The following is a 60948-nucleotide window of genomic DNA, read 5'->3' as shown; positions in this document are numbered from 1 at the left end:
CGCCGCCGCCGCTCCCGCGCCGCGTCTCCGCCCTCCGCCCCTCCTTTGTCTGCACCGCTCGACGCCGCCGCCGCCGACGCGGGCGCGGGACTGGAGGCACCGCCGCTCGCGCCGCCGCCCGCCGCTCTGCCGCGCCCGACGCGCCTCCCGGCCGCGGCGCGAGCCGGAGCCGCCGCCGCCGCCGGAGCGCGCCGAGGCCCCGGGCGCGCCCTCCCCGCCCGCGCCGCCGCCGCCGCCGTGCCGCCCGCCGCCCGCCGCCGCCCGGCCCCCCAGCACGCCGGCCCCGCGCGCGCCTCGAGGCCGACTCAAGGTAAGCCGGGATCCCGCCCGGGCGCGGCAAGGCGCGGCGTGGCGCGGCGTTGGGGGCCCGGCGGGCCGCCGCCGCCGCTTCGCCCAGCCCGGGCCCGGTCGGCGCCCCCGGGGGCGGGAGCGGGCTTGCACTGCACGGCGTGGAAGGCAGGCGGGCAGGCGGGCGGCCGGCCTGCCCCTGCCCTCGCCCTCGCCCTCGGGGACGACCGAGCCCCCCAACTTTGGGCGGGGGGTGGGCCGCACACGCAGCCGGCCTCCCCGCCCCCACCCACGCCCGCCACCGTCCGCTGGAAAAGGCGCGAGCGAGCGGTCGCGGCCTTCTTCTCTTCCTCTTCCCCGGCCGCCCGCCCGCCGCTACCCCAGGGCCCCGCCAAGTTTCTCCGGCGCTCCTGGCGCTCGCCGAGCGCTCGGCGCGGCTGCTGCCGTCACCCCATTTCTCAGACAAAAGGCTCAGGAGGGGGGGAAAGAGAGCGCAACTGCTTCCTGTGTTTGCCATTTTTATTTGCTTTTTCTGCCGTGCTCCATCCCCGCACACCCCGAGTCTGCACGGACCCTGACGCTCGCACGACAGTGCCAGCGCCTCCCCGCCTCACACTGGGCGCCGGGGTGGGAGCTCGGAGACTTGGGAGCTCGCTCCAGTTTCTTTAGAAATCTGCATTGTTGCTTCTGGTTTATGGCCGTGGAGAAAATACCAGCCCCCACCCAAAATGCACCGCAGCCAAGTCGGCGAAAGGCGATGACCGTCGGAGTCAGTAGGGGGCGCATTCCCTGCACTGGGTAAGGCTGCGGGGGGGAGGGGAAGGGCCCCAGATCTAGCACAGGATGTGCTTCACAGCGCCTTCTACAGACCATGGGAAAATGGGCCCAGCCAGAGGCTCGCACTCTTGCTTGGGAGCTGACAGCAACATGGCGAAGGACTGAGGGACTCAAAAGCACTGATTTTCTTCCAAGTTCTCTCGTTTCCCTTTTTTCAAAACCGTTGACCATCACACGGTCCACATTGGCTCTTGGCTATCTATCTCCTTGGCACTTCTTGGTGCACAGACTGACCCTTCTTTAGAGTTCTTCCACTTTAAGTTGTGAACAGGTCACCATTTTCCACCGTTAGCCGGGAAAGTTGAAAACCTGAGGATAGTCCTAATTAACCTCCTCTTCGTGACCTACATTCAGCTTTGAGAGTGAAGCTCTCCTTGAAGGAGCCTTGGGTTTTGGTGGGGTCACGATTTCCCTAAGCATGTACATGGGGGTCAGTTTGCAAAACATTGTTGGTAAACATCAAAACCATGTGGAGTTCTTCCTTGTCGAAACTCTGTAGAGTTGATTACAAACATTGTTTCCATCCTACCTTGGAATCTGTTACCTCTCATCTCTATAGCCAATCACCTTTGCCAAAAAAGCCTCCATACCAAGTCTTCTGTGAGCACCCACTTGAGGGTGTGTTGAATTCTAGGGGTTTTTACTATTGCTATTTCCATAGATAGGAGGTGCACAGCCGAAACCCAGGCTCCAGCTTGTGCACCACAGTGGACAGGGGTTGTTCTACCTTTTGTACTGGACTGATAGGTGACCTAGTGGTTATGCCCTGTACTGCCATTTTTCAGATCTGGACACCTATGACTACCTTGCTCTTTAGACCATATTGTCAATTCACACTGGTGGGTATATTGATTTTGGATAGTGGGAACTGCAACAGCAGGGAGGCCAGACTTTCGTCCTCCTTGGTCACCACCAAAGCCAACACTTCCAAATTTTCAGCCTGGCTACATTCCTCAAGGAACCGGTTAGAGCTGGTTGCAGTAGTGGGTTCTGAACAAAGATGACTTCATGGCTTGTTTAAGAGAAAAGTTGAAAGTTACTAATATTGTTTTAATAATTTAATTTTCATTCTCCACCCTACTTAGAAAGTTGATTGTCACTGTTAATTTGATGGTAGTAGCTCACGAGTTCTCTGATCAAAACAGGCATTTCCAAGAACACATTCGATAGACATACATGGACAATAGTGAATGATACTCTTAATTACATTGACAAATTCACTGGGAAACTGAATAGCATGTCTGTGGATACATAGTAAACCATTTGGTGCTTAAGGGAGAATTTATTGGTCATTTGCTATCAGCTAATTCCTTCTGAGTGAAAAGAAGCTAAGTTCAGGTATCTGTTAGATATGATGCTTTTGTTTGGGGATCCCACCTGATGATGCTCAGGGGTTAACTCCTTGGCTGCACTCAGGAATCACTCCTGGAGGTGCTCGCTGGACCATATGGGATGAACCTGGGTCAGCCAGCCATGTGCAAAAAACATGTGCCTTGCCCACTATTCTAGCTCCCTATTATCAGATACTAAGTCTCATACAGCTTTTAGTGTGAGATGAAGCTTATTTGTTAAACAAATGTAATTTTGACCAGTATTTGATCTTTGATGGTGATCAGAGAGGTTTTAAAAGTGACTTGAAGGGCCCGGAGAGATAGCATTGAAGACAACTTTGCTTTTTGAGGCCACACCCGGTGACGCTTAGGGGTTACTCCTGGCTTGGGGGAATCATATGGGACGCTGGGGATAGAATCTTGCAAGGCAAACGCCCTACCGCTTGCACCACCGCTCCAGCTCCAAAGGCAACTTTTTTTTAGTGTGTGTAGGTGAAGTTTGTGAAGGGTTCTTTAAAATTCTTATGGTGCCTTTTCGGTGAAGCATGCTCACTTTTATTGGAATTTATTTAGTATGATGTGAGGGGAGAGAGAGTCTGTATTCCAGAGAGAACATAGTCTTCTCCAAAGTGAAAATAGGCAGAGACACAGACAAGCAAGCAAGATCACATGTTCAAGTGAAAACATTTCCCTTCAGCTTTGGTTTTTGGTTAGCAAAACTATTACTAGAATAACATGCTAATTCATGTCTTTCATGGCATTAGTCATTTTCTACCTACAAGTGAATTTGCTGTGAGCACTTACTTAGTGTGAGTTCTGCAATTTACTCACACACAATGAAACAACCTGAAGACTAGAATTGGGTTGAACTGTGACGTTGATTTAAGTAGAAATTTCTCCTTTACCTTGGCTTTTGTTGAAAAGATTTTTTTTTTTTTTTTTTTTTTTTTTGGTTTTTGGGCCACACCCAGCGGTGCTCAGGGGTTACTCCTGGCTGTCTGCTCAGAAATAGCTCCTGGCAGGCACGGGGGACCATATGGGACACCGGGATTCGAACCAACCACCTTTGGTCCTGGATCGGCTGCTTGCAAGGCAAACGCCGCTGTGCTATCTCTCCGGGCCCTGTTGAAAAGATTTAAAGTCTTACTAGAGGCTGCTGTATATTGAGTCAACTAAGTCTTTGGTGTTGTTTCCGTCTGTGTAGGATATAAAGGCAACTGGACCAAGAACTCTCTTCTCTGTCCTGTGCTTCTCTGAATTGTTTTAAATGCATACACTATTTGTTTTTGTTTTTTTTCTTTTTTTTTATATTTTTTTTTTTTTTGGCAGCTGCTGAATTGCTAGAGAAACTGTTTACTGGACTCCTGCTGCCTTTTGCTGAACCTCTCCTATTACTCCTATATTAATCCTAATATACACAAGCTGAAGCGCTCGCCTTACAAAAGTCTGACTCTGGTTCAACCCCTGGCACCCTATATGATCCTCCCAGCAACACCAGGAGTGATCCCTTAGCACAGCCAGGAGAAAGACTGTGACAGAGGAGGGGAGAGGAGAGAAGAGCTGCATACACTATTTGGGCTGACAAGATAGTACAGCCGGTAGGGCACTGGGCCTCAAACACTGCCAATCTGAGTACTGCCAGGTGTGGCTCAAAAAACAATTGTGAATAAATAATAAATACATCACTGTGAAATTGTTTTTGCTTAAATCTCTCATTTCTGTTAGAGTGGAAGGATAGTTCTGACATTCAATATTTGAAACATCTTCCTTATTATTTAGAATACAATCTCAAGAGTTGCTAAGCTTCTAAAACTTTAAAGACCTTCTTAGCAAAACAAACCTTCAAAGAACTGGCTACTAAAGGATAATAGATTTTTTTTCCCTCAAGTAAAACTGCTTTGGGGTTATCATTTTAATATACATACATACATTTATTTAACAACATAATTACAGCAAGTACACTGTTAAATTGTGACTTGTCAACTAAATTTTGGAAATACTAAGCAGTTAGTATATTGAAATTTTAAACATTCAACAACCTGACCATTGATACACTTAAGATCTAGCCAGTATACTTACTAGTTATACAGTTAGTTAGGGGTGTTATAGTTTAAAGGAGCAAGTGGGGATTGATAGTAGGTAGAGAAGAGATAAGAGGAAGACCTAGGAATTTAAGTGGTTTTTGATCATCTCTTTTTTTTGGTTTTTTTTGTTTTGTTTTGTTTTGCTTTTGGATCACACCTGACAGTGCTCAGGGTTACTCCTGGCTCTGCGCTTAGAAATCGTTTCTGGCAGGCATGGCAGACTCTATGGGATGCCAGGATTCAAACCACACCCACACCACCATCCATCCTGGATCAGCTGCTTGCAAGGCAAACGCCCTACCGCTGTGCTATTGCTCCGGCCCCTTGACCACCATTTTTAAATAACAAAATTGCCTAAGTTGCCATAGTTCTTGGCAGATTGCTTCCATTAATTGGTGTTTGTGTCTCTGCATAAACTCTAATGTACTTGGTAGACTTGAAAATGATTGTCATTTTAAATGAGTGGTTTTTTAATACAAACACTAGAAATCAGGAAAAGAAATTTAAGTGCAAGAAAAAATTACCATTAATCATGATTTTCTTGGGTTTTTTTAATATTCTGTTTAAATCTTAAATATAATACAAAGGTATGACAAAACATTGTAATTTTTATTTAAGAAGAATGGAAACTTAATTTAAGTTTACATCAAAGTGCACATCATTTCTTTGTAATCAGTTACTTGTGTACCATTGGCTTCCAAAGGACTTTTCACTCTTAAAGATTCTCATAAGTGTTCATTTTTCTAAAAGGTAAAACACTTTGCAAGAGATACTAAATTTTGCTTGTTGTTTTCCAGTGTAAATAATACAGTTATAGTAAGAGTCACAGATACTACCTATTAGATTCAGGTATACATATAAACTAGTTTAGCAAAAGTCATATATCTTTTTTTTTGGGGGGGTGTCATACCCAGCAGTGCTCAGGGGTTACTCCTGGCTCTATGCTCAGAAATCGCTCCTGGCAGGCGAGGGGGACCATATGGGATGCCGGGATTCGAACCACCATCCTTCTGCATGAAAGGCAAATGCCTTACCTCCATGCTATCTCTCCGGCCCCAAAAGCCATATATCTTATGTTTAGAAACCTGCCTTTGGGTCTGGTATAAATTAAATTCAACACTCATTTAACTGAGATAGTGGGTTTGGATGTAAATGTTTACTGTTTACACGTGAACATTTCCTGCCTTGATAATTGAGATTGTTTGAAAGTGGAGCCGTGTATGTTTTGTCTAATAGAAAAGGCCTTTTTATCTACAGGATTGATTGGTTTGGGGCCAGAACCCAGTGGTGATCAGGTCTTACCCCTTTCTCTGCTCAGTTATTGCTCCTGATGGGATGGGATAGAAATCAAACTCTCAACTGTGTGCATTGCAAACTAGCCCTACCCATTATCCTCTGCAGCCACCAGTGTTTTTGTTGTTTTTGCTCTGTTTTCATTGTTGCTTGATTTCTGTTGATTAAAAGGGGTTGTGGTGTGTGTGGTGGTAGTGCTCTTTGCCTTGGTGAGATGTGTTTGATCATGACCTTGCCTTTATACCTGCCAATTTGTGGGTCAGCTTAAGTGAGAATCTATATTATCTTCATTGGATGGATGACTCTTCTCATATACTAAACAGTTTAGGCTTCTCAGGATCTTAATAAAATCAAGATCAACTTCATTCTATGGGGATATGTGTGTGTACAAGAAAGTCCAAATATGATCAACTCTGTAGTCAGAGTTTTTAATAGACTGTATACATGCTTTCAATCTCATAGTATAAGACACATTATTTAAATTATTTGCCCACCCCCCTGGATGTATTCGCTGTTCTCTGCCTTTAGTAGTTGGTGATTTTATAAAGGAGACTGCCTTGAAACTATAGTCACTTAACTAAGTATAAAGATTTTTCCAAGCATGTACCAGGACGGTTCTTGGGAAGACTTCAAGTAGGGAAGTCAGAAGAGAGACTACCACTGCATTCAGTGAGTGAAGTGAGCCACAGACCTGTGCTTAGAACACAGCTTCAATAGTGCTCTTGTGAGCCTTTTGACTTATGAGGGCTCAGGTGAAGGCTTCCCGACTTCATGGTGGTGTTCTGTGCATTTTGTTTGTGGAGTCATCTGTTGTTCCAGGTGATGTCCACAATTAAGGTAGACACACTTCCACAGAATAGGATGGGTAGAAATTATGCTAATAGTAGATAGTAATGTGTGTGTGTTTGTCTGGATGTTGAAGTTGACTGTAACGAAGTGTAAAAAGAAAATCTGTGCCTTTGCTTGTCCCGTGTTTTGATTCAGAACAATCAAATTCCTCCCTTTGGTTACTTTTACTCAGAGAAATGTTGGCTTCTGCCCTTTATGTTGCTTTTAGAACTTGTGAAACTTCAGTTTTCCCTGAAAATCGGTTAGGGTTACTTTTTCTGGGAGCTAGTGACAATAAAAATTTTTGAGATGGGCCCAGAGAGATAGCACAGCGGTGTTTGCCTTGCAAGCAGCCAATCCAGGACCTGAGGTGGTTGGTTCGAATTCCGTGCCTGCCAGGAGCTATTTCTGAGCAGACAGCCAGGAGTAACCCCTGAGCACTGCTGGGTGTGGCCCAAAAACCAAAAAAAAAAAAAAAAAAAATTTTTTTTTTTTGAGAGGCTGGAGCCATAGCACAGCTATAGGGCATTTGCATTGCATGCAGATGACCCAAGACAGACCCAGATTCAATCCCTGGCATTCCATATGGTCCCCCAGCCTGCCAGAAGCAATTTTTGAACGCAGAGCCAGGAGTAACTCCTGAGTGCTGCCGGGTGTGACCCAAAAACGAAACAAAAATAAATATTTGAAAGATCACACTTTTATATTTCTATATAGTTGTGTTTCTGGGTAACTGAGTTAATTTTCAGTTCTTGTGATGTTCTTTGCATCAGCATATACTGAATTTTGAAAGTAAAGAATATGCTGCTATACACAATTTACATGAGTGAATGTAAAGTATTACATAAAATTCCTATGTTTTATAATGTGTGTAGAACAGTTATACATATGTAGCTACAGCATCTGATTCACAAGAACAGCAATCAGACTTTGTCAAAGCTAGACCATGGTATGAACTCACAATTTTTTTTTTCATTTGTCTGTTTGGGGACCACACCCAGCTGTGCTCAGGGGTCTCCTGGCTTTAGCACTCAGAAATCGCTCTTGGCAGACTGGGGGGGGGACCATATGGCATGCTGGATGGAGATCAAACTAGGTCAGCAGCATGCAAGGCAAAGGCCTTATCACTGTGTTATCACTCTGGCCCCTGAACTCACATTTTTTTTGTGGGGGGTTGGGCCACACCCAGCGACACTCGGGTTACTCCTGGCTCTTTGCTCATAAATTGCTCCTGGCTGGCTTGGGGGACCATATGGGATGCCAGGATTCAAACCGAATCCGTCTTGGGTTGGCCACATGCAAGGCAAAGGCTCTACTACTGCACTATCACTCCAACCCCTGAACTCACAATTTTTAAGAGATTATTCCATGTGTGATTTGGTTTATAATAAGAATGGTAACTGCCAGGATTTAATAACCATCTCAGTTAATCCTTACAGTATTTAACCAGAGCATAGTGCATACTGTAATACTGTATACTGAAAGGAACAGAGCTCCAGGGTTTCAGTAATATCTTTAAGCCACAAAGTTAGTAAGAGGGTTAGTTTAAAAACATAGATCCAGCTGTAGGGCTGTATTTGGTTTTGTTTGGGCCACACCTGGTAGTGGTTGGACTGCCTGCCACGCAGTGCCAGAGATTCAGCTTACTGCATTCAAAGCTTTAGAACTCTGTTCATAATCATTGTATCATGCCATTTTTCTTTCCTATAAAAAGCTTTACTGTGTTATCACCTTGTTTTGGACGTTTGTCACTTGTTATCTCTTGTTAAATGATAAAGAAAATTTAACTGTAGCAAAACAAATTCTGGTGTAGGCTATAAACCTTGAACTTTTTTTTCTTTACTTAGCTTTTCAGTTGAACATTTTACTAGCTTGTGCCTAACATTCTGATGATTTTACAGATCGGATGTGTCTGAGATTGGATGTAAGCTCCCACGATGATTCTCATAACTAGATGAGTCTCTTATTTACTCTGGTACTTAATGAACTTTCTTTAGATTTCTTTGGGTTAATTAATCATTAAAGAATTGTTAGCGTTCTGTCGCTTCACTACAAAACCTTTAGTATCTCTGTGACTAAACATGGTGTCCTGGATCTAGCTTCTTCCCCCACTTAGAGCCTCCCATCTCCTTTATCATCTTTAGTTCTCAGAAGACATTCTGATATTTGAGGCAATTCAGATACTGTCCCACCAGGTTTTTCACGGTGAATATAGATTACCAAACTGATCTACTGGTTTCAACTCAATAACTACTTTCACCTCCTAACTTTCCCTGTTATTAATCTCTCTCTTCCTGTATATGGGGGGTGGGGGGGTCATCTGCTCTGTAAGCCATTTCTATGAAGCACCAGAGCCTTTTCTTTTTTCCTGTATATGTGTGTATGGTGTTCATTCTTTTAAGAGATTTCTATGAAACACCAGGGCCTTTTCCTTGTTGAACAGTTTCCTCTTTTCCTATATATGAATGTGGGTTGTCAATTTTGTAAGCTGTTTCTAGGCAAGGACTGTTACATTTGCATATACTAAGTGCCTACTATATACTTTTTTTTTTTTTTTTTTTTGGTTTTTGGGTCACACCCGTTTGACGCTCAGGGGTTACTCCTGGCTATGTGCTCAGAAATCATCCCTGGCTTGGGGGGACCATATGGGACGCCGGGGGATCGAACCGAGGGCCTTCCTTGGCTAGCGCTTGCAAGGCAGACACCTTACCTCCAGCGCCACCTACCCGGCCCAGCCTACTAAATACTTATAGCAGCCACACAATGTTCTTTTTCTAACTGGTTTTTGTTTGATTCACAAGTAAAGATCACGAAACTGATCTTCTGAAGATCTGGTTCATGGTGATTGAATTTACAAATAAAAATACTTAATTACCAGCTCTACAGATTACAATAACTAAGAAGTGTGATTTGAATTTTGATGATTGATATGAACTAAGTTGATCATTTTGGTTTAATTCTCAATTTGGTATTAATGACAATACCAGCATAATAGAAAAGTCTGCTTAAAGTGCTAAAATTAAATTTTGTCAGCTTCCTTTGACTACTTGTTGCATTTTTCTTGTGCAGTCCTATTCTTGTAACTTTCAAAGAAATGTTAGGTGATTTGAATCTGCTAACACATGGAAATTAAGTTTTTTCTATACTTCATATACTCTCTTAAACAGTATTTCTCAACTTTTTTTCAGCTATGTCTATCTCCCTCTCAATCTCTTTAATCTTACCTGTTGTTCCCCTGATGGCTTTTAGCCAGTGTTTATCTGGAGACCATAGGAAGGCTCTATGGGCCCTGACTGAGAAACACTGCTCTAGAATAATTTCAGCTTTGCAAAATAGAAAATAGTTTAACTTTTTTCTGTTTTGTTCAACTATTTGAACAAAACAGTTGTTACCCCAACTGGATTAAATTTGTTAAGTCGGTGTGAATTCGACTTTATAACATTGATGAAAGTGGTTTTTTACACTGTTCTGGCTTGGTGGACTGGAGCAGATTTACCAGGAAACTACTCTTTTACTAAGATTTCTTTAAGGCTTCTTGTTGGGGAAGCATTAACATAGTACCAGAGAGTCATTTATCCAGTGGTGTCCAAATGATTTATTCATACTTTCTAAGGGCCTGTATTAAATCTAGAACTTGGCTCTAGAGTAGAAATTACCAAATTTATTTAGCCTGCTATTCCCTTTTCAGAAAAAAAAAATGAATACCTTCATAGAAATCTGCTGTTAAGCCAGTAGACAGAAAGATGCCCCCTTGAATGTTCCTAAGACAACTAGTGCCCCCCCTCTTGGGGTGGGGGTGGGCAGAACACCAGTATCACCCACCTCAAAAAATACTTCTTCCTTTGACTTGCCTTTGCCCAATCTCCAGTCTCCTGCTGTGACTTCCCCCTATTTATATAATGCTCCTCTACAGGGCCCATGGAGGGCAGTCACCTGGTTGAGAAAATACTGTTGGCTGAGGTCTTGTCCTGTTGGAAGAAATTATTTTGCTCACACCCTGCATGGTGCTAGCAGTTATTTTAGCCCATGATCTGGGGGTTGAACTCCCACATGTAAAGCATGTACTACAACACCTTGAGCTATCTCCCAGTTCTTGTGGGGGGATTAATATTCATTTTGGCAGAGTAATTGTTGAGACCAGTTTTGAGCTTAGATTATCCTGCTTGATAAAATGATAAGCAAACCTTGTCTAGTCCCATGTCTGCTGTCACCTTTAGTTTTTCAGTAGTCACAAATCTTTAAAATCTTTTTTTTTTTTTTTTTTTTTTTTTTGGTTTTTGGGTCACACCTGGCAGTGCTCAGGGGTTATTCCTGGCTCCAGGCTCAGAAATTGCTCCTGGCAGGCACAGGGGACCATATGGGGCGCCGGGATTCGAACCGATGACCTCCTGCATGAAAGGCAAACGCCTTACCTCCATGCTATCTCTCCGGCCCCCTTTAAAATCTTTTTGGAGGGGCCAGAGCAATAGCACAGCGGTTAAGGTGGTTGCCTTGCATGCAACCAATACAGGATGGACAGCAGTTCGAATCCCAGCATCCCATATGGTCCTCAGCCTGCCAGGGGTGATTTCTGAACACAGAACCAAGAGTAAGCCCTGAGCGCCACCACCCAGTGTGACTCAAAAACCAAATAAATAAAATAATTAATTTAATTAGATCTTATTGGAGTGGCAGGAGCACTAGTTGGTGGTGGTAGTAGGTATTTGCCTGCACACAGCTAAACCAAATTCAATTCCCAGTACTCCTGAACTCCAACAGGAATAAGCCTGAGCACCACCTTCTGTGCTCCCCCAATTGTTTTATTTGAGGATGTCAGGGGCTATCTATTGCCAGCTAGTTTTTAGGGGGTGCTCAGGGATTGAATTCAGGCCCCCTACAATGTAAATATTGTATATATCCCATTGAAAAAGTTATTTTTCCCGTAAATGTTTGAGGAGCTCATACCCAGTTATGTTAAGTGGCTTTTCCTGTCTCTTTGTGCTCATGAGTGATCCCTGGCAGTTTGGTTGCGCGGGGGTGGGGGGACATATTCAGTTTCAGGGATTGAACCAGAGTCAGCCTCATGCCAGGCAAGCACCAGTCATAAAGTGTACATCAAGTAAATTTCATTGTGTAACCATTACTTTGTTATACATCTCCAGAACTTTTCCATCGTTGTAAACAAACTGTACTGTGCTAGAATAAATCTTCATTCTCCTGACTCCCCATCCTTGGCAGTCACTCTTCTACTTTCTGTCTGACTTTGACTGCTCTTTGTGCGACCTGTGAAATGAATCCCAAGTGTCTTATGAGCAGGTGAGCTAGATAAGCAAATTGTGTTCTCTGCATATAATACAATATTCAGCCTTAACCAGGACCTTTCACATGTGCTACAACATGGATTCTCATTAGACATTTAGTTGGTTATAGAAGTCGCAAACCAACAAGGCATATTTTTTTATTTAGAAGCATTTGGGCAAGGGGCCAGAGACTTGGTATCGTGGATAGGTGCTTGCATTGTATTAGATCTGCCTGCGTTCAATCCTTGGTCCCCCCATGTTGTCCCCAGAGCCCACCAAGTGTAAGCCCTGAAGAAAGCCAGGTGTGGTTCTCAAGGGGCTGTGTTATGCCTTGCATGATGGAGGCCTGAGTTCCATACCTGGCTCTGTATGTATTTCCCTCTAGCACCACCAGGAGTAACCCATGAGTACCACGCCAGGACACCAAACACGGCATTCTGCTCCAAAAGTCACTGTCAGAGACAGTAAAATGTGGTTGCCATGCACAGAGGAAAAGGGTGAGTTATTGTTGAGGGTATACGGTTTTATAAAATAGTTTTACATACTAAATGTTAATTGTGTTGTATTTAAGTAGATGTAACAAAATTGTTTTTAAGTATAAGTTCAGACTAACCACATTAAATGCTGTGTAGTCATGGGTGGTTAGGATTTACCTTTTTGGGAAGCTTGGTTTTATTCAATTTTAAAGCAATATTGGTTTTCTTGTTGCATACAAAAGCTGAAATACAAAACTGTTTCTTTTATAAGACAGGCTGCCCAAAAAGTCACTATTTACAGGTAAAAATGGTTTTGTGTTCTTTGCCTTATTTGTATTTTTGTTTTGCGGCCACACCCAACAGTGCTCAAGGGCTCTCCTGACAGTTTGAGGGATCATATGTAATGCTGTGGATTAAACACCTGTACTTCTCTAGCCCTCATCAGTATTTTAAAATGTATTTTATAATTCCATATTAGGCTAAAATGTTTGCTCAGGAAGTTACTAACTGCATATTGATATATAATTTATATATACCAATTTTCTTCCCCATTGAAAAATCACAATTAAGTACTTAGATATTTCAAAATTTATATCACTATCACCAGAATCAGTATTAGAATTTTTTTGTCACACAGAATATCCTATTGTAACATTCTTCCCTACCCTCCAATTTCCCTAGCCCCAGGCAACTTGAAAGTGCTTTTGGCTTCTTAAGATGGGCTTATCTTATCTGGATGGAAACATTATAATAAGTGGTCTTTTGAACAGAAAGATTACTTCTAAGATTTACTAGTGTTAGAGCAAGTAGTGTCAGTACTTCATTCTCTTTATAGCCAAATCATAGGTGCCATATTTAATCCACTAATCAGTTGGTGGGGGGTGAAGATTTGAGTGGTTTCTCTTTATTAGTTCTGATAAGAATAATTTTTATAGGGGCCGGGTAGGTGGCGCTGGAGGTAAGGTGTCTGCCTTGCAAGCGCTAGCCAAGGAAGGACCACGGTTCGATCCCCCGGCGTCCCATATGGTCCCCCCAAGCCAGGGGCGATTTCTGAGCACATAGCCAGGAGTAACCCCTGAGCGTCAAACGGGTGTGGCCCAAAAACCAAAAAAAAAAAAAAAAGAATAATTTTTATAAACCCATTATTGTTTATATGGATGCTTATTTTTTCCATTTGGTTTTATAAGAAACAGCTTTATTAGGAAAAGGGGTTAGACTGACATGCCCTCCAGAAAAAAAGATCGCTAGATCTGCTTTTACAATCAGTTTTACAGAGCATTGCTTCATCTCAGTTGCTCATGAGTAGAGTTTATTAGGTAACCTATGATTTAAAGTATTGCTTTTTCTTTTTAACTTGATTGATTGGTTGGTTGGTTTTTGGGCCACACCCAGTGATGCTCAGGTGTTACACCTGGCTCTGCACTCAGAAATCTCACCTGGCAGGCTGGGGCATGACATGGGATGCCGGGAATCGAACCAGGTCCCTCCCGGGTTGGCCACATGCAAGGCAAATACCCTACTGCTGTGCTGTCTCTCTGGCCCCAAAGCATTGCTTTTTCATAACATTTCAGTTGATGTAATCTAGAATATAAATCTTCATCTCTTGTATTTCCTAAAGCCTGTATTTGGAAGCAGATGGCTTATTCCTGTCCCTTCTCCATTTTAAAGCTACTTAAAGACTATTAGTAGGTTTTTTTCCTTCTAACCAGATGTGGTTTCACCAGCTAAAATACCTATGATAGAAAAAAACAACACATGGGGGAGGATGGTGTGGGGGCTACACCCAAAACAAATGCACCATTCAGGAGTATTTATATGGTTTTGTTGGGCAACACATCCTGTAGGGCTCAGGACTCTATATGATCAGGGATCCTATCAGTGCTGGGGAACCATATGTGATATCAGGAATTAAATCTAGGTTGTCAGCATATAATATCAAGTACTGAACACACTACTATTTCTCTGACCCCAGGAGCATTTTTAAATAATATTTACAGTTCAAGAAGTATTGTCCCCATGGGGCTAGATCATGGAGGTAGGGCATTTGACTTGCATACAGGACAGTGATTCAAATCCCGGTATCCCATATGGTCCCCTGAGCACTGCCAAGTCTGACCCAAAAACTGGAAGGAAAAAAAAGTCCCACTTGAGTTTTGATTTAAGCACATCTGAAATTTTAGTTAATTCAGGGTATCAAAGAGGTCGACAAAAAGGCCTATCCTTGGAAATTAGTTTACATGAGTAAGAGTAATGGTGGAAAGAAGTGTGGTTATCAATGTTTTGGGTTTGTTGAATTGTTTTTGCCCACAGGGGATACATGGTGGTTCTGAGAAGCTGTTACTGTGTCTCTCCTGGCAGGGCCTCCTACATGCATGTGTTGAGCTATCTTAAGCATGGTTGGAAGATAAGAGGGTATTTGTAAAACACTTGAAAAGGCAGGCATATAGCCAAGCATTCAGACTTTTGTTTGTACCAGGAGGGCAGGTTATAAAACATTGTCAAGAGAAAACTGTGGCATAAACTAATAAGGATGCTTAAAGTTCCACTAACTTGCCCTGCTTGGGGGGCCAGATTGAACCACAAACTGGGGTCACTCAGTTTACTCCCAGCAGACTCGGGGCACCACATGGGAATACCAAGGAATCAAACCTGTGTCAGCTGCATGCTGGGCAGATACCTACCTGCTGTGCTCTCACTCCAGCCCCCCAAGAGATTGCCTTTTAGAGCAGTCTAAACTTAGCAGTCTAGTTGTTTGTTTCTAAAGAAGGGGCCAAAGGTATTCCTACAGCCAGAGAATTCTGTATTTAAGTAATCTACTTGCCTTCCATAGTATATCTAAAGAAGAAATAGGTTTTTTGGTTTTGGTTTTTGGGCCACACCTGTTGATGCTCAGGGGTTACTCCTGGCTATGCGCTCAGAAATCGCTCCTGGTTTGGGGGACCATATGGGACACTGAGGATCAAACCCAGGTCTGTCCTGGGCAACCGCTTGCCAGGCAAAAAGCCTGACCGCTGTGCTATGGCTCCAGCCCCAAGAATAAATAGTTTTGAATAAATTTAATCATTGATTTGATTAGATCTAGAAAATACTTTGTTCAGAAGCTATTTTGCATTAGGCACTTCACTCTTGGGGGTTCTTTATCAACTGACAAGAATATTAAAAAAGCTGAGGCTGGAGCAATACAGCAAGTAGGGCGTTTGCCTTGCACACTGCCAACACAGAACAGATCCAGTTTCAATCCCTGACATCCCATATGGTCCCCCGAGCCTACCAGGACTGATTTCTTTTTTTTTTTTTTTTTTTTTTTTTTTTTTTTTTTTTTGGTTTTTGGGCCACACCCGGTGGTGCTCAGGGGTTACTCCTGGCTGCCTACTCAGAAATAGCTCCTGGCAGGCACGGGGGACCATATGGGACACCGGGATTCAAACCACCTTTGGTCCTGGATCGGCTGCTTGCAAGGCAAACGCCGCTGTGCTATATCTCCGGGCCCAAGGACTGATTTCTGAGCACAGAGCTAGTAGTAGCCTCTGAGTACCTCAGATGTGGAAGGAGAAAAAAATTATTTATAATTTTATTTATAATTTTATATTTATATATATATATAAAGGACTGCAGGTATAGAAATGAATAAATAAAAATTGGTTACTCCTGGGACGGAGAGATAGCATGAAGGTAGTGTGTTTGCCTTGCATGCAGAAGGACGGTGGTTCGAATCCTGCCATCCAGTATGGTCCCCAGAGCCTGCCAGGAGCGATTTCTGAGTGTAGAGCCAGGAGTAACCTCTGAGCATTGTCAGGTGTGACCCAAAAATAAAAAACAAACAAAATTAATGAACACTATATTAATAATACAATACTTAAAATAAGGCAGGAGTAACCAATTTTTTTATTGTTTTTTATTTTTGGGTCACACCCGGCAGTGCTCAGAGGTTACTCCTGGCTCTACACTGAGAAATCGCTCTTGGCAGGTTCTCGGGACCATATGGATGCGGGGATTTGAACCACCATCCTTCAGCGTCTAAGGCAAACGCCTACGCTGTGCTATCTCTCCGCCCCCCCTTCACTAACTTTTGAGTTAAAAAATCTGAGGTTGATGGCTTTGACTATATATATAACTAGGCTTCTAGACTCGATATGCTCAACCATTGAAGAGTTCTTCTAATAAGAGTTCTCAGGATTCATTTTCTTTCTTTCTTTTTTTTTTCTTTTCTTGCTTTTTGGGTCACACCCAGCAGCACTCGGGTTATTCCTGGCTCCATGCTCAGAAATCACTCCTGGCAGGCTCGGGGGGACCATATGGGATGCTGGGATCCGAACCACCATCCTTCTGCATGCAAGGCAAATGCCCTACCTTCATGATAATCTCTCCTGCCCAGGATTCATTTTCTGAAATAACAAGAACCTTTTTACAACTAGTTTATAAACACAGCATTTGAAAGTGCTCTTAAAAAGCAAGTATGATGGGCCCGGAGAGATAGCACAGCGGCGTTTGCCTTGCAAGCAGCTGATCCAGGACCAAAGGTGGTTGGTTCAAATCCCGGTGGCCCCCCAAAAAAAAAGCAAGTATGATGGGGCCAGAGAGATGGGACAGCGGTAGGGCATTTGCCTTGCATGCGCCCGACCCAGGACGGACCTGGGTTTGATTCCCGACATTCCATATGGTTCCCTGAGCACAGTGAGGTGTGGCCCAAAAACCCCCCCAAAAAAAAAAGATCTTTATTAGAAGCATTTGCATCTATATTGATTAGAGTAATTTAAGTATCAAAAGGTCTGGTTTTTCTTTGTCAGTTTTAGGGGACGTTCATACTCAGTTGTGCCTGCCAGGTGTGGACTCCCAGTGAAGTGCTCAAACATCTTTAGTACTTGGCTTTTGGGCACACCTGGTGGTGCTCAGAGCTTACTCCTGGCTCTGTGCTAGGGGATCGAACCAAGACAAAGGCAGCCTTATTATGTTATCACTCCAGTCCCTTTAGTTTAGTATATTTTCAGTTGTGGGTGGTACACACACCTTGTTTGCAGTATAAGAAGGTACACGCTTTGCTGTGGTCTTGGAGACTGATCACAAAGGCAGCTCCGAACTCATGGCCCCACACAAGCCGACACTGGCACGAGCAGTCACTGGGCCCCTCTCAGACTCTCATTTTGTTCCAGCAAGCTTTTCTGCAAATTCTTTGAATTCTGCTGTAGCATCAGATCACCAGATCTAGAATTCTTCATTTCAGTCTATGTATTGACTTTTTTTTTTTTTTTACATAAATCTGCGTTACAAGTTTAGTAATTTTTTTAGAAAATAACTTAGGAGCTGCTTTCTTTCCTTTCAATTTCTATCTCAACCTAAACATTTGCTTTGCATGGTCAAATCAACTAAGATTTCTCTTTGTTTTGGGTGTGCCAGTGTTCAGGGATTACTCCTATCTCTGAGCTCAGGAATCACTCCTAACAAGGATTAAGGGACTATATGGGGTGCTGGGGATATCACTCTGACCCAGCTAAAATTTTTTGGTTGTTGGTTGGGGCTAGAAGGTAATAGCACATAAGGTGCTTGATCCTAGTTTTATCTCTAGCACTATCTAGGGTTACCTCCCTAACCCCCCCTCCAAGTAAGGCCAAAAAAAAATGCTGACAGAGGAATTGGGTGAGGCAGTACTGTTTGCCATGGGAACTGTGGGAGCATCATCAAGACAAGTGTCCTCACTTTTGTCCTGTCCTGTCCCTAAGATTTCTTTAGGGATAAGAGTTTTACCTTTTGGGACCAGAGAGATAGCACAGCAGGTAGGTAGGGTGTTTGCCTTGCACACAGCCAACCCGGAGGACACAAGGTTGATCTTCATCCTTCTTGATTAAAAGCAACCTACAAAATAGACAGTGACCCAGACTCTTGATACCTTCAGTTATATCTTGGCACTTGAAGTTGAAGTATTGTTTTAGAATTTGGACAAGAAAGAGTTGTGTGTATTTTTATTAGTCATTAATTATAATTACATAGTGCTTTATAACTGAGTCTTGCTTTGTAAAAATGTTGCAGTTGAGTAGGCAGGATTTTGGCCAATGATAGATTATAAATTGACTTTGATAGGAAGCTTGTGCTTAAATCACTCAACAATGAGTTTAAGTTGCTTTCAATCAGTGATAAAAACACTTGTAATTGTTAATGCTATTGTTAAGTCATCACAGAGTGTTGGACTTTGCACAGTGTTTAGACAGGTTTTTATGGGGTATTATTTTGTTCTTTTTTGTTTTTGCTTTTATTGTGTTCTTTGGAGGCCACTCCTGGTGGGCTCAAGAGACCATTGGGATACTGGGATTAAACTTGGGTCAGCTTTGTGCAAGACAAGCAAGCACCCTGCCCTCTGTACTATCAATCACTCTGGCCCTGGTTTTTCTGTTTTTCTAATTAAACCAGAAATCAGGCTCTTTTTTTTTTTTTTTCCCCCAAGGATAACTACATCTTTCTCTTTTGGGGGAGGTGTTGGGGGGTTTTTTTGAAGTCATTCCCGGCAGCACTCGGGTTACTCCTGGCTGTACGCTCAGGAAATCACTCCTGGCAGGCTTGGGGGACCATATGGGATACTGGGATTTGAACCACCATCGAACCACCATCCTTCTACATGCAGGCAAATGCCCTACCTCCATGCTCTTTCTTGAAAAAAATCTTTATGCTCCTACTAGTCCTGGTTCACAAGACTCATTATTTACATAACATCCGTCATATTCTTGTTTTTGTGGGGGGGGGGGTTGTTTTGTTTTGGGGCCACACCCTGCAGTGCTCAGGGGTTATTCCTAGCTCTGCGCTAAGAAATCACTTCTGGTAGGCTCGTGGGACCATATGGGATGCCAGAAATCGAATCTATCCCTGGTCGGCCGCATGCAAGGTAAACACCTTGCCACTGTGCTCTGGCCCCCTCATCTTATTTGTTAAAGACTACTCCCTCCCACTGTCCAGTAGATCTTCCAGGCATAATTGCAAGCACTGGAGCCAAAGCCTACACAAAAATTACCTGTGTTTGCTTTTTAGATAAGAGTTGATTGAAGCACCTTAAGCAGTGTCAGAGACTTTCCTTTGCCTTCATCTAATAGGAGGTCCTTTCATTTTGTTTGTTTTGTTTGGTTGGTTGGTTTTAGTTTTGGTTTTTGGGTCACACACATTTTGGCCCTGAACTCAGAAATTGCTCCTAGCAGGCTCAGGAGACCATGAATGCCAGGGATTGAACCTGGGTCCATCTCTACTAACCATTATCTGCAGTCTAAAACTTCTCAGCCAGAAGAAACCTCCCAAGCACTGCCAGAGGGTAGGGGTGGGGGTAGGGTACTATTGTGATGCCAGGAATTGAACTATGGTTTGCTGTACATGTGCCTTAACCCCCATATTACCTCTCTGGATTTTAGACATATAATGACTCCTTAAAGGCAACTATGCTGTACCATTCTCCTCAGCAGCTCAGGTTGATCCAGATTCCTGTACACTCTGCTCTAATTGATAGAGGAGGGACTCCTACCTGCATTTCATCAGTTGAGAAAGGGGGCAGCTCTTAGAGATTGATAAACAAAGGGACAGAGTGATAGTTGAAGTGGGGAGGGCATTTGCGAGCAGGTTCAATCCTGAGCATCCTATATGTTCCCTCCAAGCACCAGTCAGTAATCCTGAGCATTGCTGGAAGTGACTCAACTCTCCCCCTCCCCTCCAAACACGATAAAAAAAAGTTGTTCACACAAAGTGGGTCAAAAGCAGGCATCTTGGGGCTAAAATGACAGTACAGTGGGTAAGGCATTGTCTTGCACACAGCTGACACAGGTTCATTCCCCAACATTTCATGTGTTATATGGTCCACCAAGCCTGCCAGGAGTGATTTCTGTGCACAAAGCCAGTAGTAACCCTTGAGCCCAGCCAGGAAAACAGGCATCTATTTCAATAACTGAGTGTCTGCGGTGGCTCTAGGTTCTTCCCTGAAAATACACCCAAAAGAAGGGGCTGGGCGGTGGCGCTAGAGGTAAGGTGCCTGCCTTGCCTGTGCTCGCCTTGGATAGACCACAGTTCGATCCCTCAGTGTCCCATATGGTCCCCCAAGCCAGGAGCAACTTGTGAGCGCATAGCCAGGAGTAACCCCTGAGCGTTAACGGGTGTGGCCCAAAAACCAAAAAAAAAAAAAAAATATATATATATATATATATATACATACATACCCAAAAGAATTCTTCATATATAGCACATTGGTAGAATACATTGGTAAAGTATGGGTGCTTCAAAAATGATTGGTCATTTCCTCATCTCCTTGGATATTTCTCCCTTTAGTTGGAAGGTTTCTGGGAGTGGGATAATAGTGCTGATCATGGCTATCCTGAGCATCAAGGAGACTGGAGAGAAAGAAAGGAGTGCCCTCAGGAACAACATCACTGGGAAATAAGCCTCCTCCTTCATTCTTTTCAAAGCCCATCTCTATTTTTTTTTTGGGGGGGGGGGCCACACCCGTTTGACGCTCAGGGGTTACTCCTGGCTATGTGCTCAGAAATCGCCCCTGGCTTGGGGGGACCATATGGGACGCCGGGGGATCGAACCGCGGTCCTTCCTTGGCTAGCGCTTGCAAGGCAGACACCTTACCTCCAGCGCCACCTACCCGGCCCCTCAAAGCCCATCTCTAGAGAATGGCTGACATTGGAAAGTATCTTCTTCCCTAATGGTTATCTTGTTTTGTTTTGTTTTTTTTTTGTTTTGTTTTATTTTCTTTTATGCCACACCCAGCGGCCCTCAGATTACTCCTAGCTCTGCTCAGAAATCACTCCTAGCAGTGTGTGATGCTGGGATTCGAAGCACTGTTGGTCCTGGGTCAGCCGCTTGCAAGGTAAATACCCTACCGCTGTGATATCTCTCCGGCCCAAATACTTTTTTTAAACATATTCGAACATGAAGTAAGTGCCCATAATCTTAGACAACCTGTTTCTAATTACTATATTCCTATTCCTTAACCACAAAGGGTATGGGTCCTCCATCTTAAATTTCAAATTTAGGGGTCTTTGAATAGGAGTGAGGGAGTAGTTAGGAGTAATTACTTGTAAAAGATTGTGCCACTCTCAGTAGTGCTGGGGGTGGCACGTGGTGCCAGGGACTAAGCCCTGGGCCTTACTCTATGATCTTAGTCACAGTCCCAAACATATAAAAAAATATTTAAACAATAGGGCCTGGAGAGAGATTGCAAGAGCGCCTTAGGTGGCTTTGCACTCAGCTGGCTGCCCTGGATTTTACCCATGGTACCCTAGATCCCCCCAGCACAGCTGAATGCAGCCAAAATAATAATTCTGGCATTAGCTGATAGTTTTTGGAAATGTTCCTTTTTAAAAAATAGCACAGCATTTCAGGTGTTTGCCTTGCATGTGGTCCACATGTGGTTCGGTCCCTGACATCTCATGTGGTCCCTGGACCCTGCCAGGAGTAATTTCTGAGTTCCAACAGGTGTGACCCAAAAACAAAAAAAAAAATTTATTTTAATTGGGTAAGCTTACCCCAAGCAGTGATCAAGAGCTTTTCCTTGCTCTGCTCGAGTGAACCTGGTGGTGCTTAGAAGGGACCATATGTGGCATTCGAATTGAAGCAAAACCAGGTTGGGAGGCATGTATATTTTAACCCTAACCCCTGTACCGTCTTTCCAGCCTTTGGGGACATCTATGAAGGAACTTTTGACTTGGAGTAGGGCAGTGGTCGGTGACCTGTGGCTCGCAAGCCACATGTGGCTCTTTACATTTTTAATTTTGCTCTTCTGTGTGGCTCTCAAAATAAATTTCAGTCGTGGTTTTGGCAAGATTTGGCTCAGTTGTAAAAAAGGTTGCCAACCACTGGTGTAGGAAATGGTATCAGTTCCCCCTTCTGAGAAGGGTTGCTACAGCATTAGAGGGTAGAGGAGAAACCTATTAGATGAGGATGCTGACACAATGCTATTCTACATCTAACTAGACAAAATATTGGGAATGGCCTCTGACTATATTCTGTCTACAGAATGGGTCAGATAAGAAAATTAGCATTAGTAGTGTTGTCAGAAATCTGCTCTTTTGAAAACAGTTACAGGTTTGACTCAATATTTTATATGTGTAGTGTAAATTATAAATTGGTTTCCTCAGGCCAGAGCAATAGTACAGTGATAGGGTGTTTACCTTGCACGTGGCAACCTGTGTTCGATTCCTTGCATCCCATGTGGTTCCCCAAGCCTGCCAGGAGCAATTTCTGAGCACAGAGCCAAGAGTGACCCCTGAATGCCTCCAGGTGTGGCCCAGTTTAAAAAATGATAATAAGGGGTGTGACCCAAAAAACCCAAAAAAAAAGTTGTTTTACACTTAACAACTAGGAGAAAACTAATTTATTATCAGTTTTGTTTTGTTTGTTTTTGGATTACACCTGGCAGCTCAGGGGTTATTCCTGGCTCTGCACTCAGAAATCGCCCCTGGCAGGCATGGGGGACCATATGGGATGCTGGGATTCGAACCACTGTTCTTCTGCATGTGAGGCAAATGCCCTACTGCTGTGCTATCTCTCTGGCCCCAACAACTATTTTTTTTTACAATAGTATGCCTAACCCCCAGTAGCAGTTTTATTTTCACTCTTTATTAAGTGTGATTTTTTTTTGGTTTTTGGGCCACACCCGGAGGTGCTCAGGTGCCCAGGAGTTACTCCTGGCTGTCTGCTCAGAAATAGCTCCTGGCAGGCACTGGGGACCATATGGGATGCCGGGATTCAAACCAACCACCTTTGGTCCTGAATTGGCTGCTTCCAAGTCAAACACTGCTGTGCTATCTCTCCGGCCCGTGAATTTATTTTGTTTTGGGGCCATACCCCTCAATGCTCAGTACTCCTTTTGACTTTGTGCTCATGAATCACTCCTGGCAAGACTCTGGGGCTGACTATATAGTGCAGGTCAGCTATATACAGGACTAGTGTTCTACCCACTGTATTATCTCTCCGCCCCTGTGTTATAAAATTGTTAAGGTTTCTTATGTTCACACTTAATTTTGCAGGCTCTGTAGATCAGTAAACTGGGTACCGTACAACCATGCAATGAGGTGATTCCTTTAGAGGACTTAAGTTTACATTTTAGCAGTGGTTGGAGAATTCCTTTTCTACAGGAAAGGGCTTTTATTCTGAGCTGCAGTTTCACTGTTGAGTTTTTTTCTGCATAGGTGAGTAGAGCCAGTGGTGGCAACCTTTCCAAAAATTTTGTGTATTTTTTCCTTGACTGTTGAGCTATGAAACTTGGAGGCAGGAAAAGCCAGTAATGACTGCCATGTAGGCACATCTTTGCTCTGAAATATAATTGGAAAGCTACAGGAGAAACAGCTATATTTGGGCTTATATGGTTGAGAAAATTAAGAGAAAAAAATCTAGGTGTCGATATCATTGTAGGTTTGGGTATCTGTTGATCTCTTTCCTTGCCTTGGTTATTGATAATTGGCCATAGTTCAAAATTACTTGATGTAAACTTTCCTTAGGAAATAGCGAATTTGACCTTAAATGCATGACCACTTATAATGAAGAGATTTTTTACTGTTAGCTGAACAATGGGCAGGCTGTTGAGCACTCTAGAACGGTGGGAGACACTGAGCAGTGTTTTCCAATGAAGTGCATTTCTCTGTATTACACTTGGTGCTTCACATGGAATATTCTGTGTGAATTTTGTATCATTAGGGTTCAATTTTTTTTGAGTTCGATTATTTGGGTAGGTTCCACATTTTTTTTTCCCTTGTGGTGGATAGGGGCTGGGGCCATAACAAGTTCATATAATACAAGTCATTGAACAGGGGTTGGCCAGATGCAAGGCAGTGTCTTAACTGCTGTACTATCTCTCTGGCCTCTTCTATATTTCCCATAATTAAGATGGATCTTAAGAACATTAGGTGACCAACTATTTTTCATCTTTAATTTTGGTTTTGTGCTATAGGGACCACCTGCAGCAAAGCTTGAGATACTAGGGCTACTTTCAGTGATGCCCACCCTGTATTGTGGGCCAGTGATGTGTTGAGTCCAATCTCTCTCTCCTTGGCCCCCTTAGTCTTTGTTCTAGAATTTAGGAAAGTAGATCTAAATTTCTGTCTATTCTGATGTCTTGGGTAAATTCACTTGTCAAAACAGTCCCCTAAAATCTCTAGCTGTACATTAACTAATCTAAATGTCTTTTGCTTTGGTGCTGAGTGCCCTTCTGAGTATGCAGTATTGACTATGGGCAGCTACTCAGTTATTAGTGTTTTGAGTCTGTAGTATGCAGAAACTTTCAGGTCTGTCTTTATAAATGCTGTTATGTGCAGGTTGTTTGTATGACAACAAAAAGTTATTTTCCTGATAATTAAAATTAATGTGGTGTTGGTGCTGATATGGTCTACAATTTTATTTTCAGAGGTTCAACATCCACAAGGACAAAAGGCATTTGTACTTTATTTTTTAAAGTCTAATCAGAATTGTCAGTCAGATTAGACTATCTACAATATCTACAATAAATTATCCTGTTCAAAAGATTAAAAAGACCAGAGCACTTATTTTTTTCTGCTTTTAAGTATTTAGAATGTACTAGATAAGGGTTTCGACTCACCTTTTCTGTCAAATTGGGCCAGAATTGTGATCTATCATCAGTGGAATTAGTAAATAATACAAGTTGTGCATGTTTTGAATTGACTTAAATTTTTTTTTCCAATAGAAACTATGTTCCAACTTCCTGTCAACAATCTTGGCAGTTTAAGAAAAGCCCGGAAAACTGTGAAAAAAATACTTAGTGACATTGGGTTGGAATACTGTAAAGAACACATAGAAGTAAGTAGCATGTCATTTTTTTTTTTTATTTTAACATGACTTAGCTTCCGATCGATTCCTTTGTGTCAGCAGCCGGGATGGTTCATTCTTAGATGTGTGACTCTCAATTTTTTTGCCTCGGCAATTAGTATCACTAGAGCTTTCTCAGTTACCCTAAACTGTTCCCTTTGCCCTAAAATGGCCTTTTTCATCTTTGCTTCCTGAAGCAAAAGTAGCTACTGTTGAGGACATGCACATATCAGACATTTACTAGGTGTTTTGTTGTGCTTAATTGTTTCTAAATTTATAAATTTAAACAACTTGTGGGTGAAGGAGCAATGAGGAATTCTTGTCAACAATTTTATGATAAACCAGTGAAGAAGTAAGCCTGCCTGCACACCACAAAATGTGTGACAGGGTCTATCTGAGGGACTTCAGAAGACTGCTCGTTTTGATGTCTGAATATTCTGATGGGACGGATTTAGACATGGTAGTTACAGGGTGCTTGTTGTCTCTTTGCTGAGGATTTGGAGTGTTGGCCCTTTTAACCCATCATAAACTATTATCTTCCCCTTGTAAACAGATAGCTTGTAACTGTTTCTCCTTGTAAACAGTTAGACAAGCTGGCTGGTCTTATGTCCTATGAACTTTAGGACACTCCGGAGGGGATAGATTGTGCAGTGGTCTCCTTGTCCAGATCTCATTGGTGTGGGCCTTATGGTTGGTTGATCAGTGCCTCTGAACTGTTTAGTCATTTTTCCCATTAGTCTTCAAATCCCAGCTGGTCAAGTACCTTAATTACTTGTCCATCTAGGTTTTTCTAGCATCTAGTACAGTGCTGGGCACACAATAGGGATTTAGTTAACTTTCTAATGGAAACTAAAGTGAAAAGGCAATTCCTTTATGTAACAGTTTTTCTTATCCTAGGGCCCACTAATAATGTTCTAGGCTTATATATTATGAAGACTTCTCTAAGTTGTCCTTGGTGTGGATGGTCACACCATTCATTCCCTCTTCAACCTTCAGATTCAGGAAAATCTGCCCGTATTAAACAGTCTATTCACTTTTTACTCTGAATAATCTTCCCAAGAGTAAATGATGCAAATATCAAGGTACCTTTTTCTAACTTGCATTTGAGTTGTTCCATCTATTACTTATTCTTCAATTTACAAATGCTTGGTTTTCCTCTTTGAAGAACAAGAGGAATTTTACTCTATGAGACTTTTTTATCTTTCTTAGTCTAATAGGAGGGAAGCATTGTGTTAAATTTTTATATAGGAAAAAAATGACTTAATACTGCTTACTTTCTTTAAATAGCTTTCTTTGAGTTTAGAAATGTTTTCTTCTCAGTTCAATCTTTACCCCTATCTGAATCTTCCCCCTCTCACTCTCTGATGGAATTAGAATGTGCATCTGTGATAGAAGGTGAACATTGCTGTTTTACACGGAATGCTAGAATTGCAGTTGACAAACTACAGTACTCAAATTAAAAGTCCTTTGGCATGAATATATAGTAGAATTTTTTTTTAGCTTCTATTGGTTCCCTTGGAAACATAGTTGACTATTTGGAGAATGTTTGGTTGATAGAAAATGTTCAGCGCACCTTCCATGTGCCTTTTTCATTTCCTACAAACCTTACTATTCATAATTTGGTGAGACTGGTTTTCCTATGCATCTCCTTAGTTAAAAGATTGGCTGTTTGTGTATAGGTTGGACTAAAGTTGATACCACTATACTCTTGTAAACTTCTTTCACTGTTTTCTAGGATTTTAAACAGTTTGAACCTAATGACTTTTATTTGAAAAACACTACATGGGAGGATGTAGGACTATGGGACCCTTCACTTACAAAAAACCAGGTAAGTGGCCCTGGAGATTTAATTAAATGGCAGCATCCTTGGTTCTCTCCCTTTTCTGCTTTTAAGACCTTTTAGATAGAGCTGCATCTGGATAAGGGAAGGGGGTCAGGGCCTGTAAAATAGTAGGAGTGTCTATTTCTTTTTAACGTTTTTTATTATACTTTAAAACTTTTAAAAAATCAAATTAAAATATAAACTGTTTTACAAAGCTGTTCATAATATGGTTGTTGTAGGCATTTAGTGTTCTAATATCAGTCTCACCACCAGTGTGATCTTCCCTCTACCATTATCCCCACACAACCTCACAAGCCTGCCCCCTTGGGGAATACAAATGTGTTTGTTTTTTATTGCTTATTAGAAAAGAATGAGTGCTAGAGGGCTAGAGTGATAGCGCAGCAATAGGACGTTTGCCTTGCATGCAGCCAACCCAAGCTAGATTTGATCCCCAACATCCCATATGGTCACCCAAGTCTACCAAGAACAATTTCTGAGCATAGAGCCAGCATACCCCCTGAGCACTGACAGGTATGGCCCAGAAACCAAAATAATAAAACAGAATGAGATCGTCTGTCCTTAAAAAGATTGGGCAAAACTGAAAGAATGTTCAGTCTTGTCATTGGATTAGCAGAGAGATTTGGTTATGTAAAAGTTTTGCAGTCTTGCATATATCAGCATTTTCATTCTTCCCAAAGTTTTTCCTCTAATGTCCTTTACCTCTAGTTTGTTATTCAGTTTCTTTTCTTTCTTTCTTTCTTTCTTTCTTCTTTTTTTGGTTTTGGGGCCATACGTGGTGACACTGAGGGGGTTACTCCTGGCTATGCTCTCAGAGATCACTCCTGGCTTGGGGGGGACCATATGGGACACCAGGGATTGAACCCAGGTCCATCCTGGGTCAGCCACATGCAAATCAAAAGCCCTACCACTGTGCTATGGCTCCGGCTCATTTTCTTTCTTAAGGGAAGGTTGAACGACATCCAGCAGTGCTCACAGCTTACACCTGACTGCCCAGGGATCATTCCTAATGGTATCTAGGGAACCATATGTGGTACACCACAAATTGAAATTTAAAGTAATAATATGTAGCTTAAATAGCCTTAACATCACCAAAATTAATGAAAAATGACAAAAACAGGGGCCGGAGAGATAGCATGGAGGTAAGGCGTTTGCCTTTCATGCAGAATGTCATCGGTTCGAATCCCGGCACCCATATGGTCCCCCACGCCTGCCAGGAGTAACCCCTGAGCACTGCCAGGTGTGACCCAAAAACCACACACACAAAAAAAATTGACAAAAACAGGGAATTATAGGATAGTGGTCTAAAAAACTCCACATCAGATACTTGATAAGTATGGTTACTTTGGATTTTTTGCCATGCCACCATCGACCAAGGCTTACTTCTGGCTCCTGTGCACAGGGACCATTCCTGATAGAGTTCAGGGGACTATATGGGGTTCCAGGGATCAAACCCTCAGGTTGGCCACATGCAAAACATGTACAATCACTCCTGCCCCTAGGACAGATTTGTGATTCACCTTTCTCAGTCCCAGCTTATAGTCTCATTAGAGAGGAATAAATTTACTTTTAAATTTGTAACTGTGACAAAATAGTTATTTATTAAGGAGACAAGCACTCTCGACAAGCCTGTGTTTTACCTGTTCATCAGAAAGCTAACTACACATGTTAATGAGCTTGATTCTGACAGTTGTTCTTTTATACCAATACATTCTGCAATGTCTTTTTGCTTTTTAACACTGTACATTACTCACAAACTAAGGAATTTTTATTTAACTTCCTAATTTGAGTCAAGCAGCTGTCACTTCATTGCTTTTGAAGTTGCTTTTGTCTGAATAACATGGAGTATAGGAAAAAGTCTACTTGTCAAGTCAGTTTTTGCTCAGTAGTGAACTCTGAATACTGTGCCAGTTTTGTTTTTGTGCTTTTGTCTTTATTTTTGGGTCACTCCTGGCTTCGGGAACTATATGGGACACTAGGGATCTAATCGAAGTCCGCCTGGATCAGCTGCATGAAAGGCAAATGCCCTGGGCCCGGAGAGATAGCACAGCAGCGTTTGCCTTGCAAGCAGCGATCCAGGACCAAAGGTGGTTGGTTCAAATCCCGGTATCCCATATGGTCCCCTGTGCATCGCCTGGTGTGGCCCCAAAACAAACAAACAAACGAAAAAAGAAATTAAAAAAGGCAAATGCCCTACCGCTGCACTATCGTTGTAGTCCCTATACCCCAGCATTTTAAAAGATGTGCCCCTTTTACTGTTTTGGGAGCTCTCAGGGGGGCATATACATGCTGGGGGTCTAAGCATAGACCAAACTTATTGGCCCTACAATCACCCTTTGAGGGCTTTTTTGTGTGTTGGGAAGTATAAAAGGCGTATTTTATCTTAATGCCTAGTTGCACTAAAATTTTCTGTGCCCTATATTTTAGTATAAATCTAATGCCTTTAGCAGGTTCTTGTTTTATGAAGTGAAAGGGACTTTATGTGGTCTGCTCTGGTTTTTTTGGGGGGTGAGGTGGGGGCTCACACCCGGCAGCTTTCAGGGGTTACTCCTGGCAGGCTTGGGGGACTCATATGAGATGCCGGGGTTTGAACCACCGACCTTCTGCATGCGAGGCAAGCACCTTACCTCCATACTATCTCTCCTGCTCCCCCAACTCTGATTATTTCTAACTATAGAATGTTTAACTTAGAAATTATACATGTGTGGGGCTGGAGAGATAGCACAGTGGCGTTTGCCTTGCAAGCAGCCGTCCCAGGACCAAAGTTGGTTGTTCAAATCCCAGCATCCCATATGGTCCCCTGAGCATGGCCAGGTGTGGCCCAAAAACCAAAAAAAAAAAAAAAGAAAAAGAAATTATACATGTGACCAAACTGAGTTCAATCCCTGGCACCTCATATGGTCCCCTAAGCCTCACCAGCAGTATTTATAGCCAGTTGTCTTTGGTTTATCTAAAACCAGTCAGCAAATGACAACTTTTTTCTTAAACTTGGAAGAACTTGTAATTAAATGCTTTGTTTACACTGTGGGACTCAAATGAATATTATAAAGTGTTTCTCACTTGAAGGGTTTTTTTTGTTTGTTTTTATTTCTCTAAATATAATTTACAAAAGGAAAAAGTATGCTCAATGATAAAAAATGGCATACAGAGTTTCTGTTCTAAAAATAGCATGTGTCTCTATTAAAAATAGAGACTGTCTGGGAAGAAAACCTAGAACCTGTTATTGCCTGTCTCAAGTGACGTCTATTTCCTTATTTTTCTTTTTTTTTTTTTCTTCAGGATTATCGGACAAAACCTTTTTGCTGCAGTGCTTGTCCGTTTTCTTCAAAATTCTTCTCTGCCTACAAAAGTCATTTTCGGAATGTCCATAGTGAAGACTTTGAAAATAGAATTCTTCTTAATTGCCCCTACTGTACCTTCAATGCAGACAAAAAGACTTTGGAAACACACATTAAGATATTTCATGCTCCAAACGCCAGCACATCAAATAGCAGCCTCAGCACTTTCAAAGATAAAAGCAAAAACGATGGCCTTAAACCTAAGCAGGCTGACAGTGTAGAGCAAGCTGTTTATTACTGTAAGAAGTGCACTTACCGAGATCCTCTTTATGAAATAGTTAGGAAGCACATTTACAGGGAACATTTTCAACATGTCGCAGCACCTTATATAGCAAAGGCAGGTGAAAAATCACTCAATGGTGCAGTCCCCCTAGGCTCAAATGCCCGTGAAGAGTGTAGTATTCACTGCAAACGATGCCTTTTCATGCCAAAGTCCTATGAAGCTTTGGTTCAACATGTCATTGAAGACCACGAACGCATAGGCTATCAGGTCACTGCCATGATTGGGCATACAAATGTTGTGGTTCCCCGAGCCAAACCTTTGATGCTTATTGCTCCCAAACCTCAAGAGAAGAAGGGCATGGGACTCCAGTCAAGAATTGGTTCCCTTGCTTCTGGAAATGTTAGATCTTTGCCATCACAGCAGATGGTAAATCGACTCTCCATACCAAAGCCAAACTTAAATTCTACAGGAGTCAATATGATGTCTAATGTTCACCTACAGCAGAACAACTATAGTGTAAAATCTGTAGGTCAGGGCTATGGCGTTGGTCAGTCAATGAGATTGGGTCTTGGTGGCAATGCCCCTGTTTCCATTCCTCAACAGTCACAGTCTGTAAAACAGTTACTTCCAAGTGGAAATGGCAGGTCTTATGGGCTTGGGACAGAGCAGAGATCCCAGGCACCAGCCAGATATTCCCTACAGTCAGCTAATTCCTCTTCACTTCCAGCAAGCCAGTTAAAATCTCCTTCCCTCTCCCAGTCCCAGGCATCTAGAATGTTAGGTCAGTCCAGTTCTAAGCCGACTGTTGCTGCCACAGGGCCTCCTCCAGTCAATACATCCTCAACTCAAAAATGGAAAATATGTACAATCTGTAATGAGCTTTTTCCTGAAAATGTCTATAGTGTGCACTTCGAAAAAGAACATAAGGCTGAGAAAGTTCCAGCAGTAGCAAATTACATTATGAAAATACACAATTTTACTAGCAAATGCCTCTACTGTAATCGATATCTGCCCACAGATACCTTGCTTAACCACATGTTAATTCATGGTTTGTCTTGTCCTTACTGCCGTTCAACTTTCAATGATGTGGAGAAGATGGCAGCTCACATGCGGATGGTTCACGTTGACGAAGAAATGGGACCTAAAACAGATTCCACTCTAAGTTTTGATTTGACATTGCAGCAGGGTAGTCACACCAATATCCACCTCCTTGTAACCACATACAATCTGAGGGATGCCCCTGCTGAATCTGTTGCTTACCACGCCCAAAATAACCCACCAGTCCCTCCAAAACCACAGCCAAAAGTACAGGAAAAGGCTGATATCCCCATCAAAAGTTCCCCTCAAGCTGCAGTGCCCTATAAAAAGGATGTTGGGAAGACACTTTGCCCGCTCTGCTTTTCCATCCTGAAAGGACCCATATCTGATGCACTTGCTCATCATTTGCGAGAGAGGCACCAAGTAATTCAGACAGTTCATCCAGTAGAGAAAAAGCTCACCTATAAATGTATTCATTGCCTTGGTGTTTACACCAGCAACATGACCGCCTCAACCATCACTCTGCATTTGGTTCACTGCAGGGGTGTCGGGAAGACCCAGAATGGCCAAGATAAGACAGCTGCGCCCTCTCGGCTTAATCAGTCACCAGGCCTGGCACCCGTGAAGCGCACTTACGAGCAAATGGAATTTCCCTTGCTGAAAAAGCGAAAGTTAGATGATGATAGTGATTCCCCCAGCTTCTTCGAAGAGAAGCCTGAGGAGCCTGTTGTTTTAGCTTTAGACCCTAAGGGTCATGAAGATGATTCTTATGAAGCCAGGAAAAGCTTTCTAACAAAGTATTTCAATAAACAGCCCTATCCCACCAGGAGAGAAATTGAGAAGTTGGCGGCCAGTTTATGGTTGTGGAAAAGTGATATTGCTTCCCATTTTAGCAACAAGAGGAAGAAGTGTGTCCGAGACTGTGAGAAGTACAAGCCTGGAGTGTTGTTGGGCTTCAATATGAAAGAATTAAACAAAGTTAAGCATGAGATGGATTTTGATGCTGAGTGGCTCTTTGAAAATCATGATGAAAAGGATTCCAGAGTCAATGTTAGTAAAACTGCTGACAAGAAGCTCAACCTCGGGAAGGAAGATGACAGTTTCTCGGATAGTTTTGAAAACTTGGAAGAAGAATCCAATGAAAGTGATAGCCCATTTGACCCTGTTTTTGAGGTTGAGCCGAAAATCCCTAATGATAACCCAGAGGAACATATACCGAAGGTCATTTCTGAGGATGTTTTAGAATCTGAGGAGAAGCTAGACCAAAAAGAGGAGGAAGGTTCGAAATATGAAACGATTCATTTGACTGAGGAGCCTGCCAAATTAATGCCTGATGCTTCTGATAGTGAGGTTGACCAAGATGATGTTGAATGGAAAGATGGTGCTTCTCCATTGGAGAGTGGGCCTGGTTCCCAACAGGTGTCAGACTTTGAGGACAATACATGTGAAATGAAACCAGACACGTGGTCAGATGACTCTTCCCAGAGTGAGGATGCAAGGAGCAGTAAGCCAGCTGCCCAAAAAAAGGCTCCCATGCCAGGTGACACAGAGCAGTTGAAATGGAAGAATAGTTCCTATGGAAAAGTTGAAGGGTTTTGGTCCAAGGACCAGTCACAGTGGAAGAATGCATCTGAAAACGATGAGCGCTTATCCAACCCACAGATCGAGTGGCAGAATAGCACAATTGACAGTGAGGATGGAGAACAGTTTGACAATATGACTGATGGAGTAGCTGAGCCAATTCATGGTGGCTTAACTGGAGTTAAACTGAGCAGCCAGCAGGCATAAATGTCAGGTTCTATGCTACAGCCTGGGACTCTGTTCTCCTCTCAGACTGCAAAGCTATATTCTTACTGGTACTGCCTTTTGAATGCTAGATCAACAGGCTGTTGGGACATGTGGCCACTTCAATACCAGTACTTGACTAAGTCTCTGACACATGGTTGGCTGATCTTGCTTCAGAACTTTTGAGAGATACAGTAACTAACTGTGAAAAACCATTAAGCTGGTGGCTCATGAACGCACACAAGAAAAGCAGAGGTTATTTGATCTGCCTTTTCAACACCTCATTTCCTCTGTAAAATCTTTGGTTGAATGTCCTTGCAAAGCGTTAATCCTGATTCACATGGTAGTGTAGGACCAGTGTACAAGCTACCAGTCTAAAGTGTATAGTAGACTCGGGGGAAATCAGTTTTTTTCATGTATTCATTCTGAATAGTTGAAATGTATATTTGTACAGTCTTTTAGACCTATTCAAGTGATGCTTATGATATTGTTACTGTGTACCCATCAGATTTCTTTTTTTAGTGTTGCCCTTGCTGTGTAATAAACGCTCTAGTTTACCTAGCAAAAAAGCTTGAAACTGCGCTAGTATGGACTTTTGAACAGACTTAGTTTTTGCACATAACCTTGTACAATCTTGCAACAGAGGCCAGCCACATAAGATATATATATATATATCTGGACTCTCTTGTATTATAGACTTTTCCTTGTTTTGAATATCCTTGACATTATAGCTGACAGACAAAAACTGGTATTTCAGATCTCTTTTCTGAAATCTTTTAAGCTAAAATCACATGCAAGAATTGACTTTACAGCGACTAATTTTGACACCTTTTAGATCTGTATGAGAGTGTGTTGTGTTGAAGCAGCAAACCAATGAGTGCTGCACTTTGGATATTTAGTTTTTTCTTTAATTACACACCACCTTGGTGTATTCATTTATACCATCTAATATATGACACACTTGTAGTATGTATAATTTTGTGATTTTTATTTCCCTTTGTATTCATTTTAAGCACCTAAATAAATTGCTGTATTGTGCTTACTGTAAATATTTGCTTTATTACACATTACAGTTTTGTGTGTCCACTTCATCCTGTGCCGATGGATGTCAGGGCTCCTCTTCATCAGAGATGAATGGAAGCCGCCCTTACCGAAGAACCTTGGGCGCAGCCAAGATCTATCATTGGCATAAAGAATGCTTTCTCTCAAGGCACCTGTTACAGATTCTTTGTTTTCCTTTTGCTAAAATAAACATCCTTGAGTTTTCTCAGTTCCTCTTCTGTTAAGGAGCAGAGCCTGCTTATATCTGTAAATGTCTATGATAAAAGGATGTAAACATAAATCGGCATTAATTTGCAAGCGGAATCTCGATGCCCTGGTGTTCTTTTTTTCTAAATGAAGTGAATGTTAGTTTTCACCTCACAATGGGAACAATTGTACTAAACAGAGGCAACTCCTCTGCTTTTGTTAAGACACTCTTGACCATCTTAGGAAAAAGGCTTTGGAGGTCACCCGCTTGAAGGGCTGCTGTCAAGATGAAAAGAGCTGGTATATCCACTATTCCCAAGTGCTAATAAACTGTTCAAAGAGGCAGAATAAGACCACAGTTTCTGGCAGTTAAAATGATGGGAATCTTCCTTTCTGCAGAGGCTGGAGTTGGTCACTCCTCTCTCAGGGATTTGGGCCTAAAGAGTTAAGTGGCTATTTTCTAATTTCCAAAAAACTTCTTTTGTTACCTGAGAGTAGAAATTTAATCAACCATCCCCTAAAACGCTAAGTCACACTAAGAACAATACAGAAGAAAGTCTTTTAGAGTCATGGTGGTATTTGGGGCTGGCATGGAGCTTGTTTAAATGTAAGGTAAATTATAAATTCTGTGGATACCAGCTAATGTTTGAGTAGGATACTGCAGATCACCAAACTAGAAAAACTGGCATTAGGAAAGCGCATCTTTCTTGCAAAGGTACAACGGCTGAATTTGAAATTGGAAATTGTTTAGAAATTACTCTGCATAATTACAGTGGGAAGAAACAGCCTGTGGTTAGATACAGTTGCTGTAGATACGCGTCTGTCCTTGACCGGAAGGTCATCTTTGGCATTGGGAAATGAGTTTGGGCACCTAAGTATTGGATGTGAAGAGCCTCAACTGGAAATGTTGCAGAAGCCCTAAGTGTCTCAATAAAAGCCATTTTTGAAGACTTGTTGCGATTGTTTCTTTTGGAATAAGCGGCAAATAAAAACTGTGGTGGTTGGTCTAATTAGAGACTATAGCTAGACTGAACAATTAATATAGATTATTAACAAGGAAAAGCTTTCTAGAGAGCTGCCTGTTTCTTGTAGCCATGAGTTTTGGGAGCAGAGGCTCTGGTGCTTTGTTTTTCCCCTTGTCAGCATGTTGAAGCATTTTTTTGGTTTTGTTTTGGACTCACACCTGGCAGTGCTCTGCACTCAGGAATCAATTCTCGAAGTGCTTGGGAGACTCGTTTGGGGTGCCAGGGGTGGAATGCAGGTCAGCTGGGTGCCTGCTGTGCTCTCTCCAGACCTAGCCTTTGTGCTTGAATGTCCAGGCAAGGGTCCTCTCCTATTAGAATTGTGTCTGGTCTAAACTCTCTGAAGGTGCTCGTTTTTAGAAGAGTCCCAGATTTGGAAGGGGTTCCTTACAAGACTAATAATGTGGGGCTATAGTGATAGTACAGTGGCTAGATCATTTGACTTAAATACTGCCAACCTAGGGTTGATCCTTGGCACCACATGGTATCCCAAGCTTGGAAGAAGTGATCTCTGAAAGTAGAGCCAGGAGTAAAACTGAGTACCACCAAGTGTGCCCCTCACGCATACACACAAGGTGCCAGAAGTCTTTCCTAGAGGAACCTGGGTAAATACAGGTATATGGAATTCACCAAAAGTTGGGTCAGCTTTCTACCCTTGTTTAACTGAATTCCCGTTTCAATCTACTCTAGAGTTTTAGGGCTGCCACCAGTTGCAAGCATGTGTTTTGTTCGTTTTTTACCAAATTGTGTTAGGAACGTTAAATTTCTAAATCCACCTCCCCCTAAGAAAAATGGGAAGACTGCTGTCTCCTGTTCTAAAACGGCAGTCCAACATGGTCTTGGGGAGATATAGAAATTGTCAGAATGTGTTTTTGGGTCTGGAACGAGAACTAGTGGGGAGGCAACCTGGATTTAATCCACCACACCCCAGATGGTTCCCTGAGCATTCTCAGGGGTGATTCCTGAGTGAAGAGCTGAGTATCTCTTAAGCATCATCAGGTGTGGGCCTTTCCCCATCCCCTGAAAACTAGGCATTTTAGCCCAGTGCTGCTGAGTAGTTGGAAACCACCTAAAATCATAATTTGGTTCATTTTTGCTTTTTGCTCTTCCTATCAATTTTAACACACAAGGGCCAGGGAGTACAGGGCTTAAAGCACTTGCTTTGCAAGCAGCTGCCCCTGATTGAATAATTTTTTTTAATCATCCTAGAGCAGTGCTTCTCAATTATTTTCTGCCATGCCCCCCTAGGAAGGAGAAATCGTTTCTCACGTGCTCCACGCAATAGTATCTATTAAAAAAAAAAACCTTAACCTGCAAAACAAAAATATATAAAATAATTTGATTTTTTTAATCAGGTGAATTCTGGATTAATGACTACAATGAGCACATTTTGCAATGCATAGCTTTTCGAAGCAGTGTTTGAAGCAAGACACAGCAACTCTCAGCTCCAGACACACAAACATGGGGCTTAGCTTGTTATGACTGTTTGCCGAGATCAAACGCGCCTCCTTGGGGGGTGCTTCCCACTATTTGAGAACCACAATGGGATTCAGAGTCCATGCCTTACAAAGCTGATCCCTGGTGCCTCACTCCCCAAGAATTACCAGATGTAACTTTGGGAGCCCCCTTAAATAACACCTGAGGGCCGTTGAACCCACTGTTGTCAGATGTTGAGCCAGTGGCCTTACTGTCCAAGTATGAGGACAGGCTCTTGGATCCCCTGGTAATTGCTTGAAGGGACACACACTAAAAGAGAAAAGCTTAAGCCCTAAACCATTCTTAGAGTGCTTCAACTAAGGACATTTAAGGAAAGTTCAATCATTCCAGGCCTGATGCTTATGAATGGATTAAAGGTTGACACCTTTAATTGGATAGTTGGATATTCTCAGCTGTGGATATTCTTGTCCATCAACCCCACCTTCACTACACTGTCAAGTAACAGCCAAGTCCAAGACTTTTTCACCATACTTATTTGGCCATAAAAGATTTTGCTGTACTGTTATTTTCCATTAACAATAAAACTAGTTACCAAATTATTTTCATTTTGGAAAACAGTAAGTAGAAATAAGTTTTCTCAGTGCACTTGCTGAACAGAGATGCTCACTAGCTGGGAAATAGTCAACTGGAAGTATCAGGCTGAAAAACCATGTCGTGCTTCTGTGATGCATGGTTGGAGGACAGCTGCAGAGCCTGCCAGCCACACCTTCTACAGTCCAGTGTCTGAGAGGGGCTCCAAACATACTGGACAACACCTGTCCCAGGAGCTCCAATGAACACCAGCTGAGTACTTGGTGACAGAACTTTGTTTGAGGAGCACACCCAGCAATTATTCAGAGGTTACTCTGGCTGTGCTCCGGACTATACACTGGAAATACTGGGGCTTGGGTCAACTTCATACAAGGCAAGTAACTAAAACCTTTTTTCCCTAATTGCAAAGGTCTGGGGGTGGGGGGCAGAGTGAGCACAACAGGTAGAAGGACGTTTACCTTGCACATGCCAACCAAGGTTTAATCCGCATTTGGTCCCCTGAGCCCATCAGGACTGAGTGCAGAGCCAGGAGTAACCCCTGATCACCAATGTAACCCAAAAAATGAGCAAATGATTATTTTTTGCATCCTTTGACATTGTCAGATTGCAGTGTAGGCTATAAGTGGAAAAAACTTTATTCTGCAACTGGAACTATAAGCTGAATCCACCTGCTGTTGTTTGGGGCAACCCTCCCTGCAACCCCCATGAGGCTATGCAACCCAACTAACACCTTGTTCTGAAACCATTTCTCCATAATGCCAAGTGTGGACCCCCCCCCAGGATGGAAGGAAGGAAGGAAAGAAAGGAAAGGAAAGGAAAGGAAGAAGGAAGGAAGGGAAAGGAAAGGAAAGGAAAGGAAAGGAAAGGAAAGGAAAGGAAAGGAAAGGAAAGGAAAGGAGGAGGCTGTTCTGGCCCTTCTTTTTTCTCTGACTCAGATTGGTCCCACAAGAGAAGCAGAATACAGGCACTTTTAGAGAAGACTGAGCTCCTCGCCCCAGGGAATTTGGCATTGACACTACAGAGAAACTGCCTGACTTGCTCTTTGTCAGTTGCTTGTAGGAAAGAGCCAGCAGCCTTCCTCCTCTGAGATGCACCTCCTCACTTGCAGTCCCACAGCCTTGGATAAATGATCCATATGCTCAAATGCAAATACCCTTGGGGCCAGGCAGGTGAAATAAATCAGTGATGCACTGAATACTAGAAAAACCAGAAGGGGCCAGAGAGATAGCATGGAGGTAGGGCATTTGCCTTGCATACAGAAGGACGGTGGTTCAAATCCTGGCATCCCATATGGTCCCCTGAGACTTCCAGGAGCGATTTCTGAGCCCAGAGCCAGGAGTAACCCCTGGGTGCTGCTGGGTGTGACCCAAAAACCAAACACACACACACACACACACACACCAAAAAAAAAAAAAAAAAGAATTTCTATGTATTTGAAAGTCTGCATTTTCTTTTCTGTGAAGTACTGTTTCCAGTAACTTTCTCTTATTTATTTGTGGGAACTGTTTATATATAATTAGGGTGATTCCTCTTTGTCATCTGAACTACAAACATGCAAACATGTTTTCCAAGTTTGTAATTTTTTTCCTTCTTTCTGTGTTTTTTCTTTTTCTCCCTTCTTTTTCTTCTCTTTCTTTTCATTTCTTTGTTTCTTTTTCTCCTTCCTTTCTTTATTTTTCTTCCTTTCTTTCCTTTCTTTTTTTTCTTTCTACTTGGTCCATACCTGGCAATGCTCAGGGGTTTACTCCTGGCTCTGCATTCAAGAATTGTTCCTCACAGTGCTGAGGAGACAATATGGGATACCAGGGATTGAACTTGACACCCTACATGCTGTACTTCACTATCTATCTTTTCGGCCCTAGACATTTGTCTTTTGAATTTGCTTAGGAATTCATTTTTTGGTTTTGGGATTTGTGGGGAGGGAATGATATTTGTTTTGCTATGCACGGGACTTAAATTTTTGGTGATATCAACTTTCCCACATATGGCTGCTCTCTTCTGAGACTCTTCACTGTCTCTGTCTCCTTCTTCCATAAATTCATTTTACATATTTAACTCCTCCTAATCCCTGTGGAATTCTGGAGCTGTTCCTGGTATACAGAGTGAGAGATGGAACTCCCTTTATTTTTTCCAGATGGTTACCCAGTTGTCTCAACATGAAAACATTTCAAAACAGTCCAGGGCAAATCTTGCCTCTGCCAGGCACCCCCATGAGTGGGTCAGCAGCTTCAAACCTCTTTGCCTGGGCAGCCGGGAAGCAGTACAAGGGAGGCACTGAGCCAAGAAGCTGATTTCGGAGGCTTTGCAAGGGCCAGTTCATAAGCTCCATTCTACCCTCAGCCCTCAGAAAGGAAAAGAAAAAGGTGCTGGTACGTCCCAGTCCCAGGCTGCAGACTCCATCATACATAGACTCCATCAGCTGTAGTCATGATGGGGGCCCACAGGGGCCCCAGCCCCAATCAGCACCTCTAAGATACAACCCAGCTGGGCCTCCAGGCCCACATTATTCTGAACATTAACTCTTGGGAAATTTGAACAGACAATTCCTATTCATGGGCCACTATTTCCCACAGATGTTCTCATGAGCCTCTCTTTCTTCGATGAGGATGGAGTATGGGTACAGTGATAATGTGGGGACACACAGCTCCCAGCCCCATGAGAGCGAGTTGCTCTGTGTCATTCCCACCTCACCTCCACCCCCCTTGGCTCTGACCAGCAGAGACAAGTGGGGCGGGGATGGGAGACCTGGAGCTGGATCCCCAGACCAAGAAAACAGGCTTCTTCCTGGGAGAAAGGGATGCCTGTGGGGCCGGAAGGATGGAGCAAGCAGTAGGGTGTTTACCTTGCATGCACTGACCTAGAAGGGACCATGGTTTGATCCCCCGGTGCCATATGGTCCCCCAAGCCAAGAGCGATTTCTGAGTGCATAGCCAGGAATAACTCGGGTGTGTCCCCCCCCCCCAAAAAAAAAAAAAGAAAGGGATGCCTGCCTGCAGCCCATGTGCATATCCACAAATAGCTCTGGGGGACCCGGGATCTGGGGAGACAGCCTGAGTGCATGCCCATGGACGGATGGCTTTGTGAGGGATGAGATCTGGGGGAAGCCTGGTTCTTGGGTTATGTCCATCTGTCCTACAGCAGTTACAGAAACGTGAGGGACAGAATATAACAGGGCCAAAATTCTGAACAGCTCTGGCTTGGGGTACAGCTTCTGCCTAGAGAACTTAAGATCACTGATTTGCTCCCCTATGCTGTCCACATGGACTGAGGGCAGTATTCAGAGACCTGTGGTTTGGGACACTGATGCCATAAAGGTGTGTGATCACTGATGCACAGCAAACGGGAGTACAAGCACTGCAGCTAAAGGGGCAGCACTGTGAAGAAAAGATGTCTGGGACCTGGAGGAAGAGCACAGAGAGAAGAGAGGTAACCTGGCAAGTATGTGGTCGTGAGTTCAAACCCTTGGGGTCCCATATATGTAGGTTCTCCTCTGACAATGCACCCTAAAGACAGGTGCTCACAAGAAGGCCAAGATGTGAGTTCAAAGAGTAAACATGGGCTCTGGCTATTGGGAAATCAGCTTAGCCTGGTCAGAAACAGTGACAGTACCAGGGTAGCCAGCTGTGGGATAGTTTGCTGAAATAAAGAAAGGTATTTCCCTTCCTCTCACATGGGAAAGGTGAGGAGAACTAGAGGAAGAGGGCAGGAAATAAGATTTGTTTTATGTAGGGTCAATCCTGGTCTGATCCCTGAGTACCACTGGATGTGACCCAAACACCCAATACCACCCCAAAAAAAAAATGCAAGGAAGTCACAGTCAGGAAGTGGGACCTCTAGAGAGCAGATGTGAGACTCATCACAAGAATATCAACATAGCGATCAGGGAGATAGGACAGCAGGGAGGGTGCTTGCCTCTTTATCCAGGTTCAATCTCAGCAGAGCCAGGAGTTACCTCTGAGTGTCACTGAGTATGACCCAAAAAAGAAAAGAGAAAAATGACAGAAACTCAAGGTAAAACCACGCAAAATCCACAATGGGACGGATATGAGTTCACCACCATAGTGACCACACCATGGCCACCATGAACAAAGCAACACACCCCATTGTAGTGAAAGAAAACAATAAATACAGATGTTCCAAGAGCCAGGAAGAAGGATTACAGCTTAAAAAGCATCCCAGGTCAAAAATCAAGAAAGGGGGACCGGAGAGATAACACAGTGGTAGAGCATTTGCCTTGCATGCAGTTGACCCAGGGTGGACCTGGATTCGATTCCTGGCATCCCATATGGTCCCCCAAGTCTGCCACGAGCAATTTCTGAGTGTGGAACCAGGAGTAACCCCTAAGCGTTGCCAGGTGTGGCCCCAAAACAAAAAGAATCCCAAGTCAGTGCGAAGCTGAGAGCTGCCCCTTAGTTGGCCGATGGTCCTTGTGGGCCTACTCTCGGTGACCCCAGCAGAAAGGAGTCCAGAGGGGCCACTACAGAGAGGCCCAATGCCCAGTGCCTGCAGTTGTCACATGTTGTCGAGATGATCCTGACAGCTCCAGCCTGATCCCCAACAAAGAGGGGGACAAAAAGAGATGAGCTCAGCAGCTCCCTTGCAAGTACCACCCCCATCACCACAGCAAAATGCAAAGAGGAGTGGAGGGAGGACAGGAGAGAACAAGCAAGCCAGTGTGCATTTTTGCAATCAGAAAGGACACAGGGTGCCCGGAGAGATAGCACAGCACTTTTGCCTTGCAAGCAGCTGATCCAGGACCAAAGGTGGTTGGTTTGAATCCCGGTGTCCCATATGGTCCCCCGTGCCTGCCAGGGGCTATTTCTGAGCAGACAGCCAGGAGTAACCCCTGAGCACCACGGGGTATGGCCCAAAAACCAAAAAAAAAAAAAAAAAAAAAAAAAGAAAGGACACAGGGAGGATTGAGGTGCATACATTCACAGAGGACCCTGGGGGGCCTAAGTACATTGCAGTAAAGAGAGAGACCAACCATGGGCAAAGGGAAATGCGGTGGGGGAAGGGCCCTAGGAATGCACCAGGTTCTCATATCAAAGGCCTCAGGAGTCTAAAATAAAACACATATGTGCAAGCAGCTCCCTCTGCACCAGACCCCAAGCCCCATCATATCTCTGGGGAGGGTTCGTCTGGCAGGAGACTCTCCTGGAGTCCATTCTCACTCCTTCCTCACATGTTCACATCCCAGTTTCCATGAGCCCTGGCCATGAGGTGCCCCAAGGGTGCAGGACAGATGCACCCCACTGCAAAAAATAAAGCAGGGTGGCCGGAGAGATAGCATGAAGGTAAGGCATTTTCGAATCCCAGAATCCCATATGATCCCTTGAGCCTGCCAGGAGCAATTTCTGAGCATGGAGCCAGGATTAACCCCTGAGCACTGCCGGGTGTGACCCAAAAACAAAACAAAAAAAAAAGATGAAACAGGCTCACAGGGGCACTTTCAGGCCTTGGCAGAGCTGAACTCGAACCCAGGCCTACTTGGCTCAGAGCTCTGCACTGCCCAGCACCAGGATACAGGTGGCATAGGACTTGGGGGTATCCTGGGGAATACTGTCCCTTCAGCAACACAGGAGCAGGCATGGCTTGCCCAAGACTCATCAGTGTTGACACTTGCAGACTCAGTGGTTGGCAGAGTAAGAATGTTCTAAGACAGTCAGGCCTCCATAGCTCTGGGACACACAATGAGCCACACATCTTTCCAGGGTGCAGTGACTGATCCTAGAGACAAGGCAGTGCTGTAATACTCTCCCTCCTGGCCTGACTCATCCATGGGGTGTTCAACCGTTGGGCCCCAGGCTCAAACAGTGCATGTCCCAGAGCTGTAGGAGAAGCTGGATGGAAAAATCGAGGGCTCCAGCAGGCCCCCACTCTGCTCACAGCCACCACCAAGACCCAAAGGCTGCTGCTCTTGTGTCCTCTGGAGCCCCACAAGAGGCCCTGTCTGAGTAGGAGAGGCCGGGCTGGGGAGGGGTAAGTCACATGCATGTTCCCTGAGCCTCCAGGCCAATTGCACTTCTGAGCACTGGCCCCCTGCCATGACCAACCTGCAGACCTTCTCAGGCTGGTGTCTGTCCTGCATCTCAGTCCCTTTTGGCTGCAGCACCTGTGTCTGCCAGGGCCCCAGACCTTCCAGAAGGCTCTGTCAGCTGCGCCAGAGCCCCACCCACTTCCTCAAAAACTACTCCAAAAGTCTGGTTCTACCAGAGCCTCATTGGGCTCTCAGGGAGCACAGTGAGCAAAGAACAGGCGCCCCTCTTCCTGGCATGGCTCCTGCTGGCCTGAAGACCCAAGAGAACATAGATATAGAGGCTCAGCAGCTAGAGGAGGTTCTATGCATTCTGCCTATAGCCAGCAGGGAAGCGTTAACATGGAAACCAGCAAACAGATCCCCAGATCTGCTGAGATGCTAGTGCGCGTGCCAGCTCTCACATGGCTAGAGCAAAAGCTCCTGGGGGACCCTGGATCCTGACCCCGTCAGGTCCACAGACCCCACCCATTGTCTGTGGTGGCCAGATCCTTTCTTGTGTATGGTTTCCACTGTACTCATCTTGTCTTCATCCCAAGAATGTGCTTCTATTCCCAAGATCATTGAGACGGTTCCTGTCTGTGCACCCACAGTCCAGTCCTGCAGACCCCAAGTCTGCAGAGATTTCTGAACATCCTTTAACAGGGAAGCACTTGACAAACATTTTTTCTTTTTTTTTTTTCTTTTTTCTTTTTTATAGGGGGAGTTGGGGGGAGGCATTTGGTTTTGGGGCCACACACCCTGTGTTGCTCAGGGATTACTCCTAAGTCTCAACTCAGGATCACTCCTGGCGGTGCTCAAGGACCATATGAAATGCCTGGAAATCAAACCTGGGTCAGCAGCATGCAGGGCAAGTGCCCTGCTAGCTGCACTATATCTCTAGCCCATGACCAGAGCTTGTGTTGGCCCAAACTGGACAGGTGATGGCAGACACCCTTGTCAACATACAAGCCATCCACAATCCTATCTGTATGGACCAGTTCCCAATCTCCCTCCAGCCATACTGCTTTCCACGTTACCACATGGCACCCAGTCTCTGTACCCTAATCTTCAGAAATCTCCTCACTCTGTTCTCTCAGAGTCCCCATGCATATGCTCTGGCGCCTGCATATGCCCTTCAGAACTGGATCTATGAGACCCCATTCTTCCTTTAAAATCAAGACTGGGGTCCCAGAGGTAGGCAGCAAGTGGGGAGCTTGCCTTGCATACAGCCAATTCAGGTTCAACCATGGTCCCCCATGTGTGTCCACCAGGAATGAGCCCTGAGCACCACTGGATGTGGCCCAGCAACAACAATAACAACAAAAAGAGGTCACAACAAATGTCCTTAGATCACAACACAACAGGGACACTGACTTGGTCCTTGACACTTTCTGCGCCCCCTCCTTAGGCTTTTCCCATCACTATTCTTCTGTGTCCTCCCCACCCCATCCTCTTCTGGGACCCAAGCCTGGTCCCAGGAGACTCTCAGGAAATCACAGCAGTGCATAGACAATGACCACCTGAGGAATCCTTCATGACCCTTTTCTCATGCAGCATGTTAGAAATGGGGGCCAGTCCCTGGAGGCAAGGCAACTTAAGTGCTTAGAACTGACACAGCTGCTCAGATATGGAGACATATGAGGGGCTCAGAGAAAGCTGGCAGGTCTGAGCAGGAGCTGGGGTGCAGCTCTGCCCCGCCTGGCCCTGCTCCACACAGGATCTGGAAAGTGTCATGGTCTGAGCTGCAGCAGCCAGATACGGTCACATGACTCTCCAAGCATAATTCCCACAAGACACCCCCAAAGAAGAGGCATCGCTCCCCACACTCATCCTGCACAGATCATGGCTGCTTTCCTGGACCATAACAGGGACTTGAACCACTGTCTTCCCTGACATAGGCAGCCAGACAGCTTGTGTCCCACACAGGGGGCCTCAGATACCTCAGGGCCCAAACTGTCTCCCTCAGTGCCTGCTGTTCCGCTACACACCCCTCAGGTCTGAACTGTCCTCCAGACCCCAGTGTACCTCCTTCCTCAACAGCTCTAGGATTCCCCATGGTCTGTTGACACCCCAACCCCTGTATGTCCTTCCCCAGGCATGATCTAAGCTGCAGTGCCAGGGCAGCCACTTGGTGGGCCACAGCCCAGAGGGGCCGGTTCATACCTGGGCATGAAGGGGAGTCCAGTGGCAGCTGCAAGCACAGGAGAAGAGAAAGGGGAGCAGAGCAATAGCACAGCAAGGAGGGCATTTGTTTTGACTTACCTTGCTTGTATGTGGCAGCCGACCCAGGTTTGATTCCTGGCATCCCATAATGGTTCAGAGCACCAGCAGGAGTAACCCCTGAGCACTGCCTGGTGAGCCCCACAAATAAAGGAAGAAAGTTCTGGTTCCAAATTTTACAGCAGGGCCATACTAGAGCCAAGAGAGGTACCACTCTCAATAGAAAAGGAAAGGGAGAACGGCTCAGGATAAAAACTGAACTCACTTTTCTTCTAGAGTCTTTTTCTTCCAGAGGGAACCAGGTCTTAGCGGCTCACACATCTCTGATTCCCTCTTCTGCCTTTCAGAAAGTGGATGGATGTGGAGTCAGAATGGAGGAGCCATGTCATCACAGAGGACTTTATGATGCCCTCCCAGACCACTGTGCATGCAGCCCCTGCAGGCAACATAACCCACAGAGCCACACTGCGAGGTCCCCTCAGATGGCCCCTCAGACTATGTGACCTTGACCAGGTTTAACCTCTCTGGGCCTCAGTTTCCCCATCTGGGGATAAAGAACAAACTCATGGAGTGTTGTACCCCCAGACATGCAAAAGGACTTAGAAAATTAACAAGAGTGCTGGGACAGTTGAGAAGGTATTTGTCTTGCATTCATAACCTGAGTTCAATTTCTGCTATTCCCCCAAGTACCATCAGGAGTGATACCTGAGCATCGCTGGGTGTGACCCCAGCCAAATCAAACAAAATAGCTCTCTGATGGATCCCTAAATCTTGCTTCTTTTTGGGAGGGAGCACACCTAGCAGTGCTCAGGGGTCACTCTTGACTCTGTACTCTGAAATTACTGGCTGGAGAGATAGCACAGTGGCAGGACATTTGCCTTCCACAAAGCCGATCCAGGACAGATGGTGGTTTGAATCCCGGCATCCCATATGGTCCCCCGTGCCTGCCAGGAGTAATTTCTGAGCGCAGAGACAGGAGTAACCCCTGAACGCCGCTGGGTGTGACCCAAAAAACAAACAAAAATTACTTCTGGAGGGCTCGGAAAATCATATGGGATGCCAGGGATTGAACCTAGGTCCAAAACATGCTAGGCAAGCACCCTCCCCACCATACTATTGTCTCAGCTCTCCTCCTGCTCTTTAAACAGGGTTGCTGCTTGCAACCAGCCCTAGTGTGTGAATATTTGGTTTTGTTTTGTATGCTTTTTGCTTTGGTGCTACACCTGACAGTGATCAGAGCTTACTTCTTGCTCTGCACTCAGGGATCTATCCTGGTAGGTCTCATAGAACTACTATGGAGTGCTGGGGATTGAACCCAGGTTGGTAGCGTGCAAAGCAAGGGCATTGCTTTACCTGCTTTACTATGGCTCTATACACAGCCCTGTGTACAATTACACTGCATTTTTTGGAGGGGCCACACCCAGTGGCATTCAGGGGTTACCCCTGGCTCTGCATTCAGAAATCGCTCCTGGCAGGTTCAGGGGACCATATGGGATGCTGGGATTGAACCCGGGTTGGTTCAGGGTCAGGGGTCTCAAACTCGAGGCCCGCGGGCCGTTTAACATTTTGTGGCCCATGGCCAGCCTTCAAATATCGCAGTGTTCGCGATTATTTGCTTACCGAATAATCGCAATAAAAATCACATTACTGGGCCCGGAGAGATAGCACAGCGGCGTTTGCCTTGCAAGCAGCCGATCCAGGACCAAAGGTGGTTGGTTCGAATACCGGTGTCCCATATGGTCCCCCGTGCCTGCCAGGAGCTATTTCTGAGAAGATAGCCAGGAGTAAGCCCTGAGCATCGCCGGGTGTGGCCCAAAAAAAAAACCAAAAAAAAAAAAAAATCACATTACTAAGAAAAAAATCGAATTAAACATTCACATACCCCGAGTAGTTCCGTTCGGGTATGCAAATGTTTAATGCGATTTTTTTTCTTTCATTTTTTTCTTTGTTTTTTTTTTTGGGGGGGCCACACCCATTTGATGTTCAGGGGTTACTCCTGGCTAAGCCCTCAGAAATTGCTCCTGGCTTGGGGGGACCATATGGGACACCGGGGGATCGAACCATGGTCATGGTCCTTCCTTGGCTAGCGCTTGCAAGACAGACACCTTACCTCTAGCGCCACCTCACCGGCCCTAAATTTTTTGTCTTACTAATGTGATTTTTTATTGCAAATATTCGGTAAGCGAATAATCGCAAATACTTTGCACCTAGCACAGACGTCATTTCCGCTGCTCCTGCCCGCTGTCCCCTGCATTATCGGAGGCCTAAGGGAGAGAAGTTTATTACAGAATTAGATTTTGTCATACCTTCATCATGACTTCATCAAAGCCTGCAGTGAAGAGAAAGATTGATGACGAGCACAATTTCAGGAAAAGTGAGAGACACAGTATTTCTTTGTTGAGCACAGGGGCATCCCCACATGTCTTATTTGCTCAGAGAAAGTTGCAGTGCACAGGAATACAACTTGAAACGCTATTATTCAACTAAACATGCTGAGGAATGTGCAAAATATCAAGGAAATGAGAGAGCCAAGCAGGTTGCCAGTATTAAAGTATGTCTAATGAAGCAACAAGATTTCTTCAAGAAAGCAACCAAAGAGAATGTTGCATCAGTCGAAGCTAGTTACATGGTTAGTGAGATGATTGCTAAGGCAGGGAAACCATTCACAGAAGGAGAGTTTGTTAAAAAATGCATGTTACAGGCTGCAAGTATTATCTGTCCAGAAAAGAAAGGTCAGTTTAGCGAAATCAGCCTTTCTGCCAACACTGTGGCAGAGCGCATTTCTGACATGTCAAGTGACATTTATCATCAACTGTGTGAGAAAGCCAAATGTTTTGATGCATACTCAGTTGCTCTTGATGAGGGCACAGATATAACAGACACTGCACAGCTCACAATTTATGTCCATGGTGTTGATTGCATTTTTGAATTGACAGAGGAGCTGCTCACAATAATTCCAATGCATGGCCAGACCACCGCTAATGAGATATTTCGGCATCTGTGTGATGCCATTGAGAATGCAGGTTTGCCATGAAAGAGGTTTGTTGGAATAATAACTGATGGAGCGCCATCAATGATAGGGAGGAAAATGGACTGGTGGCACCTGTTCAAAAAAACTTGAAGAGGAGGGTGTAGAGAAGGCCATTGCTCTTCACTGCATTATCCATCAGCAGGCCCTTTGCAGTAAATGCCTGCTGTGTGACAATGTGATGTCTGTTGTTGTGAAATGCATCAACCAAATCAGATCCAGGGGCTTAAAGCACAGGAGGTTCCGTGCTTTTTTAGAGGAAATGAAGTCAAAATATGGAGATGTGCTCTATTTCATCGAGGTATATTGGCTCAGCAGGGGAAATATCCTGAAAAGCTTTTTTGAGTTGAGAGAAGAAGTGAAAGCCTTCATGGAGAAGGATGGGAATGCTGTTTCTGAGTTGAGTGATCACAAATGGCTCATGGACTTAGCTTTTCTTGTCAATCACACATAAGCTGAATGTACTAAACAAGATGTTACAAGGCCCGGGACAGCTTATCAGTGCTGCCTATGACAACGGGAGAGCATTCACCACAAAACTTGTGTTATGGAAAATCCCAGCTCTCTCAGACAAACCTTTGCCATTTCCCAGCATGCAAGGAACTTGTGGATGCAGGCATATCATTCAGTGGTGAAAAATATGTTGATGCTATTTTTAAGCTAGAGAAGGAATTTGATCACAGATTTGCAGACTTCAAAAAGCACAGAGCCACTTTCTAAATTTTTGTGAACCCCTTTTCCTTTGATGTGCAAGATGCCCCTCCTGTGCTTCAAATGGAGCTCATTGACCAGCAATGCAACTCTGATCTCAAAGCCAAGTTCAGGGAGATTAGTGAAAAAGCAGACATGCATGGGCAATTTTTGAGAGAATTGCCCCCCCCCCAGCTTCCCTGAGCTTTCCCGAATGTTCAAGCGCACCATGTGTCTTTTTGGGAGCACATATTTGTGTGAAAAGTTATTCTCCACATTGAACTTTAATACAGGTCTAGACTTAATGATGATCATCTTCAAGCCATACTGAGGGTCTCAACTGCTTCCTCTCTAAAGCCAAATGTGGTTCAGATTTGTGAGAAGAAGCGCTGTCAAGTCTCTGGTAGCAAGGAATAGGTAAAAGATGCCATGTTCAAAGAACTGTTCATGATCTTCACTCAACGTTCTATTCATGTTCAGAAGAAATAATTAAAACTGTTAATAATGATGTTTAAGGACTTTTTTTTTTGTGAAATCCCTTATGCGGCCCTGCCTCACCCCGACTTTGCCTCCAGCGGCCCCCAGGTAAATTGAGTTTGAGACCCCTATTCTAGGTCAACTACTTGCAAGGCAAACGCCTTACCCGCTGTACTATTGCTTTGGCCCTACACTGCATTTTTAGTATTAGAAGCATTCAACAGGAGATGGGCAAACAGGTGATGATGGGTATGGTGTTAGAACAATGTGCACAGGAAGCCATCTTTAATAGTATTGTAAATTACAGTACTTCAATTAAAACACATATAATTATAAGAAAGCATTCGGTGTCACAACACGCACATGCAAGCAGCATGACCAAGGCAGGAATTCTAGTCAATGAGTGGGATATGTGAGGAGTAGCTCCCACAGCCAGAGATGAGACTCCAGAAACACAGGGGCCTAGGTCATAATATGTAACAATAATAAAATATGTAACAATACATTACAATATATAACAATGAAGATCGCTCTCCCTGGAACAGCCAGTGATTGAGGGATTGAGGGAGCACAGACACACAGGCTGGGTCCAAGCCAGCAGTGGCTCAGTCATAATGGGCTCTTCCCACTCCTCTTTGCATTCCTTGGGGGGAATGGAAGAGTGGCTGGACCCAGACAGGAAAGCAGAAGAGGGGCCGGAGAGTACAGCAAGTACAACATTTGCCTTGCACGTGGCCAACCTGGGTTTAATTCCTGGCATCTTATATGGCTTCCCAAGGCTGCCAGAAATAATTTCTGTTTTTATTTTTATTTATTTATTTTATTTAGGTTTTTGGATCACACCCAAAGGCGCTCAGAGGCTATTCCTGGCTCTGCACTCAGAAATCACTTCTGATGAGGCTGGAGAGAGCATGGAGGTAAGGCATTTGCCTTGCATGCAGAAGGACAGTGGTTCGAATCTCTGCATCCCCAAGCCTGCCAGGAGTGATTTCTAAGCAAAGAGCCAGGAGTAACCCTGAGCCCTGCCAGGCTTGACCATGTGCAAGGCAAATGCTCTACCACTGTGCTATCACTCCAGTCCCAGGAATAATTTCTTTCTTATTTTCTTTCTTTCTCTCTTTCTCTTTCTCTCTTTCTCTTTTTCTCTCTTTCTCTCTTTCTCTCTCTCTCTCTCTCTCTCTCTCTCTTTCTTTCTTTCTCTTCCTTCCTTCCTTCCTTCCTTCCTTCCTTCCTTCCTTCCTTCCTTCCTTCCTTCCTTCCTTCCTTCCTTCCTTCCTTTCTTCCTTCCTTCTTCCTTCCTTCTCTTTTTTTTATTGGTTTTTGGGTCACACTGGCAACACTCTCAGGGGTTACTCTTGGCAGGCTTGGAGTAATTACTGAGAGCAGAGCCAGTAGTAATTCCTGAACACCACCAGATGTGTTCCAAAAATCAAAAAAGAAAAAAAAGAAGAGGGCAGAAGACTGTAACCCTCCCCCACAGGACTGGGCCCTAGCTTCCCTCCTTTCTCCCCCTCAGGCACTCTCCTCTCCTCCCCCAGCTACTGATCACAGCTCCCCAGGTCTGGCACAGAGACCAGATGTGACTCTGGTGGCTGGAAGCGGCACCTGGATGCATTTACTGAGACACACACGAGTTTCCCAGCAGAAACCTGACCACACACAGCATCACGCCGAAGCCTGCTGCTGTCCCCCAGGCCAGGCAGGGCAAAGTGTGTGTCCAGCACTGATGCTCACCCCCTCCAAGATTTCACTGAGTACTGCCCACCCACCACCACCTGGCTCTGGGTCCACAGGGCGAGGGGTTGACTCTCCCCTGCATTCAACTTCACAGGACAGAGAGCAGCTGCTGAGAGGCTGGGCTGGGTAGGTGCCAAGAGTTCACTCCTTGCTCCCAACCCTGCCATCTTGCCCCTGATGCTTGATCAAACCCTGCTGGGGGAGCCCATTCTTCCCCCTTCTAGGCGCTAAACCCTCTAGGACTGTCTCTACCACCAGCAGCACATGGCCCCATGCCAGGGAGTTGGAGCCCAGTATTTCTCTGACCTTTCAGATGCACCCTGACCTTGCTTCCTTACTGAGTGGGGACAAAAGGAAGTCAAAACCTATATTTCAAGCTGGAGTAGGAGGTGCCAGCCTCTTCCCACACAGTCCTCACCCCAGACTCCTGCTGCACCTGAAACCCTAGCAGGAAGCCCTTGGACTTGTTTGTGTCTGGTTCAGCCCAGGAGGCCTCGCTTCTCAGAGCCTCAGTTTCTCCATCAGTAAAATGGGATGGAGCTGGACTCTGGTCACAGGCAGGCAGCTGTAGAGTGTACAGCAGTGTCCCAAGGTCTGAAAAGGCCTAGTGACCTACACCACAGCCTAGCCCTGCTCCCCCCACTCCACCCCATCTGGGGGGGGGCAGCAGGTGAGGGACTGAGTGGGTGGATGCAGGTAGGGGGGTGGGGATAAATGAGGGGTGCTTCCTGGTTGTGGCAAAGCACCTTCTTCCCTCAGCCTTGAGCCAGGAAAGAACATCCCAAGCAGAGCAGAAAGGGGGTGGGTGGGGCAGCATTCACAGAAGTCATAGTTGAGGTTCAGTCTGGGGGTGGTCAGGCCACAGGGACCCCCAATGGCGATGATGCTGGGCAGGACACAGTGAGTCTCACCCATAGGGAGAGTTGGGGTGCTCTCCTATAAAGCTAAGAAGCAGCCCCCCACTAAAAGGGCCTCTGTAGAAATGTCACAATGAAAAGACTGGGAAGCTGGGGGTGCACAGGGCTCAGGGCCAAGCACCATAGGACCTCCATCCAGGTGGGGTACAGCATCAGAGGGAGACCCTGGTGGTACCTCTATACTACAGGGGCCCAAGCAGACCCACCTGCAGGGTGGACTGGGAATGGAGGAGCACCCTGAGCACACCCCCATGCACCAAAACACAAAAAATGGGGAAAAAAATAAAAAGGAACGTTCCAGAAAATATCTGTTTTCCACCCCAGTACCTCAGGCACCCCGGGTTCTCCAAGCCCCCAGCCAGCAGGAGTGAGTGCCAACCCAAGGAAGTATCTGCGGTGAAACAAAGCCATTAACGGCAAGTGTGAGCCCAGTTGTGGGGTGGGTGGGGGGCTGGGCACCCCGGACACGCTGCGCTAATATTTGCCATCTGCTGACCGCAAAGGACGACGGGCAGGAGGAGAGGCGGGATCGGGGCCCGGAGGAGGCGCCAACTGGCCTGGGCCTCCTTCGTGTTGCTCCGAGATAAAACCCAGAGGCCCCGCGAGGGAGGGGCGGAGCCTAGAGTGGGCGGGGCCCCGGTTTCCTTCTAGGGTGGGGCCTGGGCTCCCTCTGGGGCGGGGCCTACCCTAGGGGCGGGGTCTGGATGGGAGGGCCCTCGCCTGCCTCTCCTGCAGTGCAGGGCCTTGAGGTACCCAGTGGGGTGAGCTACCTACTAGACTACAGCCTGTCAGGATGGCTTCCCCGGGGAAGTACCTATGATGAAAGATATACTGAGCACCTACTATGTGTTTCACCAGGCAGGACAGCCCTATGGAGGAATGACTTGGGCAATAGAGGCTGATCAGAGATGCTGTTAAGGCCCCCAACATCTGCAACCCCAGCCCCACCACAATTCATTTGCAGAGTCTTCGGTGACATTTGTTCTTTATTGTGTGTGGGGGCTACTCCCAGCTCTATGTTCACTAACAGCGGTGCTGGGGGCCCATATAGCACAGGGGAGCAAATCAGCATCTCCCATATACAAAACAAGTGCTCAGCCCATTGAGGTATCTTATCTCTACAGCCAGAAATTTGCCTTTCTAGGACTGAAGTCCTTGCTTTGTATGCTGCTGACCTGGTTTTGATTTCAGGAATCCCATATAGTACCTGAGAACTGCTAGGAATGATTCCTGAGCACAGAACCAGCAGTAACCTCTGAGCATAGTCAGGTGTGGGCCCCCTCCCCACCCCCAAGGAAAAGAAATTTGTCCATTCCAAGTGTGACAAATAGAAATAAAATATACTCAATCTTTACTTTGCCACAGGCCCTTAGAAACTGGAACTTAAAGGAGCAGTTCATCAAATAGCAGATTTGTTCTTCCAGGGATTATTGTTTTTCTCATTAACTGTAGATGGGAAGGACATTGAACAAAATGATATAATCTGAGGGTCTGCTGTGTAGACATAAAACAAACCAGCCCATGTACACAGGTTGATGGTTCAGCTCAAGAGCTCCATTTTTCAACCTCCCCCTTCCAGACTGGAGGCCTGCAGGGGCAGGGGTCAACCAAAGTTGGATTAAATCCCAGATCTACCACGTTAGGCCTTATGACCCTGGACAAGTGATCAGTTGACCCAGAGGTGGCCTGGCATCACAAAGGCATCAGGAATTGGCTCAAGTGGTTTTGATACTAGCCAAAAAGTCTTCTTTACCCTTAGCTTCAGACAATTCATCACAGTAACATGGTAGTTTTGGCTTGGCTGCAAACAAACTGGGTTACAATAAATTAGTCTGGCTCATTGACATGAGGGCCTAGTGTGGCCACTGAGCTGAGCCAAGGGAATGAGGTGACTCCTGACACCATCCAGGCCCTGTCCAGATCTCCACACAGTGCTCAGCTCCATTTCCTACTTTTTCTCTTGCGCATGCTTGAAACCATCACCCATGTCAGAACCTCCATCAGGGACCCCAGCCCTGGACCCTCATCTAAGAACTGGTTTTAGTGGTGTTGCTTTTCTCTCTCATTGCACCAGGCCTTGAGAGCCAGGAAGAAAACTCCAGTAAGTTCATATATGTCCCAAAACTTTCCAGGGGGATGAAGGAAGCATTTTTCAACCATTGAACCAGGAGCTTTGGGAGTACCCAGGTACCGGGCACTCATGTCCAAAAGATGCTCCCTCAAGCTGACTTCAGCTGGGGTAGAGAATCAGCCTCTGGAAAATCTGACCATATCCTACCCCCACCCCCAGCAAGACCCCCCAGTACTCTAGTCATTTCCAGCACACTGGTCAACTCTGTCAGCCACATTCCTACTGACTTCTGGGCACCCATGCTACCCTCCTGCCATTGTTCAGGCACAGAGCTGGCTCTATCCAACATCCAACCTCTGGTTCTTTGATGTGATCCTCCCTTCTTTCCACTTTTTTTGTATTTGATTTTGTTTTTGTTTTATGGACACACCCAGCATGGCTCAGGGATTACACCTGGCTCTGTGCTCAGGAATCGCTCCTGGAAGTACTCTAGGAATCATATGGAATGCTAGAGATCGAATCTAAGTTGGCTGCATACAAGGCAAAAACCCTACCCGATGTACTATCACTATGGCTCCCACTTCTATGTTTGATTTGTTCGTGAGCTACCCAGTGGGACTCAGGGATCACATCTGACAGAGCTGGGCCTGGCACACACCTTACCCACTATACTATCTCTTGGCCCCCCAGTGACAAGGTCACTGTCTCTTTTCCACTCACAGACCTCCAGAGGGAAAAGCTCAGAGGGCAGTGTGGAAGAATGCAGAATGTAAGACCACTAGAAGGTAACACAGGCCTCCTGGTGGGGATTACAACTGTTCCACTGCCTGGAGCCTCAGTTTCCCCATTCACTTTTCTCAGGGCCCAGTAGGCAAGATGTGAGGAACTTGTCAACAATGGCCATCATTGGGGCCGGAGAGATAGCATGGAGGTAGGGTGTTTGCCTTGCATGCAGAAGGACGGTAGTTCGAATTCCAGCATCCCATGTGGTCCCCCCACCCCCACCCCTGAGCCTGCCAGGAGCGATTTCTGTGCGTAGAGCCAGGAGTAAATTCTGAGCGCTGCCAGGTGTAATCTGAAAACCAAAAAAAAAGAAAGAAGAAAAAGAAAGAAAGGAAGGAAGGAAGGAAGGAAGGAAGGAAGGAAGGAAGGAAGGAAGGAAGGAAGGAAGGAAGGAAGGAAGGAAGGAAGGAAGGAAGGAAGGAAGGAAGGAAGGAAGGAAGGAAGAAGAAAGAGAGAGAGAGAAAGAAAGAAAGAAAGAAAGAAAGAAAGAAAGAAAGAAAGAAAGAAAGAAAGAAAGAAAGAAAGAAGGAAGGAAGGAAGGAAGGAAGGAAGGAAGGAAGGAAGGAAGGAAGGAAGGAAGGAAGGAAGGAAGGAAGGAAGAAAGGAAGAAAGAAGAAGAAAGAAAGAAAGAAAGAAAGAAAGAAAGAAAGAAAGAAAGAAAGAAAGAAAGAAAGAAAGAAAGAAAGAAAGAAAGAAAGAAAGAAAGAAAGAAAGAAAGAAAGAAAGAAAGAAAGAAAGAAAGAAAGAAAGAAAGAAAGAAAGAAAGAAAGAAAGGAAAAAGAAAGATAGTGGCCACCACAGGGGAATAGATTATTGTTCTTCAAGGGCTCCCTCAGTTCCCTGGCCCACTTACTGGGTGCAGGTGCACCTGACCACCTGGGCCTCAGTGCCCATACTGGCACCATTTGACCCATACACTTTCTGAGCCAAGATCAACACAGGAGTTTCAGAGTGATTCAGGAGCCTGATGGGGCCACACTTCCTGGAACAAGCCACCACAGGTGGGCTGAGGGGCCCTGAGTCTAGAGGAAGAGACGGTTCTGTTCCAACATGTCTACCACACCCCCAAACCCTACACAGCATTGGGTGGGGGAAGCCCAGTCTCTAGGCTCAGAGGCATGAGCACCAGCACAGAAGTGGGGGCAAGGCACGGAGCCATCCCTGACCCTCTCAGGCTCTGATAGCTGCTTCTAAGCAGGTACACCAGTGCCAATCCCTAGTGCAGGCACTGCAGGGACAACTATGTGGACAAGACTGAAGTATTCTACTAGCAGGTCTGTACTTGGACCTCTGATAGAACAGAAGCTTACTTTTTTCCTATAGGGGCCTCCAAGCCATCAGCAAAGAACCCTGTATGACTAGGGCTGGGGTCTCCCACTCACAACAGTCACCCTGGAGAAAGAAGAAGCTCATGACTTTACTATCTTGGGGAAGCAGTTGCATTTATCTGATATGGGAACCTCAGAAGGCTTCTCAGGGAGGTGACAGTAACCTGGGTTCTGAAGGATCAATAGAATCTCTTTTACCATGAGACCTGGGAATCTACAGTCTTGCTATAGGTGACTCATGTGGAAGTGGCAGGTACCAGACAAGAAGGAGCAGGTGGACCTAGCAAGGAGAAGAGAAGAGAAGGCCAGGCAGGCCCTCTGAGTCTAACTAATAACAACTGGACAAACAACAATGTCCAAACTCTGTCCAGGTACCATTCTGCCTCCCCTAAAATTCTCCAAACTCTTTTCTTTCCTATGTCCAGTGAAGCAAAATGCACAAAGGTGGGACGGGAAACTGCAGGGCCTTGTGTGAACAGCTGCAGTGGAACCTGGAACACTGTGACTTAAGGAATTTGGGGGCAGGGGGACTGAGTGATAGCACAGGGGTAGGGTGCTTGCCTCGAAATCAGCTGACCCAGGATAAATCTCAGTTAGATTCCCAGCATCCCATATGATCTCCTGAGCCAGGAGCGATTTCCAAGCGCATAGCCAGGAATAACCCCTGAGTGTCACTGGGTGTGGCCCAAAAATTAAAAAAAAAAAAAAGGAAATTTAGGGAGTGCTGAAGAGACAGTACAGGGAGTAAGGTACTAGTCTTCCAGGTGGCTGAGCCCACTTTGAGCCTCAGCACCCCATATGATCCCCTAAGCAAAGCCAGAAGTTACTCTCTCTGAGCACAGAGCCAAGAATGAACCCTGAAGGGCCAGAGAGGTGGCGCTAGAGGTAAGGTATCTGCCTTGCAAGTGTGGTTCGATCCCCCAGCGTCCCATATGGTCCCCCCAAGCCAGGAGCAATTTCTTTTTTCTTTCTTTCTTTCTTTTTTTTTTTTTTGGGGGGGGGTTTGGGCCACACCCAGCGGTGCTCAGGGGTTACTCCTGGTTGTCTGCTCAGAAATAGCTCCTGGCAGGCATGGGGGACCATATGGGACACCGGGATTCGAACCAACCACCTTAGGTCCTGGATCGGCTGCTTGCAAGGCAAACACTGCTGTGCTATCTCTCTGGGCCCGCCAGGAGCAATTTCTGAATGCATGGCCAGGAGTAACCCCTGAGCATCAAACGGATGTGGCCCAAAAACCCAAAAAAAAAGAATGAACCATGAGCATCACTGAGTTCTCCCAGCTAAGGAGACAGTGGTGACACAGAGTGGCTATATGTGAATAGGAGGAAATGGGGGAGATAGAGGAGCCCTGGGGAGGCTCCAGACATAGTGGGAAGCCCTCACTGAAGACCAGCAGGCAGACCCTTCCTGAAAATGGCAGGTCAGTCCGGCTCCCATATTTGTAAACTAGGGCACAGAGACAGGCTCTCCTGCCCAGACCACCATGGGAAGAAGATGCCACACAAGAGCACCAGCATTCTTTGGGCCACCAGCTGACTGGCAGAACCTGGTTTCTGCCCACACGTGCACTAATGCTCACCCCACCACAGCCTAGCCCTGTGGTCTAGTAGTTCCTGGTTCAGCCAACACTGGGCCAGGAGGAGCTATCTGAATTTGAGGTACCACTCTGAGCCTGTCCTGCAAACAGCAAGTGCTTAAACACTTCAGGAACCTTTCAGTTATCAAAGCTCAGGTCCAATGGGGGCTGGGACAATGGGACAGAGACAAAACAAGAAAAATGCCTTGCACATCGCCAATCTGGGTCCATCCCCATCACCCCATATCAGTGCTTCTCAATTATTTTCTGTCATGCCCCCCTAGGAAGAAGAAAACATTTTTGTGCCCCTCCCCCGCACAACTGTAAATAGTATCTTTATTTATAAAAAAACTTTAAAAAAAAAACCCTTTAACCTGCAAAACAAAAACATACAAAATAATTTGAGCTGATTTTTTTAATCAGAGGTGATGTCTGGATTAATGGCTACAATGAGCACATTTTGCAATGCATAGCTTTTTTTTTTTTTTTTTTTTTTTCTTTTTTGTAATGCATAGCTTTTCGAAGCAGGGTTTGAAGCAGGACACAGCAACTCTCAGCTCCAGAGACATACAGAGACATAAACACAAGGCTGAGCTTGTTATGACAGTGTTTCCCAAGGTCAAACGTGCCCTCCTTTACGGGGAGTGCAGAGCAAGGTGTAAGCCCTAAACACTTCAAAAGAAAAACCCTCAGGACTAGAGATGTGCCCAAGGGCCCAAGCCCAGGCCTGCCTCATCTGAGAAAGAGCCTGTGCCTTCCTTTATTGTTCTGTGTGACCAAACCGGCAGACAAAGGTCTGGGAGGGCGGGAGAGGCCACACCCATTGCACTCTGGGCTTGCTTGTGCCAGGAAGTCACTGCTGCCAGCTGGTCCTAGGGGCCAGGCGGGCCTGCTGGAGGGCACCAGGATAACTCCTGAGGACAGTGGCAACTACTCCTGTCACAGCTCAGTCTCTGCATTACCCTGTTCTCTAGTGACCTGGAATTCAGCCTTTGTTTGGCCAAAGAGGAAAACCCAGACTCAAAGAGGTGGTATTGCCAGCCAAGGTCACACTGCAAAGTCTTTGTTCACTGAAATGCATGTTTTAGAAATGGGCTGTGCTTGTGACAACATTGCTGGAGGCTCTCAGGGAGCTCAGACTCATAAGCTGCCAAGGGGCAGGTCAGTGACAAGCAGGGACAGAGAGCTGGGTAGGAATAAGTGGGGTGGGGAAGGTGGGGTCCAGACTTATAGGGACAGTTTCAGCTTCTGGTTCTCTCTGGTGCAGGACTTCTGATAAGGGAGGAGAGGGGAGGAGAGAGATGATTAGAAGGGAGAGGAGGGGAGGAAAAAAGAGAGAGGAAGGGAGGGGAAGGGGAGAGAGAGAAATTGCTTCAATAGCATATTGTCTTGGATTGGAATAAAAGAGGGAGGAGTAAGAAGGATGGCAGGGAAGAAAGGAAGGAGGAAAAGGGAGGAAGGAAAGAAAAGGAGGAGGAAAGGAAGAAGTGTGAAGAGAAGGAGGAAGAAGGGAAAAAGCAGAAGGAAGGAAGAGGGGAAAGGAGAAAGTGAGGAAGGAGAAGAAGGAAAGGAAAAGGAAACGGAAAGGTCTTTTGCACCAGAGCCAGGAAGAGGCACTCTGTCTGGCCCAAGGTGGGAACATCCTTTTGCTGGCTGAACCCGCAGTTCCCCCACAGGAGGCTATGAGGCCTGCTGCATCATCCAGCTCTCCCTCTCCCTCTCTCTGGCAGTTACACTCCAACCAGCCTCTCTTAGGCTCCTTGCAAGCACAGTGCCAAGGTCTCATTCTCCACAGGGCGGTTGCACTCACTATCTCAGACATGTAGCACCCATCTCTGCTTTAGGGATGCAGACTCTGCTCCTCTGTGATGACCATCCCTTCCTCAGAATGGCTGGCAGTAATGCCCCGAGTTAGCAAGTTAGCGGGGCCCAATCAGTCTCCTGATCTTCTTAGTCGTCTTCACTCTCTCAAATTCTTGTCTACTTATTCACAGGCCACCTCCCTCTTGAACATAAGTTCTGAAAGTACAGGCGCTGAGTCAGTGCTATGCACAAGGCCAGAACAAGAGCCTGGTCAGCTGGATGGGCCTCAGCTGGATGGTGGCTGCAGGAACACAGGCATGGTTGAAAACCTAAATGCATGTGTGACCAAAAGCATGGATGCATTTTTACATGAAAGCACAGGAAAAGCCTAAAAAAACCTAAATTAATGCATGTGTGAATGAAAATATAAGCCAGAAAGATAGCACAGTTGTAGGGCATCTGCCTTGCACACAGCCGATCTAGGACAGATGGTGGTTTGAATCTCGGCATCCTGTCACGGCAGGTCCCCCATGCCTGCTAGGAGCAATTTCTGAGTGCAGAACCAGGAG

The 60948-nt window shown here is 45.1% G+C and overlaps 1 protein-coding gene across 2 annotated transcripts; it reads left to right on the top strand.

Moving 5' to 3' along the window:
- Positions 1–219: 219 nt before the first annotated feature.
- Positions 220–33436, top strand: ADNP (activity dependent neuroprotector homeobox). 2 transcript variants are annotated; one of them, XM_049781309.1, is made up of 5 exons: positions 220–310; positions 12326–12437; positions 25084–25196; positions 26941–27033; positions 30325–33436. In XM_049781309.1, the coding sequence occupies exons 2-5, from the start codon at positions 12344–12346 to the stop codon at positions 33430–33432; spliced, it is 3408 nt and encodes a 1135-aa protein (XP_049637266.1). In that variant the 5' UTR covers positions 220–310; positions 12326–12343; the 3' UTR covers positions 33433–33436. The 2 variants fall into 2 exon arrangements, with proteins under 2 accessions (XP_049637266.1, XP_049637267.1); XM_049781310.1 differs by lacking the exon at positions 12326–12437 and having other exon boundaries at positions 243–310.
- The last annotated feature ends 27512 nt before the right edge of the window (positions 33437–60948 follow it).

Source organism: Suncus etruscus, chromosome 9, assembly GCF_024139225.1.
Source record: "Suncus etruscus isolate mSunEtr1 chromosome 9, mSunEtr1.pri.cur, whole genome shotgun sequence".
In the NCBI taxonomy this organism is placed as follows: Eukaryota; Metazoa; Chordata; class Mammalia; order Eulipotyphla; family Soricidae; genus Suncus; species Suncus etruscus.
The sequence above is the reverse complement of the archived record's forward strand: the minus strand, read 5'-3'. Positions and strand labels throughout refer to the sequence as shown.

Excerpts from the sequence above, each read along its gene's own strand:
- ADNP (XM_049781309.1), top strand. The coding sequence starts at position 12,344 with ATGAGTACCACGCCAGGACACCAAACACGGCATTCTGCTCCAAAAGTC. Across the intron at positions 12,438-25,083 it reads GCCATGCACAGAGGAAAAGG|AAACTATGTTCCAACTTCCT; the intron begins GTGAGTTATTGT and ends TTTTTCCAATAG. Across the intron at positions 27,034-30,324 it reads CTTCACTTACAAAAAACCAG|GATTATCGGACAAAACCTTT; the intron begins GTAAGTGGCCCT and ends TTTTTTCTTCAG.